The 72089-nt window shown below is 35.5% G+C and overlaps 1 protein-coding gene across 1 annotated transcript; it reads left to right on the plus strand.

Annotated features, from left to right (window-relative positions):
- The first annotated feature begins 6870 nt into the window (after positions 1-6870).
- On the plus strand, positions 6871-26285 carry LOC140889902 (uncharacterized). Its single transcript, XM_073297643.1, has 6 exons — positions 6871-7458; positions 7763-7811; positions 7929-8438; positions 12578-13104; positions 13491-13576; positions 26003-26285. Exons 1-6 carry the CDS (start codon positions 6871-6873, stop codon positions 26283-26285), a joined length of 2043 nt encoding a protein of 680 aa, XP_073153744.1.
- The last annotated feature ends 45804 nt before the right edge of the window (positions 26286-72089 follow it).

Below are 72089 nucleotides of genomic sequence, written 5' to 3' on the forward strand. Positions count from 1 at the left end.
GTTTTCCGTATTTTGTTGCGGAATATCACCAGATCCTTCCTATGTTCTTCGACCGATGAGACTGAATGTAATGAGACGTCAAGTTGCTTCGACCGATTCTGATTTTTCGATCGATCAGATAAGCAGCTCCAAAACAACCCGATTCAGTTGCGACAGTGCAGTTGAGCTGATAAGGATTAAAGAAGCCGTTTGAGAGATAGAATTCGATACGGAGCAGCGAATTTCAGATTTATTTTTGAGAGGTGAATTCTTATTGCAGTTTTGATACTATCTCTTTCTTATGTGATTGAACCGTATTCGATTTCGAGGACGAAATCTATTCTTAAAGGGGGAGAATTGTAACGCCCCGAATTTATCTTATTTGAGTTTATTTGAGATATTTGGAGATTATAGAATTCGAGGGCTGAAGTGATATTTTATAAGGGGTTATTTTGCCGATTTCAAAATTTCAGGTACAAAAGTGCAATTTTTCCTATTTTTTTGCCTAAGTCTTATTTTGGAAGGGATGACTAGGCTCCTTCATTCTCCTTTCTTCTCCTCCGAAACGTTACCCTCCATTGAAGAAAAAGGACGCCCCTTTCAAGCTTTTGTCTTCCGGTTTTTGTCCGATCCTTCCGGCAGAATTTTAATCCGAAGTTAGTTTTACGATCCCGACAACGAGAGCTTCGTTCTATAGTAAGTATTTCTTCGATCAGTTGTACTTCAATTTTCGAATGTTGTTAGAATCGAATGATTTTTGGTTATATTTTTCCTAAGTTAATAAACATCATTTATTCTCATTCGGATCGGAAAAAGAACAACGTTCGTAATTGTTATGATTTTGGGAAGCATATTTCAAAAATGGGGTTTTAAGATTTGTGGGATTTGAATTGTTTTGTTGGATTGAAGTTTTATAAGTTGAATGGGATCGATATTTTGCTGTCTGTGGTTTTTTAAGTTAGCCGTTTCATAGACGTTATGTCGCCGGTTTGAGATTTTCAAAATTTAAGAGTTCGATTGAGTTTTTGGGATTGATTGAATTGGATTGTTTGATATTGAGTTATTTTGTATCTCCGTACATATTTGGTTGAATATTGTTGAGTTCAGAGTTCGTAGAATCCGAAGTTTCGCAGAATTTATCGAGTATTTCTTGTCCGGATTGCAGCTACTTCGAACCGAAGAAAAAGGTAACAGACGACATCAAATGAAAAAGGGATGAATACTCGAGTTTCGATTGATTCACGAGTCCCTAAGTCACATACATGCATGATTACCTATTTAGGTTGATTAAATGCATTGAGTTGAATTTCTTAAATGTATTATGATTATCATATGCATTCATACTGAGGCGAAATATTTGATTACCGTACGAATTAGACGATTTGGGGATTATAGTTGAGGGGCATTGGTAGTTGAGAATAACTTCAATGACCCGACCAACTCTCTATAGTGCTCCAATGTCTAGAGGAGAGATATATGCCGCGTTCACCTCGATCGGGAGAGTCGGTGAGATTGCGGTGATATATCTTTGCCTCAGGATCCCAATCAAAGAAATAAATTCCCTTTGATTATCTGATTAGATAATCTTGAACCCCAAAGTCATGAATTATATTTTATTTCATTTTGAATTGAGTTATTGTTATTCATGTTGTTGATATACTACGTTAAATTACATGTCTGGTTGTTTGTATATCATGTTTTGATATATTAATTGATATTGCATGTTATGTATCTTTTACTGGGAATGTAATTCTCACCGGATTATCCGGCTATTGTCTTGTCTTTGTATATGTGCTTGGCAACAACTGGGACAGATTCGAGTCAGAGGCGACTTGGTTAGCATTGAGATTGAGGAATAGAAGTGGGACTTTGGTTTAGAGTCGAATAGATAGTCGAAATTGTTGTTGTTTTGAAGTTTTAATAATTGTATTGAAGCATGTTTTAGAACTTGTAGTACGTTAACTTTGATTTGTTGTTGTTCAAACTCTTTTTATTGAAAGTTTAGATTGTTGTATCGTATTAGATTTATTCCGGTTTGAGAACGAGAAATATAGGAAGAAATTGGAAAAGCTGGGCATGAAATTCGTAGGGCTTACACGGGCGCGCGATAGGAATGTGCGGGCGCACATCCTGAAGCAAAGGTCATGCACGGGCGCGCCATTTCATGCAGCCTGGTGCGATGCTCTTGCGCGGGCGCGCCTTGTTTAGGCGCGAGCAAGCGTCCTATTTTTTTTTTTAAAAAAAAATTTCTTGAATCCTTTTGAGCTTTTGAGCTTGATGTTTGATGTTTTATTCTTGTTTAGATTTTTAGAACTGAGGCCTCACAGTATGTTTACCCGTACTAGCGTACTGAGCATTTTATGCTCAAGTCTAGTTGTTTTCTATTTGTCTGGACATCCTATTCGACGGGGCAGTTGTAGGTAGTTTTCCTAGAGATTTGGAGATTGGTGGTGGCCAAGGCAGGATTGGAGGGTCAACCAATAGGTTTTACCATGCTGGTATTTTAGTTATTCTAGTTTCCACAATTTATCTCTAGTTATAATTTATTATTGTTTAATTGCATGCCTAAGTTTCTGAGTGACCCACATTGTGATCACCTACTAATCAAAAACTTAGGCATGCAAAGAATATGATATATCTTAAATTAAATTAATAATTAATTTAGATTTTTTAAATAATCAAATTTGATATATCAAAAATATGATATCTATCTTAAATTCAATTAATAATTAAATGGATTTTTTAAATAATCAAATTTGAAATTTATCTCCTTTTATATAAATAAAAACATGCTAGGGTATATATCAATTAGCATATACATGTATGATTTATGTATGTATGTATTCGTATATATATATATATATATATATACATGTGTTTGTGTGTGTGTATGTAAGTTTTTTGGTCTCCTATGACATTGTCGTTTTCAGGGATTATATCTGTGAGATAAGTCAACTTGATTTATATAAAAAGTAAAAATTTAGGTAATTATGTTGGCATAATAAGACTGGGTCGAGTAGGAGATGATTTCTATCACAAAATTAACATGTGATCAAAATATCTCACAAGAGTTTGTGTGGTATATATATATATATACACACATACACACAATGTATGTATATGGGTGTGTGTGTCTATATATACACATTTATTCTGGTATAGCTCAAACCTGATACATAAAGGTGAAGTAATAGGGAAATGACGATTATAGATAGTGCCAAAATATTTTTCATCTTGAAAATAATATGAGTTTCAAGCAATACCTTAATTCTTCTGAATATAATTGGTTTGCTTATATATAGTACTTCATAAATTATGATTACACATCGTAATTGTGATTATTAAAATGGTGCAGTATTATGGTAAAATGGTTTTTGCAGACACTATCAGTGACACCAAGAGAATAATATGGCGATGCTAGCTACTAGATGTTTTTACCATGATTCAATTGGTTCTATCTATAATCGTCATTTCCCCAGTACTTCACCTTTATGTATCAGGTTTGAGCTATACCAGAATATATGTGAATATATAGACACACACCCATATACATACATTTGTGTGTGTGTGTATATATATATATATATATATATATATATATATATATCTTTTACTATTTAATAAAGCAAGAGGAAGTGATAGTAACTTATTTGGTATTTTTATGTGATTTGCCAAATATACCCTCATATCAATAATTAAAAAAAATAACTTCTATGGATTATTCAGTAAATTTTAAAACTCTTTCAACTCAAATACCCATGTTCTCTCCCATTCATTCTCAACTCCTCATTGATTTTTTTGTACGTGCATTTAAGTAGAAAATTCTAAGTACAATTATTCAAAGTTATATGAACAACCGACGTGCACGTTCTCTCCCACTCCTCACATTCACTACTTCTTCAACCCCACCAACAAAAAAACCATTCATTCTTGCTCTTAATTTTAGTTAACTGAACTCCAATAGCATTTGAAGCCTTACTGTACGGATCTTTTCATTTGCCTTACTCAAATATTATAGAAAATTATAGAAAATGTCTTCCATGGGATGGAATATCGAAAGCACTAGGCGACATCGTGTTCGAGTTCTTACAAATAATAGATTAACTTCAATGAGACGCGATGGACAACAAGAAGATCGACTTGCACGCCGCCGTGAATATTATCGAAGACGTCGAACCGAATCAGTGAATGCGTCAACTTCAAATAATTTTCCTACAATCAACCAAGGTAGTTTCGTTAATTATTTTATTTTCTCCTCTGGAGGCACGCACTCATACAAATTCTAGAGAAAAATATTGCATTTTTTTAACGAATGTATGGTTTTCTGTTTGGATTTTGAAATACAATTCAAGGTATTAGATTTATTTTTTGACACTAATCAGGAATTTATTAAAAAACAGATATATATTTGTGTATAACTGGTTCAATTATCAATTCTGATAAGTTTTTATAATCAAAATTTCCATTACGTACAGTGTCCAGCCATGATATATTTACCCATAGTATTTTAGAGTGCGAATTTTTTTAAGATGTGTTTTATGGTTCATAAACCTCGGCCATGAAAATTTCAAAATTTATTATTTTCATTTAATTTTTTATTCATTGGTTAATAATTTTTTTGCTAGAATGATTTAACCTCTTTCTAATATTATTTATTAGTCCAAAGAAAAAAATATAAAAAATTGAAATGAGATAATATCTAAAATTTCCCACTGCTGTAATTTCTACACTTTGGACACGGAGTCATATTTGTATTGTAGTAATTTTGCTAATGTAGATAAATAAACTATCCATTTACTACTGAGTAAATGAAATGAGATGCTTTATGATAATAAAAATAAAAATTTATTTGGAAGATTATATTATATCTTTTAAATTTACTTTTATTCTCATAAATATGCTGACTATGTGCATCTATTTCGTGGACAGTGAAAAATGCTTCGTAACAGAGACTACAGTTTTAATTGCCTACATAGACATATGTACATATTTTACATAACATAAATCCATTTTTATTTATTTATATATTCTGGAAATTATGAAATTAATATATAATTCTTATTCACATTTGTAGGTGATGCTTCGAATTCCGGACAACAAATATCTTCTGGATTATGTCCAGTCACTTACAACACCAATAACTCCACCTTGGAAATTGGCAACACAAGCACACGTCATCTTCAACCTCCACATCAAGAAGGTAATATTTTATCTATATATTTTTATTTAAATCTTCATTTTCAATTGAAATAATAAAAAATTATTGACAATATATCATTATTCATTACTCAAGTACAGTTCAGCAAACCTCTCGAGTATGCCCAACAACATATAATCCAAACAACTCAAACTTTTGAAATCGGCAACACAAGTTCAAGTAATATTGAATCCCTACATCAACGAGAAGGTACGTATAGCTTACTCTCATTTAATTAAAAAATAATTAATCATTTAATTTATAACATATTCATCACATCTATATATTATGTGTTTCTTCAGACGTGTCATATATATGTGTGTGTGTATTTAGATATCAAAAGTTTCATATTTAACCACCATTTCCTTTCTTTACGATTAATATTAAATTTTAATTCACTGTTTATTGCATAAAATTAATTAAATTAAAAAAGCAATTAATGTTTATTCATGGATTCAATAAATGTATATTATTTTACAAAATAATATGCACATAAGAAAATCCTAAAAACTATATTCATCAAGATATGCGCATATCCAAGCAAGAAGAACATAAGAATTAAAAATTAAAACCACTAAGTAATTTATTTCAATATCCGAACAGAAGAACATAGGAATCAGAAGAAGATAAGAATCAATAACAAACACCATTATTATTTTAAAAAATTATTCTAAATTTTAATAAACTAAATATGAAGCTCAATATCCGAAATTGAACTGAAAAACATAGAGTGTCTCACATTTGGATTTGCGAAGAGGTTTTTTCAGTACACTAAAGATCCATGTTTGATGAAAATTATGGCATTGGAAAATAATAAATTTTACAAATACATTTGGATGTGAAAAATAAACATTTTGTTTTGAAAAATTAAAATAAACAAACTTGGTTATCATAAAACAGTATTATACAATATGAAAAAAAAAAATATAAGTACAATCAAACAATATTAGCGGTAATGCACATGTAATACGTGTGTTTTAAATATTTTATTTTTTTAATAACATCATTTTTTTAAATTAATTTTTTAATAAATTTTTATATCAAAATATATCCGAATCTAATAAAAATTACAATCCAATGTGGAATTTCTGTTATATTTATATTTTAATTTTAATTTTTTAATTTTCATGGATTTTTTTATCCATTTCACTTGGACATACTAAATTACATATATTTATTATTCTTCAAATATAAAGCTACATGAAGTATCCTCTTCCGTACATATCCCCGCATCATGCACAAGAACTATATATTATATATGATTTGTATTTGTTCAATAAATATCAAAACATAATAAACTCACATTCTTATAAACATTCTTATTCAGACAAATTTTTCTCTTCCTGAATGTGATAACTTCATGGGAATATAGGCAATCATGTTGTTCTAAATAGGAATGAAAACACATTGCATCAACGTCGACGCCCACGACGATATCATAATATAGCTAGGAATTTTGAAGAGGTTCAAACACATGATCGATTCCTATTGCCTAATCCAACTATTTGTCTATAATGTCAAGCTTTATTATTTCATGGTAAAACATCCCAACACTGTTGTAGAAATGACGTATAAAACTGGATGTAATACCATCACCAATTGAACTACGACATTTGTTTGAATTGGAAAACGAAGAAGGCAGACACTTGAGGCAATACATACGGTCCTACAATCATGTTTTCTCCTTCACATCAATGGGAGTTACTATAGATAAGGCTTTGGCAACTGGCTCAAATGGGATTTATGTGTTTCGAGCCCAAGGTACAATATATCACTTGATTGGAAGTATTTTTCCTAATGTAAATAGCAGGCCAAGATATTTGCAGATGTGGATTGTTGATATAGATCATGAAATAGACAACCGACTTTTAAAAAACCAAGAACTCAGACGAGATTTGTTGGTAAAGATACAAAGTATTCTTGATCGTTACAATCCATTTGTTCAGGTATTTCGACAAATTGGTCAACGTCAAGACATACCTTCATGCAAACTAATCATCAAGAAACAAAATTCACACCAACGACAATATTGTCTTCCAACAGCATCTAAAGTTGCAGCATTTATTGCAGATAATGAAGGTTTAGAAAATTTGAATGGTAGGGATATTGTAGTTCAAGGTGTCAATGGACATCTTACAAATATTCAAGACATTTCTGGCTATTACGATCCTTTACAATATCCTTTTCTCTTGCCATATGGTACATATGGATGGGATATAAATAGTCGCAATGTAGATAGAACTCGATTGACATGCTTAGACTACAATGCCTTCATCCTACAGGTTAGAAATAAAAAATTACACTAAATTTATATGAATATTGAAATCATAAATTATATTTTAAACATATATATATATATATATATATATATATATATATATATATATATATATATATATATATATATATATATATTACTAATCTCATTGTTCAAATAAACATCTATATCAGATACGAACAAATTTTGCATCGTCATTGCTTCGCGGAGGACCCTTACTGCAACAATATATGGTTGATAAATATGTGAAAATTGAGACGCAGAGACTAAGGTGGATACAAACAAATCAACATAATATTCGATCATAGTTTTATAAAGGACTGCAAGATTTTCTAGATGCTGGTGAAAATAATACAGGTATATTACAATGATTATGAAAATATCACGTTTGACATTATAATTGTTTCAAATTTGACACTAACATCATAGACATGAATTATCACTTCATATGTATAATGACCATATATACTGTAGGAAATATTGGTCGTCGGATTGTGCTTCCTTCATCCTTCACCAGTAGTCCACGTGACATGTACCAAAGATATCAAGATGTCATGACTCTAGTACAAACATATGGAAAGCCAGATTTAATGTTGACAATGACATGCAATCCACATTTTAATGAAATAAAAGATCAACTACTACCTGGACAACAACCTCAAGACCGTCCTGATTTGATAACATGGGTATTCAGAGCAAAGTTTGAAGAATTTAAAAAAGATATTGTTGAGAAAGGGGTTTTAGGAAAGGTTATCTCATATTCATATGCCATCGAGTTCCAAAAGAGAGGACTGCCTCATGTTCACATGTTGGTTATATTTGAAAACATTGACAAACTACGTACTCCGGATGACTTCGATTCAGTTGTTCGTGCTGAAATACCATCAAGAACTGAGGAACCCAATCTTTTTGAAGCAGTTACCAACCACATGATACATGGATCGTGTGGATTATTCAATCCTAATAGTCCATGCATGTCAGATGGTATTTGTAAAAAGAAATTTCCCAAACCATTTGCGCCATAAACTACTCGAGGAAATGATTCATACCCTGTATATCAGAGACGTGAAGGACCTCCGGTTATGAGAACCGCTAATGGTCATGTAATGATTGATAATGGTTGGGTAGTTCCATATAATTCTTGGCTCTTGATGAAGTACGATTGCCATATAAATGTTGAAGTATGCGGTGGGATAAAATGTGTGAAATATATATATATATATATATATATATATAAATATATTCATAAAGGACCTGATAGAGTCGCATTGGAATTACGTAATGTTCATAACTCTGATGAAGTACAACAATACATAGATGGAAGATGGATTTGTGCACGTGAGGCATTATGGAGACTTTATTCCTATGAGCTTAGTAGGATGTATCCATAAGTAATCAGACTGCAAATACATTTATCAAATCAGCAGAACATTAGTTTCAATTCACAACAATATGTAAGTTATATACTTGCAAATGATGTAACTCAATGACTATGCTCACAGAGTTCTTCAAAATTAATTGTTCTCCAGCGCTGAGGGGGAAATATTTGTATCATGAATTCCCACAACATTATAGGTGGATACAAAATCAAAGGAAATGGGTTCAAAGAACTGGATATAATAAGGTTGTAGGAAGGATATATGTCGTGTTACCATCTCAAGGTGAAAGGTTCTATCTACGTATTCTTTTAAATCATATTAGAGGTCCGACGTCTTTTGAAGAACTAATGACCATCAATGACATCATGTGTCCAACATTCAAAGAGGCGGTTGAACGTCGAGGACTACTTCAACATGATGATTATGTTCGTCAATGTATGAAAGAAGTGTGTTCTATAAAAATTCCATCATCATTACGAAGATTAATTGTCTCCAAATTGGTCTTTTGTCAGCCGACACGAGTTCGAGAGCTTTGGAATGAATTTCATCCATACATGTCTCAGGAGTACGGTCGATCGACTTCATCAAATGATTATTTCATCACAAATAAATTGTTGCTTGAAATACGCAGATTATTACATCAGTACAATAAGAAGTTCGAAGATTTTGACTTGCCACCAATAAGTGTAGAGTTTTTTGATGACTTGCCACTTCCTAGGATAATTGAAGATGAGCATTCTATTCAAGTCTCAGATGAAGATTTAAGATCTATCCAGTTTTTGAATTCTGAACAAAGGTTGGCCTCAGACTCTATCGTTGGATGTATTATGTGCAATCTGTAAGGCCTGGGATTATTTGATTTAATCAGAACTTATTTAATTTTAATCCTAGTATATTTAATTTGGGAATATTTAGAGTTTTAATTTAAATTCTAATATTCTTAAATTATTTAAGATTGAAATTGAATTAAAAAGAGGGCTGAGGATGGAATTGCAATTTGTGAAGTTTCTAGGGGCTAAATTGCAAATAAGCTGAATTTATCCAAATTTTTAAGGATTATTCAGCATGTATACGTGTGAAACTCATAGTCAATTCAGAAAAATGGAGCAGAAGCCAATACCTTCTATTTTCATTTGATTTTCTTGAATTTCAAAATCACGTATCTTTTGATCTGATTTTCCGAATTTAATTCCGAATATAGTTCCGGAATCCTTGCAATGAGGGCTTCGATCTGGTGTAAGTCTTTAATTATTTATGCATGTTTTGAAGATTGAAATATGGTAGAGATCATAATTTAATTCTATGCATGTATTCTTCAGCTTTTATACATTCTGATGTTGAAACCGGATCGAGGATTGATTGTTGTATGAACTTGTGATTATTCCAGCATGTATTTTGAATTATATAGCAAATGGTATTGTTGAGTTTGATGGCTTGTTAATGATATGAATTTATTCGAAGTTGATATTGGTTTTGATATTATGTCGGTTATCGATTTTCAATCGCCACGTTGTCGGGTTATGATTTGAGACCGTTTTGATAGCCTAGGATTGAGCTGAGATGTTCTTTGAGATGTTGTGATGATTGTAGCATCTGTATTCTTCAATTTCAGATTAGTATTGAAGGCTAACGACTCAAGAACTTTGAATTTGAACTGAAGAAGAAGCGATCAAGGTTTGAAGTCATTTTGGTTGAGGATCAAATGATGTTTTGATCAGATTTTTGAATGCTAGAAGTGAATGTAGTTTGATATAAATGTTTTGATGTTATGTTTCAGATTTGAAGTACTTCAAGAACCGAAAATAAAAGTAAAGGTATAAGACAACATCGAATGTCAGGAATTTGAAACTCGAGAATGACGCTTCTTGAGTTATTCCGCCAAATCACATACTTGTTTATCGTTTTAAGATTGATGTTGTCGATCCATCACAGGTAGTGGATCGTTATTTGATATGAGATGATATGTGATATAGATTTGATTCTTGCCAAGGTTTGATGAACCTTATTTTCGAGTCAGATGTGACTACGATAGATGGATATCAATGTCAAGATCGGATACGAATCTTGATGGCAATGACGTGATATGAATCAATTCTTTTTATATGTATGTGTTTGATTACTCTATTCTCGAGATGAAATGTTTAGAGTCGATATGATTTACGTTAACGCATATATATGTTGGTTATACTGAGATTGTATTCTCATCGGAGTTTATCCGGCTGTTGCTTTGTTTTGTATGTGTGCATTGCAACAGATGGGATAGGAGCTAGTCAGAGACGACCTTGATAGCTCAGAAGAGAGATTTAACAAGTGTGGACTCGAGTTGTAGCTGAAGAATGTGTCCTAGAATGCATCAAACTTAGTAGAAAACTAAAGACTTGAAGCCCACTTTTGACATTTTGTGTAGCTTGTAGTTTCTTGGTTTTTTTTCGTTATCTGTTTGATGTAATAAATGCAAGAATTTATGCTCGAGATTTGATACATGTATATATGCATGTTTTAGAATTGTTAAGCCATGATTTGAGTTGGTTTTTGAAGTGTTTAGATTGGATTTTACAATATTTGACAGCAAAATATTTTCTGTTGTTTTTCTGGGCAGAGAAGCCTCTCGATCGGTTGAACTTCACCGATCGAGCGAGGCCTGTATTTTTCATACAGAAAGTTGAAGATTTGAGCCCGCTCGATCGGCTGAATTTCATCGATCGAGCAAGGCCAAGTTTTGCTCAAACCCGAGACTTTGCATTTCTTGCTCGCTCGATCGGTAGGATTTAATCGATCGAGCGAGGTGCCCTTTAAAAAAATTTAGTTATTGGTTTGAGTATTCTTTTAAGGTATGATTATTTGTTAATTAATTGTTACTTGCCCTAAGATGAGAGTAGCAACCCGAGGTCCCCACAACAGGTGGTATCAGAGCTTAAGTTTCTCGGACTGAGAATAGATGAGCGGGGTAGATCGAGTCCTTTTGATTGCTTTATTTACTGATTGCATGCTCGCATGGTATATGCTTTACTGTTGTCAAATTTTATTATCGCATGATTATGTGAATAAATGGTAAGAGTATGTTGTATAGTTTTCCGATTTACATGCTATCCGAATATCTAAATTGAGTAGTAGCATGTATTGAATGATTATGAATAAGAACTCGATCTCTTGACGACGCATGAAAGTGCTAATCAGAGGAGGGACTGAGACAGAATTGTGTATATAATATATTTAATTTTGCACTAATCTGTTTGATTATCAGATATGCCTCCCCGTCAAGTACCGAATCCCCGACAAACATTGGCAGTGAATCAGCCAGAGTAGACTAATGCTGCACAGACAGTGCCACAGGTACCAGTGACAGCACCTGAACTAGGACAGGGTAGCACTTCTGCTGATACCATGAGTGCAACTGCAACACCCATGGAAACACTATTGAAACAATTTCAGTCCTTTAAACTGCCAACATTACAAGGAACTGAGAATGTTTTTGATTGTGAGAATTGGCTAGAGGATATCGAGCAGTTTTTTGAATCCCTTGATTATACAGAAGACCGACAAGTCAGACTTGTGATTCATCAACTACATAGCCTTTCAAAGAGTTGGTGGATAGTGACGAAAAAGCGTTTGAAAACCGAGGTACAGTGATCACATGGTCTGTATTTAAAACTGCTTTCTATTAATGGTTCTTTCCTGTTTCTTATCGCAAGGACAAGGGAGCAGAATTTGCAAGTTTGCAACAAGGGCAATTAAATATTGAAGAATATGTTGCAAAGTTCACTAGTCTATTGAAGTTCGCTCCGCATATTGCTGCAAGTGATGAAGCTCAAGCTGATCAATTTATAAACGGGCTGAATCCAGAAGTGTTCACTCTAGTGAATGCGGGACGACCAAATAACTTTGCCGATGCTCTTAATCATGCAAAAGGAGCTGAAGCAGGTATACTGAGGCAACGAGGAGTACAGTTTGTGTCAAAGCCGGTGAAACAACCGCAAGTGCAGCCACAAATTCCACCACCACCTCGATTTGATGCTGGAGGTAGCGGTAGTGGTAGAAAAATTTCTTTAAACAAAAAAGGAAACAGTTTAAACGATCAGGTATTAGCTCTTCTAGTTCGAGTGGAGCCAGACAGTCTAGAGTTGGACAGAGATCTGATGTTTACTGTACCAAGTGTGGGGGTCGTCACACGAGTGAGCAATGTCGAGGAGTGTTTGGAAGCTGTCATATTTGCAATCAGACAGGTCATTTTGCATGAGTTTGCCCACAGCGTGGTTCTGGAAGTGCACAGGGTCCAGGATCGTCTAGACCAATAGCACAAGCTGGGAGACAAGGATCCTTTGTGCATTCATTTCAACCACAACCAGCAGCACAGGGTAGAGCAGGAGGAGGAGATCAGACAGTGAATCAACCTCCAATACAACAAGCTCGAGTGTTTGCACTGACTGAAGAGCAAGCACAAGCTGCACCTGATGATGTGATTGCAGGTAACTGCTATATTTATGGTTATCCTGCTTATGTGTTATTTGATACTGGTGCATTACACATATTTATATCTGAGCAATTTGTTGCATTACATGAATTTCATGTTGAACCCTTAGCTACTGTAGTGTCTATTTCATCACCTTTGGGAAGAGGTATTATATTAGTGAAGTCTGTAAGAAATTGTACATTGCAGTTTGATGATCATGAGATTGAAATGGATTGTGTTGTGCTTGGTTTGTCTGATTTTGATTGTATTACCGGCATAGACACGTTAACCAAGTAAATGGCTATAGTTGATTTCTTTTCAAAAAATTGTGAGGTTCAGACCAGAGATGGCTGACGAGTGGAAGTTCTATGGTAAGGGTTCACAAGCCAGAATTCCTTTGATATCTGTTCTTTCTATGACTAATTTATTGCAAAAAGAGGTAGAAGGATTTCTGATTTACGCAGTTGATGTACTTAAAGCTAGCCCAAAATTGGCTGATTTACCAGTGGTTAGTGTGTTCGCTGATGTTTTCCCTAACGAGATTCCAAGATTGCCTCCGTTTTGAGAGGAAGACTTCAGTATAGAATTGATGTCAGGTACACAATCGATATCTAAAGCACCTTACCGTATGACACCAATTGAATTGAAAGAAATGAAAGAACAACTTGAAGTTATTTTAGCCAAAGGATACATTACACCGAGTGTCTCTCCTTGGGGCGCTCCGGTTTTGTTTGTTAGAAAAAAGGACGGATCAATGAGATTATGTATTGACTACCGGCAATTGAATAAAGTAACGGTAAAGAATCGATATCCTTTACCTCGTATAGATGACATATTTGATCAATTTCAAGGTTCTTCAGTATATTCGAAGATTGATTTACGATCTGGTTATCATCAACTAAGGGTAAGAGATGAGGATATCCCTAAGACAGCCTTTAGAACCAGGTATGGCCATTACGAATTCATAGTCATGCCTTTTGGTCTAACAAATGCACCAACAGTATTTATGGGATTGATGAATAGAGTATTTCAAAAGTATCTAGATGACTTTGTGATTATTTTTATCGATGATATTTTGATTTACTCTAAGAATCCGTGTGATAATGCTGAACACCTCAGAACTGTGTTGAGAACTTTACGAGAAGAGAAATTGTATGCCAAGTTGTCAAAATGTGAATTTTGGTTGCAAAAAGTCATTTTTCTTGGCCATATTATTTCAGGAGATGGTATTTCAGTTGATCCATGCAAAGTTGAAGCAGTGATCAGTTGGCAGAGACCGACATCTGTGCCAGAAATTCAAAGTTTTATGGGCTTAGCAGGTTATTACCGTCGATTTATCAAAGCTTTCTTGTCTATTGAAAAGCCTATTACTCAGCTCACACAGAAGAATGCACCGTTTGTTTGGTATGAAGCTTGTGAAGTTAGTTTTCTTGAGCTAAAGAAAATATTGACTACAACACCAATCTTGACAATCCGTTCAGGTACTGGTGATTTTGTTGTGTATTATGATGCTTCTCACCAAGGTTTGGATTGTGTTTTGATGCAGAAAGGATATGTTGTTTGTAGTGACCCTTACCGAGATCACCTACTAATCAGAAACTTAGGCATGCAATTAACTTAATTAAATAGTAAACCAGAATTAAACTGCGGAAGCAATAACAATATTGAATCCCAAGAAAAATAATCTGTAAATACCCAAATAATTATACAACCAAATCGAATACTATATCAACCCAATACAATAAAATAAAACCCTAGGCGAAGCTCGAGCTGGCCAATCCACTGCCTAGCCCCTCTTGGATCCACCCGCCTCATCCAAACGCAAACCTGCCCCATGGAATAAGGTGTCCAGATACACAAAGTACGAGACGTGAGAATAAAACGCTCAGCACGAGAGTATGAGTATACATGCATGCAAGTGTACCTCCTACAGACTAGAGGCCAAGAATCAGATAACAAGACAGACCGGGCCCTGGTATGTAGCACGCTGTGCCGTTGCTTCAGGAGGTGGCTCACATACCGAAAACCTGTGGATACTCCGGACCCAAATCGATGGAAGTCCATCCACTAACAGGATAGGGTAAAACCCTACTACCAGACATCTCAAAAGAGATAGATCAATATACAAATATATGCAGCATATAATCATGTCATATAAATCATACAGTCACATAATACATGCATACTCAGTTAGGATATCTCGAACAGTACTTTCGTACCTTAAGTACTAGGCAAGCTCTACCAGCTCTAGGTCCACGCCTATAATCCGCACTACACTGCCAAATGATAATAATATCATTATAGTGCTCTAAAAGCCTTAACTAAGCTATTGCATACTCCTAAATATTTTTAGGAAACAAAAGCTATACCTGTGTCCGTCGTCAGCCCTTTGCTGTCGCTTGCCTCAAAACTAGGCCACAGCTCTGCTACAACGCCTGGATCACTACGCCACTTCCGGATTCCCAATGGGACGCCTAGAATTCCCTAGATCTAAGCTAGAAGACTAAGGAATCGAGAGAAGAGAGGTGATTGGTGCATCTGAAAATGAATCTCGGCACCTATAATTATAGAAGGAGTTCGGGCCGTCCGAATCCCACTTCGGAGCCTTCGAACACATTTGGGCCGTCCGAACTCGAATTCGGAGTGTCCGAAGTCCCATCAATGCGTGAGCTGTGATGTCATCTTGCTGACATAAGCAATGAAGTAATACTGGACTCCGATCGGGACGTCCGAACCTGCCGACGGAGCGTCCGAACACGTTCGGAGCCTCCGATCCTGGCTTCGGATCGTTCGATCACGTTCGGAGCGTCCGAACTCTGGGTTCCTAATTGCGATTATTTCTCTTAATTACCTCATTTGGTTTCGGGCTACTACATTCTCCCCCACTTAAGATATTTTGTCCTCGAAACAATATGAAGAAACATCTTTTTATTCAAATTAATCGTTTACAGATTTCTCAACATGAATACAACACGACAATAAAATCAAAATAACTCAGGATGTTCTGAACGCATCCTGCTCTCAAGCTCCCAAGTGACTTCTTCAGTGCCTCGGAATTACCACTGAACTAAAACCAGAGGAATGACCTTTTTCCGCAAGACCTTATCCTTACGATCCAGGATACGAATAGGTCTCTCTACATAAGTCAAATCCGTATCCACCTGAACTTCAGACGACTGCAGAACATGAGACTGATCCGCCACATATCGTCGCAACATAGATACGTGGAACACGTCGTGAATACTAGACAGATACGGTGGCAAGGCTAGACGATAGGCCAGATCGCCAATGCTCTCTAAGATCTCAAACGAACCGATAAATCTGGGAGATAACTTGCCCTTGAGGCCAAATTTGAGAATCCTACGGAAAGGTGAAACTCTCAGACACACTTTCTCCCCAACATCAAACTCCAAAGGTCTATGATTAGTATTAGCATAGCTGTTCTGACGATCCTGTGCAGTCTTAATTCGTTTCTTGATCTGATCAACAACATCTGTTGTCTGCTGGACTAACTCCGGTCCCTCAGCCTGTCTCTCCCCCACTTCTTCCCAGAAGAGTGGAGTACGACAACGTCACCCGTACAATGCCTCAAAAGGTGACATCCCAATGCTACTATGATAGTTGTTTTTGTACGCGAACTCAATCAATGGCAAATGATCCTGCCAGGCTGAACCAAAATCCATAGTGCACGCTCGAAGCATATCCTCCAAAGTACGGATAGTACGCTCTGATTGTCCATCTGTCTCCGGATGATAGGCAGTACTCAAACTGAGAGTAGTGCCCATCGCACGCTGAACACTCCCCCAGAACCTAGAAGTAAACCTGGGGTCTCGATCGCTGACAATGCTCACAGGCACTCCATGAAGTCGAACGATCTCCTGAATGTACAACCGAGCCATACGATCCATAGAGTACTCTCGGCTATAGGCAATGAAATGCGCTAACTTGGTAATTCGGTCCACCACAACCCAGATAGCATCACAATTCCTCGAGGATACCGGCAAATGGGTCACAAAATCCATCGTGATAAGCTCCAATTTCCACTCAGGAATAGGCAGACTGTGAAGCAAACCTCCAGGTCGTCGGTGTTCTGCCTTGACCTGCTAACAAACAAGGCATTTTGAAACATACTGATACACGCTGCGTTTCATCCCCTTCCACCAAAACCGAGTACGTAGATCCTTGTACATCTTGTTGCTCCCCGAATGAATACTCAACTTAGTGTGATGTGCCTGAGAGAAGATCTCCTCTCGCAACACTTCATCCTCCGGAATCACAAGACTACCAGAAAAACACAGAAACCCATCTGACTAATAGTGAAATCCAGATGTACTACCCTCGTTGGCTAGACGAGCCAAACGTTGGGTCTTCGAATCAGACATCTGAGCATCTCGAATTCGCGAATACAAAGCTGGCTCAAATAATATCGCAAACATCTGGATACTCTGCATACCTTTCTTGTTCTTGAAGGTATATCCGGAATAACAACAATCCTCGATCGCACGAGATATCGTACAAGTCTGAAGTGCGGATAATCGCACCTTGCGACTCAAGGCATCAGCAGTGACATTAGCAGCTCCCAGATGGTACTTGATCTCGCAATCATAGTCCTTAAGCAAGTCCATCCAACGTCTATGCATCATGTTCAACTCCTCCTGAGTGAACAAATACTTGAGACTCTTGTGGTCGGTGAAGATCTCAAATTTCTCGCCATACAGATAATGAAGCCAGATCTTCAAAGCGAACACAATAACTGGAAACTCCAAATCATGAACTGGATAATTGTCTTCGTGTAACTTCAACTGTCTAGAAGCATATGTGATCACATGTCCATTCTAAGTCAGAACAAAACCTAACCCCTGAAGAAAATCATCTGTGTACACCACATACCCTCCAGAACCCGATGGTAATGCCAATATTGGCACAGAAGTCAACCGCCGTCGAAGCTCACAAAAATTATCCTCGCACTCTGAGGACCACTCGAAATCAACACCCTTGCGGGTAAGCTGCGTCAATGGTCGAGCTAGCTGTGAGAAGTTCAAAATGAAGCGACGATAATATCCTGCTAGACCCAGAAATCTACGGATCTCAGCAACCGTTGTCGGACGCGACCAATTAAGCACAGCCTCAATTTTGCTCGGATCAACAGAAATCCCCTCCCTGGATATAATATGGCCAAGAAAGACCACTCGATCCATCCAGAATTCACACTTACTTAGCTTGGCGTACAACTGCTCATCCCGAAGAGTCTGCAGTACCAACCGCAAGTGAGAAACATGCTCGTCCGCATCGCGAGAATACATCAGAATGTCGTTGATGAAAACCACTACCAACTTATCCAAAAACTCCCTGAAGACGCGGTTCATCAGATCCATAAATATAGCCAACACATTAGTCAAACCAAAAGGCATCACTAGAAACTCGTAATGCCCATAGCGAGTACGGAATGCAGTCTTGGCTATGTCTTGGTCTCAGACTCTCATCTGATGATACCCAGATCTCAAGTCAATCTTGGAGTAAACCGAAGTACCCTGTAGCTGATCAAACAAGTCAACAATACGAGTCAAAGGATACTTGTTCTTCACAGTAACTCGATTCAGCTGTCGATAGTCAATGCACAGCCGCATAGACCCATCCTTCTTCTTCAGAAAGAGAATAGGAGCTCCCCAAGGAGATACACTAGGACAAATGTACCCCTTGTCCAAAAGATCTTGTAACTGATTCTTCAACTCTCGCATCTTTGACGGAGCCAGACGATACAGTGCTCGAGAAATAGGTGAAGTACCCGGCATCAACTCTATGCCAAACTCGACTTCCATAGTAGGAGGAAAACCCGGAATCTCATCATGAAATACATCTGGAAATTCATTCACAACCGGAAAACTCTTTATCCCAACGCTCTCAGCGGACAAATCAACTGCATAGATGAGGTAACCTTTCCTGCCAGACTCTAAAGCTCGACAGGCTCTCAAAGCTAATACCAACGGCATTGGGGGTCGCGCTCCCTCACCATAGAAAAAGCAGCTATCACTTCCATTCGGATGAAAGCGTACTAATCTATGATAGCAGTCCACTGAAACTCGATAGGCAGTCAACAGGTCTATCCCCAGAATACAATCAAAGTCATCCATCACAAGAGCCATGAGATTCACTATCAAAATGTTCCCTTCGAACTCTAAAGGGCAACCCATCACTAGACGCTTAGCAAAAGCAGATTGACCCGTTGGAGTAGAAACAGAAACTACTACGTCTAGTGCAATGCATAGTAACTTATGCCTCTTAACAAAACGTGCAGAAATGAAGAAATGAGATGCACCAGTGTCAATAAGTACAAGAGCAGGTATTCCATATAACAGAAATATACATGCAATGACCTTCTCATTCTCCTCCACTGCCTGATCGTGCCTCAAGGAAAACACCTGGCCAAAAGTCCGCGGCTTCAAATGAGAGCTCCCAGCAGACTGTCCCTACGACCTCTGCTGAACGGTAGCCTGAGAACCCGATCCTGAACCTGAACCTGAACCGCCTCCTCCAGCTACTGGACAATCCCTCCGGAGATGACCGACCTCTCTACAACGGAAACATGCTCGAGAAGCTTTACGGCATTTGTTTGTCGGATGGTTCTTCCCAAAACAATGGTCGCATTTCTCCTTCTTCCCAAAACGAACAACACCACCGGAACCCGAGGAAGAAGAAGTAGATCCGAACTTCTTAAAAGATTGAGCACGGGGACCCAAAGAACTCGCAGGCCTAGACTGAGAGAAAGACCTGTTACGCCGAATGCTATCCTCCGTCTGGTGTCAACGGCTCACCAAACCCTCATAGGTCATATCATCACCAACCACCACCCTGTCATGAATCTCTGGGTTAAGACCCTAAAGGAACAGATTGTACCTCATCTCAGAGCTGTCAGTAATCTCGGGGCAATAGGATAACAGATCAAAGAACTTCTGCTGATACTCGTCAATCATCATAGATCCCTGACGTAAACTCAATAACTCACCCGCCTTCGCCTGACGGAGTGCAGGAGGAAAGTACAACTTCTGAAAAGCTGTGCGGAACTCATCCCAAGTAGCAACTCCTCTCGCCGCAAGGAATGGTGCAGAAGTGAATCTCCACCACTTTTGGGCTCGCCCATCCAGAAGATAACCAAGAGTATCCATCTTCTGCTCCTCAGTACAATGAAATGTCTAAAAACAAGCCTCCATGCAATCTAGCCAATTCTTCGCATCCTCCTGAGTTTCACCTCCGACCAAGGGTTTAGGACCCATCTGTAAGAACCGGCGCACACTGAAACGGTTCTCATCATGACAACGATGATGGAATTCCCGACGATTCTCCGGATCACCATCGCCCCAACGTCCTCCTATACTGCCATGGGCTACTCTGATCATCGCGATCCACCATCTACAAAATTACCTCACGGTTATCTTATGCAGAATCTAAATCCCAAGAATACTATGCATGCTCTGATACCATAAATATAGTGACCCTTACCGAGATCACCTACTAATCAAAAACTTAGGCATGCAATTAACTTAATTAAACAGTAAACCAGAATTAAACTGCGGAAGAAATAAAAATATTCAATCCCAAGAAAAGGAATCTGTAAATACCCAAATAATTATACAACCAAATCGAATACTTTATCAACCCAATACAATAAAATAAAAAACTAGGCAAAGTTTCAGCTGGCCAATCCACTGCCTAGCCCCTCTTGGATCCACACGCCTCATCCAAATGAAAATCTGCCCCATAAAATAGGGTGTCCAGATACACAAAGTACAAGACAAGAGCATAAAATGCTCAGCACGAGAGTATGAGTATACATGCATGCAAGTGTACCTCCTACTGACTAGAGGCCAAGAATCAGATAACAAGACAGACCGGGCCCTGGTATGTAGCATGCTATGTCTTCTCTTTAGGAGGTGGCTCACATACCAAAAACCAGTGGATACTCCGGACCCAAATCGATGGAAGTCCATCCACTAACAGGATAGGGTAAATCATGTCATATAAATCATGCAGTAACATAATACATGAATACTCAGTCAGGATATCTCGAACAGTACTTTCTTACCTTAAATACTAGGTAAGCTCTACCAGCACTAGGTCCACGCCTATAATTCGCACTACACTGCAAAATAATACTAATATCATTATAGTGCTCTAAATCTTTAACTAAGTTATTGCATACTCCTAAATATTTTTAGGAAGCAAAAGCTATACCTGCATCTGTCTTCAGCCCTTTGCTGTTGCTTGCCTCAAAACTAGGCCCCATCTCCGCTACGACGCCTGGATCGCTACGCCACTTTCGGATTCCCAATAGGACGCCTAGAATTCCCTAGATCTAAGCTAGAAGACTAAGGAATCGAGAGAAGAGAGGTGATTGGTGCATCTGAAAATGAATCTCGGCACCTCTATTTATAGACGGAGTTCGGGCCGTCCGAACCCAACTTCGGAGCCTCCAAACACGTTCGGGCCATCCGAACGTGACTTCGGAGGTTCCAAAGTCCCATCAATGCGTCAGCCGTGACTTCATCTTGCTGTCGTAAGCAATGACGTAATACTGGACTCCAATCGGGCCGTCCGAACCTGACGACGAAGCGTCCAAACATGTTCGGAGCCTCCGATCCTTGCTTCGGATTGTTCGATCACGTTCGGAGCCTCCGATCCTCCTTTTGGAGCGTTCGAACTCTGTCCTAATTGCGATTATTTCTCTTAATTACCTCATTTGGTTTCGGGCTACTACATGAAACCACATGAAGTCATATATCCAATTCATGATCTTGAATTGGCAGCTATCGTCTTTGCATTGAAGATTTGGTGACATTATCTATACGTTGAGAAGTTCAAAATATTTTCTGATCATAAGAGTTTGAAGTATCTGTTTTCACAATTTTAACTGAACATGAGACAAAGAAGATGACTTGATTTATTGAAAGACTTCGATTGTGAAATCAAATATTATCCAGGAAAGTCAAATGCAGAAGCAGATGCCCTAAGTAGGAAGGTATGTGATTTATCCTTGTCTACTATAGGTGTATCTAATTTAATTAAATATTGCTGTATTTTTGGATTAATATTTGAGACAGATAGAAGAGCAATGAGAATTTGTGCTATCAGTGCTGAGCCTGAATTGTTGAATCAAATTAAAGAAGCGCAGAAATCAGACTTAAGTGTTCAGAAGTCGATAGAAATGATCAGATCAGGGTATCAATCCGAGTATAAGGTCAGTAGTGATGATATTTTGTATGTGAATAACCGAATTGTTGTTCCCGATCTTTCATATTTGAGACAGAATATCTTGAACGAAGCCCATTGTAGTCGATTCAGTGTACATCCTGGAGGCAGAAAAATGTATAACAATTTGAAAAATCAGTACTGGTGGAAACAAATGAAATATGATGTGACTGAATTTGTATCAAAATGCCTAAATTGCCAACAGGTGAAGGCTGAGAGGAAGAAACCAGGTGGCTTATTGCAAAGTTCATCTGTTCCTGAAAGGAAATGGGACCACATTTCCATGGATTTTGTGACGAAATTGCCACGATCATCCCGAGGATGCGATGCTATTTGGGTGATCATTGACAGTTTGACAAAATCTGCATGTTTTATTCCATATCTAATGACTTATCGTCATGATTAGATGGCAGATTTATATGTTCGAGAAGTAGTACGATTACATGGTGTGCCAAAGTCGATTGTATCTGATCGAGATCCTAGATTTACTTCGCACTATTGGCATAGCCTACAGCAAGCTTTAGGTACGCTTTTACATTTGAGTACCGCTTATCATCCTCAAACTGACGGACAATCTGAGCGAACTATTCAGACTCTTGAGGATATGCTTAGAGCTGTAATATTGGATTTTGGTTCTACATGGCAAGATTCATTACCTTTGGTGGAGTTCTCTATAACAACAGTTATCAGACTAGTATAGAGATGGCTCCATTCGAAGCACTGTATGGAAAGAAGTGTCGATCACCACTGTATTGGGATGATGTGTTAGAGGTACCTGAATTGGGACCAGATATGATCAGACAGATGACTGAGAAGGTAAAGTTGATTCAGCAGAGAATGAGAACAGCGCAGCATAGACAATCCAGATATGCAAATATTCAACGATGGCCGTTATGTTTTGAACAGGTAGATAGAGTGTTCTTGAAAATTTCACCGTTCAGGGGCACAGTCCGATTTGGCAAGAGAGGAAAGTTATCTCCAAGATTTATTGGGCCGTATGAGATACTCGAGAAGATAGGCAATATTTCTTATTGACTCGCTCTTCCTACATTTTTATCTGGTATCCACAATGTATTTCATGTCTCGATGCTTCGAAAGTATCAACCTGATGAATCTCATATCTTTCAACCTAATGAAGCTGAATTATATGAAACTCTTAGCTACTTTGAACAGCCAATTCAGATACTTGATAGGAAAGAAAAACAACTCCGAAACATGACCATTCCATTGGTGAAGATTCAGTGGAATCGGCATGGAGTTGAAGAGGCTACATGGGAAGTTGAAGAAGAAATTAGGCAGAGATTTCCCTATCTATTCCATTGATAAGAGTTCTTATTCAGTTTTCTGTTATTATTTATTCTTATCTATATACAGACTGCATATCTAGATAGCTTATGAATTCGAGGACGAACTCATGCCTTAGTGGGGGAGAAATGTAAGGCTCGGGATTATTTGATTTAATCAGAACTTATTTAATTTTAATCCGAGTATATTTAATTTTGGAATATTTAGAGTTTTGATTTAAATTCTAATATTCTTAAATTATTTAGGATTTAAATTGAATTAAAAAGAGGGCTGATGACTGAATTGCAATTTGTGAAGTTTCTAGGGGCTAAATTGCAAATAAGCTGAATTTATCCAAATTTTTAAGGATTATTCAGCATGTATACGTGTGAAACTCATATTCAATTCAGAAAAATGGAGCAGAAGCCGAGACCTTCTATTTTCATTTTATTTTCTTGAATTTCAAAATCACGTATCTTTTGATCCGATTGTCCGAATTTAATTCCGAATATAGTTCCGGAATCCTTGCAATCTGGTAGAGATCAGAATTTAATGCTATGCATGTATTCTTCAGCTTTTATACGTTCCGATGTTGAAACCGGATCGAGGATTGATTGTTGTATGAACTTGTGATTATGCCAGCATGTATTTCGACTTATATAGCAAATGGTTATGGTGAGTTTGATGGCTTGTTAATGATATGAATTGATTCGAAGTTGATATTGGTTTTGATATTATGTCGGTTACCGATTTTCAAACGCTACGTTGTCGGGTTATGACTTGAGACCGTTTTGATAGCCTAGGATTGAGCTGAGATGTTCTTTGAGAAGTTGTGATGATTGTAGCATCTGTATTCTTCAATTTCAGATTAGTATTGAAGGCTAACGACTCAAGAACTTTGAATTTTAACCGAAGAAGAAGCGATCAAGGTTTGAAGTCATTTTGGTTGAGGATCAAATGATGTTTTGATCAGATTTTTGAATGTTAGAAGTGAATGAAGTTTGATATGAATTTTTTGATGTTATGTTTCAGATTTGAAGTACTTCAAGAACCGAAAATAAAACAAAAGGTATAAGACAACATCGAATGTCAGGAATTTGAAACTCGAGAATGATGCTTCTTGAGTTATTTCGCCAAATCACATACTTGTTTATCATTTTATGATTGATGTTGTCAATCCATCACAGGTAGTGGATCGTTATTTGATATGAGATGATAGGTGATATGAATTGATTCTTTCCAAGGTTTGATGAACCTTATTTTCGAGTCAGATGTGACTACGATAGATGGATATCCATGTCAAGATCGGATACGAATCTTGATGGCAATGACGTGATATGAATCAATTCTGTTTATATGTATGCGTTTGATTACTCTATTCTCGAGATGAAATATTTAGAGTCGATATGATTTACGTTAACGCATATATATGTTGGTTATACTGAGATGTTATTCTCACCAGAGTTTATCCGGCTGTTGCTTTGTTTTGTATGTGTGCATTGCAACAGATGGGGCAGGAGCTAGTCAGAGATGACCTTGATAGCTCAGGAGCGACATTTAGCAAGTGTGGACTCAGGTTGTAGCTGAAGAATGTGTCTTAGAATGCATCAAACTTAGTAGAAAACTAGAGACTTGAAGCATACTTTTGACATTTTGTGTAGCTTGTAGTTTCTTGGTTTTTTTTTTCGTTATCTGTTTGATCTAATAAATGCATGAATTTATGCTCGAGATTTGATACATGTATATATGCATGTTTTAGAATTGTTAAACCATGATTTGAGTTGGTTTTTGAAGTGTTTAGATTGGATTTTACAATCTTTGACAGCAAAATATTTTCTATTATTTTTCTGGGCAGAGAGGCCGCTCGATCGGTTGAACTTCACCGATCGAGCGAGGTCTGTATTTTTCATACAGAAAGTTGAAGATTTGAGCACGCTCGATCGGCTGAATTTCACCGATCGAGCGAGGCCAAGTTTTTCTCAAACCCAAGACGTTGCATTTCTTGCTCGCTCGATCGGTATGATTTAACCGATCGAGCGAGGTGCTCTTTTAAAAAATAAATTTAGTTCTTGGTTTGAGTATTCTTTTAAGGTATGATAATTTGTTAATTAATTGTTACTTGCCCTAAGATGAGATTAGCAACCTGAAGTCCCCACACAATCAATCAAAACTTTTTTTCATCGATGGTCCAGGAGGAACTGGGAAAACTTTTTATATCGTTCTATATTAGCTCATCCAAGAAAGAATGGTAAAATCGTAATAGCTGTTGCAACTTCTGGAATAGCTGCAACGTTGTTACCAGGTGGAAGAACAGCTCATTCACGTCTTAAAATTCCACTTAGACCAACGGCTAAAGCCCTTTGCACAATTGAGAAGCAAAAAGATACTGCTGATCTAATAAGGCGTTTGTCGGCTATTGTAAAGGATTGGGCCTCTCTGGCCCAATCACTCTTCTCATGGCCTTCTCCCCCCTAGTGGGAGTTTCATGCCCTCCCCAGGACTCGAACTTAGACTTCCAGGCTGCAGTGCACTATGCCGCAAGGAGGTCAGGTATTTCCCAACCCATCTTGCCCATACTTTGTAAGGGAGGCCAAGATTTCTCTCAACCCCACACATACACGTAAATTTTTGTAAGATAGACCAAAACCCAGAGCGCCTCTCAACCCCACACATACACATAAATAAATATAGTCACAATCATCTCACTTTATTCATAAAAATACTTTATTTCTTACATGAATTAGAGACTTAGCATGCATACGTAAATATGACGTAAATATAAATATTAATCGATAATCATGCATATGACTCACACATGAATGATCGGGATGGTGATATAGGAAACAAACCAAAGGATGGGAAAACTAAACCATAATGTAGCGCTTAAGACAAATTGGAGCGATTCGCCCATAAAATATATAACTTGCTCGATGCTTAATCAAAAAGGATTCCGCTTGAAACCACGACTCCATGACACTTAGAACTAAGCCAGAAAATCATCCTTGGGTTTTATTTCCTAAGCGATCATTTTATGAAAATTTAAATTCCGGGCAGCAAGCACTTTGGCTTCAAAAATTCTGCACCTAATCAAATAAAAATCTAGAACTCGACCAAGACTTAACCGAATTAATTCCCGCTTGAACCGGCATATTCCCACCATCTAGGAAAAGTTCCAGACCCGAGACCTTATCAAAATTCTGATTTTAACCTTGCCTTAGATATACATTTCCAGACAGCCCCCAACACTCTTAAAATTCTGCACATGTTTCACTTTCAAACTCAACCAAAACTGTCATAAATCTTCCAATCTTCCAAGTCACTAGTCTAGGTTCAAGAACAACATTTAAGCTCATCTTAACCCCTTAGATACTCCCATAAACCAGCTCAAACTCAGCTCAACAAGGCAACCAAGCCAATCCCCAAAAATCTGGAAAATTCAAAGTTCCTCTAAACCAATTCACAATCTAACTTCAAATCATCCTAACACTACCATGTGAACTACATATCTTCCATGTTAGCTCTAAATCACCATCCAAATCAACACAACAAACACCAAGTGTTCGAACTAAAACATGTATAAAAATCTGGAAATTTAAATCGAACCATAAGCCAACTAAAATCTGAAAATTCGAACACATAGCATGAAGGCAAAAATCTGGAAATTTCGAACTCATGCTTATGATACAATTCTGAAAATTTTGAACATCATGCCAAGGAAAAATCTGGAAATGCTCAACCAACATTCTAGATAAATAGATTGGAAATTCGAACCAACAAAGCATGGAAATAAATCTGAAATTTCGAACAAAGCCATGGAAGTAAATCTGAAATTTTCGAGCAAGCAGCTAAGAAAACCTTCTGCAAATTTCGAACACCAAGCATGTAGTAAAATCTGGAAAATTCGAACATCAAGCGTGAAGAAATCTGGAAAGAATGCTCAACCATATGCTAGAAGATTTCTGGAATTTCGAACATCACATGACCCTCAAGACAACAACAATCGAATGCACAACACATTCTACAAACCATAAAAGCAAAGAACCGATCCCATCTTATGCAAGATCTACAGAAGACTTCCGAAAATTAAATTAATTATAATCATAAATATAAAAGACTGATTCAGGCATGAAAATCCAAGAATTAAACACTTAAAATATTCTGATGTCACGGCGGCGAGTAAAATATTTAAATAACAAGTAGAGCGATTAAAATAATTTAAACAAACTAGACTAACGTTTAAAAGCAATTTAAATAAACACACAAGCGGAAATAAAAACCTTTAAAATGATTTGGACAATTAAAAATGACTTAAATAAATAAGCTAGACATTTAAAATAACTTAAAAGAATTTAAAATAACTAACCTCTAAACTTAAGATATTTAAAATAAATAAGTTGGACACTCAAAAATATTTAAACAAATAAGCTAAACAATTAAAATCGTTTAAAAGAATAAACTAAATAATTAATTAAAATCATTTAAATATGCAATCTTAAACCTTTAAAAATATTAAAATAATTAAATTTCATAATAAAAATCATTTTGACAAATAACCTTAAACAATTAAAAACACTAATTAAATAGTTATTACAATAAAATCATTGAATAAATAATAAAAATATTTTATTATCACATAATTCAAATCAAGAATTTAAATCAATTAACCCTAAAAATAATAATCCTAATATTTATTAAATTTAATGTATGTAATTTAGTAAATTGGATTTTAGGTGCTACAAACATAACAACCAATTTGAAATTCTAAATGCCTATGCCACTTATTAGCATAGCTTTGCTTAATGATCTTGGACCGTGCTCATCCCTTTCTTAGTTATTACCACTCACAACGCTTCTAAGGATATTTAAAATTTTCTTAACCAACAACTCTAGTTCAGCTAACCTTCATGTGGGAAAAATGACTCTTCTCAACTTAGGATGGATTAACCCATTTCTAAAATAACCTAATCCTTGAAAAGAAACATAACCATAAAATCCATTGTTGTTCAGTTCCAAGATACTATCCGATAATATAGAATCCAAATGGGTAACTAAACAGATCTCAATCATCCATTCACCAATTTATACTTTCGTCTGTTGGGCATTCTTAATTCTACCAAAATTTCAATAATAAAGTCACGAAATCTCAAAATTTTGGTTAATCCAATTTGTCAAACAACTTACTTTTCTTCGATGGTATTGCAATTCTTAGTAAAAAATTTCCCAACGGATTCAACCACCTTTCCTAGCTCAGACGCGACAACAAAATAATCCATATTTACTCTGGAAGTCAAAACATACCATGAGCTATTATCCGATTATGGGATTAGATTGTCTCTAAGTACCAAATAATTATTACATATCGCATGAGAACATATCTCAAACCTCTAGTTCAACTCGACAGCAGGTCTGGAAATCCAATAATTCCAAAATCATTATATGGTACCACCTGAATTCATATTTCAAAAACTTAATGTACAATTGGACACCTTTAAGAGTTTGTAACCCGATTGTAAATGCTTTCTCATTTTACCCCCAATACAATAGTATTTCATCGCTACCAAAAATCAACATCTTATCCAGAAAAACTTCCTGAATATTCTATTCATCATTCTGTACACTCAGTTGATGCCTAAGTCAAACTGGGTGACATTCACAAAATCTTGGAATGCAAACGTAAAGTACCCAAAATGCTCTAGGGACAACTCTATTTTCTTATCTAACGACTGATCACCTAACCTATCGATTCCAAACGAGGAATATTCACTCCCGAATATGTTCCAAGGCCTAATCAGATCATTAACACAACCATTCGGATTACCAAAATCGTCTATTCACTCTTAACGATCTAGTTTATAATGAAAAAACACTTTCAACTCATTCACTAACTAGCAGTCTTGCTAGAACTTGATAAAATCGAAGTCATCTTTCCTCGGATCACAATGACAACTTAGGATTTTATCTAGTATTAACACTAAATCCCAACAATCTAAACACTTACTATGCGATTATGAGCCAATTCTCATAAGAAATCAAAATGATAATTGAAAATATAATCCACCGAGTCTTCATCATGATGGATCATGAAAGGAAACAAACATACAAGTAATGCTGCTCAATACAAAATGAAATAGTGTACGCATTAGAAACAAACAAGCTGGGGATAAAAAAAACTAGATAAGTGAAAATAACTCACTCATACTTCAATTCTAGGGGTGAGTGAATAATAATGGGTCCAAGAACAATAAATACGAGCCAACAAGATCATAAATCTGGTGATCACTCATCTATGAGTAATGACATCATGCCCAAAAAATCAAAGCACAATCATGGACAACCAGTGTGACTTCAATCGAGAGAGATCCACACAAGTAAATAATCAGGGAATGGTCCCAAGATATATTCAGATGTAAATCACACAACATAAGTAGATGCTCATTAAAATATAGAGTGAAACTTACTCACATCAACATGTGACTCTAGAACCGGAGAAAAATTTCAACAAGTGTGAAATACGAACAAGGTCTTATTAAAAAGTTCAACCAATGTCAAAGTAGCAGAATACAATGTTGATTGATGTCATACGAATCAATAAATGCACAAAGGATGCACAAAGAGATTTTAGATATTCGAAAGTATATGTTGCAATGGATATGAGCACAAAAGAGAAAAAAGGATAGTTATCGGAATAATAGTTCATATAATCGAAAGGCTCATAGTAACTGATTCACTATTGTCCAAAATCATATTTGTCCCTGTAACAAGAGTAAGACTCAGGCTATCCATTATATAATACAAAGTATGTATCTCATGTCTTCGCATTAGTTTCGATTCATTGTGTTAACTTAAAAAACATACGTCTATAAATTTCTAAAAAACCATTCTCTTAGTTGCATCTGACTAAAATCAATTATAAGATAGTAACATACAATAGTCACACCACAATTAATACCTCACAATGCGCAAGTTAATAATCTTCGACAAACCCCTACTTACTCATTACGATCACTAACGCCACATAGCGTCCACAATGATTTCTACACCTTATCTAATATTGGAAGGAATATTGATACACCAATTCTACTCCATTTGAAGCCAGCATGCTTTTTAAAGATATATAAATAGTAAACTTTAAGCCATTAAAAGAAATCTTAAACAAAACAAACACTGAACTACACATCTAGATAATTTAAACATCTAACTTTGAAAATATTTTAAAATGGATGACATCAAAATATTTAAAGTAGTAATTCAAATACGACTAACATATAAAATTCTTTAAAACTTACAGACTTTGAGTCGAGACTTCCCGAGCTTCTTGCTACCGAAAGTAGGCACAAACCCAAACCAAGACCTTTCTCTGATACCAACTGAAACGATCATAACCTCTACTTTAAATAAAACTTAAATAAAAAATGCGGATTTTTCAAAAAAATATGGCTGAACTTTTTAAATCATTTACAAACCAGCTGTCCCAACCAGCACACAAAAGACTGAACTAAATGAGACAAGAGACTAAACAAGGAAACAATGAGAAATTAAAATGGAAACAGTTCAAGGTTTGCGATTACAAAAATTTAACAAACAAATTATTAACATGCCAATAAAACTGATTTAGAAATTCTTAAATTTATATATAACCAATATACAAAATGAAAGACATCAAAACTATCTGTTTAAATAACATATAAGGAAGACTAGAATAGGTCGGAGGGATGTGTCAATCCCGCATCGCATTCCACTCAAGAGTCAGGCCCCTCGATCTCATCGAAAGTCTAACCTGCACCAAGAAAAGTAGTGAGCTTAAAAGCTCAACAAGTAAACCATGAAGTAGTGAAGGTTTAAAAATACATGCACGATACTTAAAATACTAGTACTTATAATACCTTGAAACTTACTCGGAAAAGTTTTAAAGAAAAAGGATATGAAACTTGGACTGTAAAGAAAGTCGCATGCAATGAACTCACGCCTTTTAACAAAACTCACACTTGAACTTTAATTCAAACTCACGCTTGAACTTTAACTCAAACTCACGCTTGAACTTTAACTTTACACTTGCCTTTAAAAATAAACTTTCATAAGTTTAAATTTAAACTTTCCTCTGTGAATTTTGATCCTCGATTGTGACCCTCTGGTTTGATCGATCAATGGCTAAAGTACTATGCCGGCAAGGACGTCGAGATTTCTCCCGATGCCATATTTCCCCTCTATGACAAGGACACCGAGATTTATCCCAGCCCCACATTGCCCCTCTTGTAAAGGACACCGAGATTTCTCCTGACCCCATATTTCCCCTATATGGCAATGACACCGATATTTCTCCCGGAACCACAATGCCCCTCTATGGGTAAGGGAAACAAGATGCCTCCTAGCCCTTCCGAAAACCTCTGATTTGGCAAGTAAGCTGAGGCATCCCCAGACCGACATTTCCCCTCTATTGTCACAATCAACTCTCCTCATTCAAAACTTTTACTTTAACTCAACTTCCACTTTTACTTTACTCACATCAACACAAACCTTCACTTGAATCGAAAACACAAACGAATATCACAACTTGTTTAAAACTTTACTTAAGTCAAAATATGTGAGCACACACTCGAATATACAACTTCAGGGGATGAAAACCAAGCTTTAAAACAAGAAATAATGATAATTAAGAGGCTGTACCTAGGGTAAACTACCCAACCAAGGCTCCCTTTTTCCTCTAACACGACTTACCTTGAGTGGTCAAACCAAAAATCCCATGACTCAACCTTATCATAACCAAATTGACTGCCGCTTGAACCGACACATTCTACACACTTTAAACTAACCTAAAAACTAGGTTACAGCCTCCAAAACCAAACCAAGAAACCCAAACAAAATGGATTTATGGGCAGCCCCTTGTTGCGTAATTTAGTGCCCGCAAGTGCACGGTGTCAAGTTTTAATATAGAATGAGTAGAGTATCGTTCCCACGAGGATTGAAAATTTATATTCACACTAAATACTGTAATTAAAATAATCTCAACTTTGTTTATAAAATCAAAGTTTAATATTTAATAAACTAAAATAAAAGAAAGAATCCAGAATTTCAAAGATGGCTTTGGGTACACGATCTGAGACGGGTTCAAGATACAAGATATCACTCGATTTTTATTCATTCAAATCATATCAATTGATTATATCATCTATTCCAATTTATAGGCCAAGAACCCTTAATTGTTATTTACTGCCTCTCCCGAGTACCGAGTAAATGTTATTATTCTAATGCTAATTTCGATATCCCTATCAGAAATCAAACAACAAAATAATTTAATCAAGTTCTATGGTTCTCTTTCAATGACCTCAAAGGAACTTGTAGGCCTCCCGACCTCTACAAAAATTCTAGTTTGTGTTTTTCTATGATCCTATTCAAAATCTCCTCTCCCGAGTGCCATATTTAAAATAAATATAACAATTCAATTAGTGATCAAGTAATTGAAAGACAATAAAAATAGGAATACACAAATAAATTGTTATGAACAAATCATATTAGGCAAAATAATATTCAAAACATGAAACTCCAATCAAGATCCATCAATCTCTAGAAACAACCAATAATTTTATAATGAAATAATTAAACATAGACATTATTCAAAATCTCATCATAAATCAAGGCAGATAATAAAAGTCACAGATTAGAAATGATTCTCCGTCCCAAGATGAATTTCCTCTGAGTTGTGATTCGATTATCCCTTGCCTTCCGCTCCCACGTCTCAAATTCATGTCCCAAGCCTACTTGAATGCTTAGTTGTGTGTGGTTCTGTTGTTTGGGTGCCGCTTCTTCTCCTCTCAAGTCTCTCAAATTTGTGCGTGTGATTCCCCTCTAAAAAGTAGGCGGCTCCTCCTACTAATTGTGCCTAAATATCTCCTTTTATATGCCCCTAAAATCATCCAAAAAAAGCCCAAAGAAACCCAAAGTTTCCTTCCAAAAAAATCACAAAATCTGACTTCGCGACGGCGCGCCCGCCCCTATAGTCTCGCGCGCCCGCGCATGGCTCTCGGGTATGAAATTCCGCAGCGCGCAAAAATTTGAAAAAAATCATATCTCACAATAAAACCGTCGGATTGAGCTGAAATTTTGACAGTAGTTTCAAAACATCTCAAAATTTTTTCTGAACGATGGAAATTGGATTCAGCTGAATCAAACATTCCCTGTAATTTTCTGATGTTTTTGCTCCATATTTCATCTTTCCGCTTCTTCTTGCTACTTTTCCTCCAATCTTTGCATCTCACAAAAACAACAACCAATATGCATAAAATCCACTCGATACATCACAAAAGCCAAGTCAAACCATATATAAATTAAGTGCATAAATTGCACTTATCAAATCCCCCAAAACTTAAACTTTTTCTAGTCCCGAGCAAAACTATAATATGTAATGTAATCGGCCTCCGAATTTGATATTTCAAGATTCAATCTACATGTAGGCTAATTTTCTCAAAAGTTCTCGTGTGTGTTTGATTTGACAATTTTGTCTATCCTCCTCGCTTTCGATACACTAGTGCAACAAGTTTGTTTCATAGATTCATCAATTATGTTCTCTAGTTTCAAAACACTCTCCACCAAGTTCAACTTCTACTCACTAAGATCAAAATGACTTTTCAATTTATATCATAGTTTTTCATAAAATCGCCGGATTTTGCACATGGTTTTTTTTATTTTACCCCAATAATTACCCGCAAACTTAGCTATAACTAAAGATAGGATTCGAATTTCAATCCCCTTGTCTATAGTCCGGATGGATCATCAACCCCATTTAATCCGCAAACATAGCCATGGATTGGTGATTATGATTTCAATCCCTTTCCAGGCCCGGATGGAGTTGTTAAAAAAAATTATTTATGTTGCTTTGGAAACTTTTTAGCTTTTAATAAAAAAATTTTATTTTCTAAATCATTTCTTAGCTTGTATAAGTCTAGCTCGCTTTCAAGTATAAATCACCAAAGTTAAGAATCGAATCATTTAATACACACACAAAATCACATAGCTTCTCTAATCACTAGGGTATAAACAATCAAGACATAGTGCATATGTGTGAGAACTCAAGATTAAATATAGCTAACACAAGCTTTTTAGCACAAAAATTATTTTCATCATAGGCCAACACAATTACAAAATTATGCCTTTAACTCAAACTATCTCAACAAAAATTTTCAAAATTTTCTAACTTCACAAATCCCCCCAAATTTAAATTGTGCATTGTCCTCAATGTAAAATAAACAAATTAAATTTCAAAGGAATGAACATACCTGTGAAAACGACCATCAGTAGTCATCATCCTTTTAATCTTCATTTGCAGCGCATTAGGGTATAGTAGGGGTAACACCACCAAACTTCATCTCCACACATCCTATAAAAAAATGACAATGGACAAAAAATTAAAAAATAAATACATAAAAATCAACTAAAAAATTAAATAAATAATACTAAAACTCTAGGGTTGCCTCCCAAGAAGCGCTTAGTTTATAGTCATCAGCCCGACTGCGTCTGCTCTTTCAAAACTTTAAGATCTGTGAATAAACTGCAGACATAGACAAAAGAAAATAAATTAATCCAAAAAATAATGATAATAATAAATAAACAATAAAAATAATAATTCTAAATCAAAATCAAGATCACTTGGTAACAGTATTAGTGCACAATAAATTGAATAAATCCCCAGCAACAGCGCCAAAAACTTGTTGCGTAATTTTGTGCCCGCAAGTGCACGATGTCAAGTTTTAATATAAAATGAGTATAGTATCGTTCCCACGAGGATTGAAAATTTATATTCACGCTAAATACTGTAATTAAAATAATCTCAACTTTGTTTAGAAAAATCAAAGTTTAAAATTTAATAAAATAAAATAAGAGAAAAAATCCAGAATTTCAAAGATGTCTTTGGGTACACGATCTGAGATGAGTTCTAGATACAAGATATCACTCGGTTTCATTCATGCAAATCATATCAATTGATTATATCATCTATTCCAATTTATAGGACAAGAGCCCTTAATTGTTATTTACTGCCTCTCCCGAGTGCCGAGTAAATGTTATTATTCTAATGCTAATTTCGATATCCCTATCAGAAATCAAACAACAAAATAATTTAATCAAGTTATATGGTTCTCTTTCAATGACCTCAAACGAACTTATAGGCCTTCCGACCTCTACAAAAATCCTAGGTTGTGTTTTCCTATGATCCTATTCAAAATCTCCTCTCCGGAGTGTCAGATTTCAAATAAATATAACAATTCAATTAGTGATCAAGTAATTGAAAGACAATCAAAATAGGAATACACAAATAAATGGTAAAGAACAAATAATATTAGGCAAAATAATATACAAAACATAAAACTCCAATCAAGATCCATCAATCTCTAGAAACAACCAATAATTTTATAATGAAATAATTAAACACATAGACATATTCAAAAATCTTAACATAAATCAAGGCAGATAATAAAAATCACAGTTTAGAGATGATTCTCCGTCCCAAGATGAATTTCCTCTGTCTTGTGATTCGATTATCCCTTGTCTTCCGCTTCCACGTCTTAAATTCGTGTCCCAAGCCTACTTGAATGCTTAGTTGTGTGTGGTTCTGATGTTTGGGTGCTGCTGCTTCTCCTCTCAAGTCTCTCAAATTTGTGTGTGTGGTTCCCCTCTAAAAAGTAAGCGGCTCCTCCTTCTAATTGTGCCTAAATATCTCCTTTTATATGCCCCTAAAATCGTACAAAAAAATCCCAAAGAAAACCCAAAGTTTCCTTCCAAAAAATATCACAAAATCTGACTTCGCGACGCCGCACCCGCGCATGGCTCTCGGGTATGAAATTCCGCAGCGCGCAAAATTTTTTCAAAAATTCATATCTCACAATATAACCGTCGGATTGAGCTGAAATTTTGACAGAAGTTTCAAAACATCTCAAACTTTATTATGAACTGTGAAGATTGGATTTAGGAGAATAAAAAATTCCCAGTTATTTTCTGAAGTTTCTCCTCCATATTTCATCTTTCCGCTTCTTTTTGCTACTTTTCCTCCAATCCTTGCATCTCACTAAAAAAACTAATACGCATAAAATCGAATCTATACATCGTAGACGCCAAGTCAAACCATATATTAATTAAATGCATAAATTGCACTTATCAAATCCCCCCAAACTTAGAATTTTGCTAGTTCAATCTACATGTAGACTAATTTTCTCAAGAGTTCTCGTGTGTGTGTGATTTTCTAATTTTCTCTATCCTCCTCGCTTTCGATACACTAGTGCAACAAGTTTGTTTCATAGATTCATCAATTCTGCTCTCTTGTTTCAAAACACTCTCCACCAAGTTCAACTTCTACTCACTAAGATCAAAAGGACTTTCAATTTATATCACAGTTTTTCATAAAATCGCCGGATTTTGCACCCGTTTTTTTTATTTTGCCCCAATTATTACCTGAAAACTTAGCTATAATTAAAGATAGGATTCGGATTTCAATCCCCTTTTCTATAGCCCGGATGGAGCATCAACCCCATTTTATCCGCAAACTTAGCCATGTATTGGTGATTAGGATTTCAATCCCGTTCCAGGCCCGGACGGAGTTGTTAAAAAAATTTATTTATGTTGCTTTGGAAATTTTTTAGCTTTCAATAAAAAAAATTTATTGCCTAAATAATTTCTAAGCTTGTATAAGTCTAGCTCGCTTTCAAGTATAAATTACCAAAGTTAAGAATCGAATCATCCAATCCACTCACAAAATCACAAAGCTTCTTTAATCACTAGAGTCTAAAAAATCAAGACATAGTGCATATGGGTGAGAAATCACACTACAAAAAAAAAAGGCTAAAGACAACGGTTAAAAACCGTTGTTGTAGGGGGTTTTAAACTGTTGTAAAAGGCCCTGTTGTTAAAAGTCACGCTCAAAGACAACGGTTTTTAACCGTTGTCTTTGAAGGAAAAGACAACGGTTTTTCACCGTAGCAAAACCGTTGATTTTTCCTTCAAAGGCAACGGTTAAAAACCGTTGTCTTTGAGCGCGACTTTTATCAAAAGAGTTTTCAACAACAGTTTTAAATCCCCTACAACAACGGTGAAAAACTGTTGTCTTTTTTCGGATAAAAAACAAAAAAAAAATAAAATTTAATATATAATTTTTCAATATTATAAATCATTCAATATACAAAATTAAAAAATAAAATTTAATATACAATTTTCAACATTCTAAAATAATATTTACAACACTCTGAAGAAATTTCATAAAAAACCAAAAAAATAAAAAGCAACGACACTTAAAAAAAAAAGGTAGGGCAATACAACATGGGATTTTATGCTTAGATGCTGTGAAGAAAGTGCTCCTTAACCTGCCAAGTCTCTCCACTCTTTCAGCTTTTCCGGCGTTCTTCGTACTCTTGAGGACACCTGCTCAAATATATATATATAAATATAGAAAGACATCCTATTTTAGTGGTTAATTTATACCCTTCAGTTCCATACAGTAGCCATAAACGCCAAAAATCTAAAACGCCCAGAATTTCGAACTAAAATTCAAGAAACTAACTTTTCATCCAAGTTTCATTATTCAATACCTATATTCACCGGAATACAAAGGATATATATGTTTTATGAGATTGAAATGAAAATATAGACAGAAATGGTTAACTTTTTGCCAATTGTTCGTATACAATCATATCAGTCTACATCAACATGTAAAATAGCTAAGTGTTTGATCAAGAAAATACATAAAATGACCACAAGAGAGCCCCAAAAAAATATACAAAACGGAACCAACAAGGAGCTACGTAAGAAATGTTTTAGCACAAATCTCTCCAACACTGGAAAAGTATTGCAAGGTTCTGCTTTGGGAGACATTTAGCGATGGAGTTCCGAAGATTAAATCAATAAATGAGAAACCTACCCATTACACATTCACACACAAACAGCTATACAAATATATTATACGTAACATAAGGGTTGTGATTGCGATCTAACCTTTCTTTTGAAAGGAATGCAAGAAGAAGAGCAGCATAAGCTTCTACAATCATCTTTTAAGCTTATTTTTCTCCCTGTAATATGGAATCTTCATCCTCATTCATCAAATAAACTTATTTATTATTCAATTTCTAGAATCATTCGAGTACGTTAAACCAACTCCGTTTGCATCTCCCTAAAAGTCAGACTAACTTAGAAGGGTAGTCATAAGGTTATATTTGTTGCAAGGTTATCTCTGCTAAGTTCAAGTACTAATAAAGTTGTGAGATTTCAACTTTCAGCTTTCTTGAAATCTCTTACCTCAGAGCAAATTAAAAAAAAAATATAGCAAACAATTCCACAACGAAAATTAATGATCCATAATATCCCATTAGGTATTAAGATAGCAGAACAAAAATGGTTTTCACACCAAGGACAAACATTTTCCAACTTTATGATCCACAACGCATTAGGACAATAACTAAAATCCAACTGAGTAAATAATGCGAATAAAATCAGAGAATGAATTCCATCCAATTAAATTTCAGAGAAACCTATGAGATAAGTGGAGCCCTCGCCCAAAAAAACTGCTGGATGAAAACCATTTGTGGCTTCTTCCAATTCTTCAATAGAAAACACCCTATAAGCTGGAGCATTTTGTGTCCCCAGTTTTGCTGCTTGAGAAATGATCCCTGAAGCACAGAAAAAGACAAAGGTAACTGAACCCAAACAATCCATGATGAGCTCTCTCTTAAAAATTTGATAACAGCAATATCAAAGGAACATCGTAGCTCCAATAACACAAGTAAATGTCCTTATATTCTAAATATCAATGAAAAACACAAAGAAATGCAAAATATATTTTCTCCTTGACTTACTGGCATTTACTAGAAGTTCAGGGGAAATCCCGGATGGTGGATCATCTTATGCGACCTTAGCTAGAGTACGTTGATCTACTGTCCCCTGTGCGTGTTGTCTTTTACAGAAAAAGAGATACCCAACAGCTAAGAGGGTCAGCACATTAATTCAATACCCCAAATGACACCAAGCAGCAGAGCTATTTCATTCACCGTGGATTACCAAAATTTGAATGCAAAGAGTATCATCACCATGCATTAAACCATGAGCATCAATCATCACTCGTCGTCCGTCCAGTGATATTGTTTATCAAATTAAACTAATCGGATTTTCAAGTTGTTACATTAGTCTAAATGTTTATTGATTGATATAAAAAGATCAGGCGCTATAAAACAAAAACCAAACCAAATCAAAACAAAACAAAACAAAACATGTTTATTGATTGATATAAAAAGATAACAGTGCACGGCATGGATCGTCAGAATCAGAATCAATCAGCTGGAATCTTCGGAGAGGACTAACAGATGTCGAAGCACCAAAACCCCCTTCCCTCTTGGTTGATTTCCAGATACTACCAGAATGTGTAAAAACTTGCCGGCCATGCAGTGAAGGCTTCAAGCCACTACATTTAAATGATCAGGAGGATTTCCAGCAAAATAAAACATAGAAGAAGATTATGAGCATATGAGAGGTAAAGGTGACCATAGAGTCTCGAGCCATTACAATGAAAGTACAAAAAAAAATAAAAGTGAGACAGCCCAGACAGTCACAACAGACAAATGGTATTTTGATGCCAAGAGAATTGCGACAGCTCTAAGGTTATTGCTAGGGTAAATAACGCCAGCAAGCTTAAAAAACAAAGGAAGTTATAGGTCGAGGATAACTAACATAAAAAAAACACATGATGTATCAAGCAATAGCTAAAAGCAATATTCCACAAAACCACTAAAGAATCATGCGCCAAGTCATGTCCTCATTGTTTTCTTTAACTTTCTGATATCCACCCAAGAGCTAGTAAGCAAAATTTTAAAATCAAGCCATTACAATTCCAAAAATGCACAACACGTGGATTCTACTAGCAGGCTCAACAATTCTGCTATTCAATGTTTAGACTTTAGATCATTAAATATTTTTGCAGCTACAAAACAACAAGATTATAGAAATTATTATAATCAACCTAAGAACCCAAAAAGGTCAAAGTCGTACTTTGGAGGCGTCTTAGCCTCGTTTGTGGACTCGAAGCAAATCGCTGTGGAGAATCGGCGATTGATAGGAGAAGGAGTGGGAGTGGGAGAAAGGAAGTTTCTGGAAGCTGAATTACCCAGGCCAGCTGATATCGACTCCGTCTACTTAGCCAAGCTAAAATCTCCACCACCTCCTCCTCTACCGCCTCCGCCAGCGCTGGAATCATCCGGAGTGGAGGTTACTAAATCCAAACCCACGGCGCTCTTCGTGGCCAAAGTGATGGAAAATAAGGAGATTGCGAGCCATAACAAGGAAGAACTCCATCCATGGTCTGCCAAAAAATGAAGGTTTTTGTTAAGAGAAACTTACAACTGAAAATCGAAGCAAACTCGCACAAGAAAGATGAAGAACAGAGCGTCCAGTAGGCCATGGAACAAGACATCGACCAGCTCGATTCCTTTCTCTAAAATTAGGATTATGGCTTAAATCGAAGCTTAAGATGTAAGGAACAAAACACCTCAAGAAATTTGGAATTCCAGTAACAAACGGAAAAGTTATGGTCGCTGCCAGGTCAGGTGTTGAAAATGGAGATAATGACGGGAAAACAAATTGTCGTTCTTTGGAAAAAAAAAAAAACTTAGGGCTCGCAAGTGACGAGAATGAAGCAAAACAGAGAGAGTTTAATTATGTGTGTATGTATATCTAGTATACAAGTTTATAATTTTTTTTAAAAAAAAAATACAAAGACAACGGTATTCTAAAACCGTTGTCTATGAGCGGGTTTTTTAGAACTACGACAACAGTTGATTAAAACCGTTGTCTTAGTCCAAAAACCGTTGTTTTTAACATACATTATACAACGATTTTTAAAAAACCGTTGTCTTTTTTTAAAAAAGAAGACCAACAACAACGGTTTTTATAAAACCGTTGTTAAATGAAAAAAGACAACGGTTTTTCGAAAAACCGTTGTCTATTGAATGTTGTTGTATCCCAAATTTATTGTAATGTCAAGATTAAATATATCTAACACAAGCTTTTTAGCACAAAAATTATTTTCATCATAGGCCAACACAATTACAAAATTATGCCTTTAACTCAAACTAACTCAACAAAAATTTTCAAACTTCGCACACCCTCCCAAACTTAAATTGTGCATTGTCCTCAATGTAAAATAAACAAACTAAATTTCAAAGGAATGCTCGTACCTGTGACAACGACCATCAGTAGTCATCATCCTTTTCATCATCATTTGCAGCGCATTAGGGTATAGTAGGGGTAACACCACCAAAATTCATCTCCACACATCCTATAAAAAAATGGCAAGGGATAAAAATTTAAGAAATAAATACATAAAAATCAACTAAACAAAATAAATAAATAATACTAAAACTCTTGGGTTGCCTCTCAAGCAGCGATTAGTTTATAGTCCTCAGCCCGACTGCGTCTACACTTTTAAAACTTTAAGATCTGTGAATAAACTGCAGACATAGACAAAAGAAAATAAATTAATCCAAAAAATAATGTTAATAATAAATAGACAATAAAAATAATAATTCTAAATCAAAATCAAGATCACTTGGTAACAGTATTAGTGTACAATAAATTGAATCAATCCCCGGCAACTTCGCCAAAATCTTGTTTAAAATTTAATAAACTAAAATAAAAGAAAGAATCCAGAATTTCAAAGATGGCTTTGGGTACACAATCTGAGACGGGTTCTAGATGCAAGATATCACTTGATTTTCATTCATGCAAATCATATCAATTGATTATATCATCTATTCCAATTTATAGGCCAACCCTTAATTGTTATTTACTACCTCTCCCGAGTACCGATTAAATGCTATTATTCTAATGCTAATTTCGATATCCCTATCAGAAATCAAACAACAAAATAATTTAATCAAGTTCTATGGTTCTCTTTCAATGACCTCAAAGGAATTTGTAGGCCTCCCGACCTTTACAAAAATCCTAGGTTGTGTTTTCCTATGATCCTATTCAAATTTTCTTCTCCCGAGTGACAGATTTAAAATAAATATAATAATTCAATTAGTGATCAAGTAATTGAAAGACAATCAAAACAAGAATACACAAATAAATTGTTAAGAACAAATAATATTAGGCAAAATAATATTAAAAACATGAAACTCCAATCAAGATCCATCAATCTCTAGAAACAACCAATAATTTAATAATGAAATAATTAAACACATTGACATATTCAAAAATCTAATCATAAATCAAGGTAGATAATAAAAATCACAGATTAGAAATGATTCTCCGTCCCAAGATGAATTTCCTCTATGTTGTGATTCGATTATCCTTTGCCTTCCGCTCCCACGTCTCAAATTCGTGTCCCAAGTCTACTTGAATACTTAGTTGTGTGTTGTTCTGTTGTTTGGGTGCCGCTTTTTCTCCTCTCAAGTCTCTCAAATTTGTGCATGTGATTCCCCTCTAAAAAGTAGGCGGCTCCTTCTACTAGTTGTGCCTAAGTATCTCCTTTTATATGCCACTAAAATCGTCCAAAAAAATCCCAAAGAAACCCAAAGTTTCCTTCCAAAAAAAATCACAAAATCTGACTTCGCGACGGCGCGCCCGTGCATGGCTCTCGGGTTTGAAATTCCGCAATGCACGATAATTTGCAAAAAATCATATCTCACAATATAACCGTCGGATTGAGCTGAAATTTTGACAGTAGTTTCAAAACATCTCAAACTTTATTATGAACGATGGACATTGGATTCGGATGACTCAAACATTCCCAGTAATTTTCTGATGTTTTTTTATCCATATTTCATCTTTCCGCTTCTTCTTGCTACTTTTCCTCCAATCTTTGCATCTCACAAAAACAACAACCAGTACGCATAAAATCCACTCGATACATCACAAAAGTCAAGTCAAATCATATATAAATTAAGTGCATAAATTGCACTTATCAAATCCCCCAAAACATAGACTTTTGCTAGTCCCGAGCAAAACAATAATATGTAATGTAATCGGCCTCCGAATTTGATATTTCAAGATTCAATCTACATGTAGGATAATTTTCTCAAGAGTTCTCGTGTGTGTGTGATTTGCCAATTTTGTCTATCCTCCTCACTTTCGATACACTAGTGCAACAAGTTTGTTTCATAGATTCATCAATTCTGCTTTCTAGTTTTAAAACACTCTCCACCAAGTTCAACTTCTACTCACTAAGATCAAAATGACTTTTCAATTTATATCATAGTTTTTCATAAAATCGCCGGATTTTGCACCCGTTTTTTTTTTATTTTGCCCCAATAATTACCCGCAAACTTAGCAATAACTAAAGATAGGATTCGAATTTCAATCTCCTTTTCTATAGCCCGGATGGATCATCAGCCCCATTTAATCCGCAAACTTAGCCATGGATTGGTGATTAGGATTTCAATCCCTTTCAAGGCCCGAATGGAGTTGTTAAAATAAATTATTTATGTTGCTTTGGCATCTTTTTAGCTTTCAATAAAAAATTTTATTGCCTAAATCATTTTTAAGCTTGTATAAGTCTAGCTCATTTTCAAGTATAAATCACCAAAGTTAAGAATCGAATCATCCAATACACTCACAAAATCTCAAAGCTTCTCTAATCACTAGGGTCTAAACAATCAAGACTTAGTGCATATGTCTAACAACTCAAGATTAAATATAGCTAACACAAGCTTTTTAGCAAAAAAATTATTTTCATCATAGGCCAACACAATTACAAAATAATTCCTTTAACTCGAACTATCTCAACAAAAATTTTCAAACTTCACAAATCACCCCAAACTTAAATTGTGCATTGTCCTCAATGTAAAATAAACAAATTAAATTTCAAAGGAATGCACGTACCTGTGACAACGACCATCAGTAGTCATCATCCTTTTCATTTTCATTTGCAGCGCATTAGGGTATAGTAGGGGTAACACCACCAAAATTCATCTACACACATCCTATAAAAAAATGACAAGGGACAAAAATTTAAGAAATAAATACATAAAAATCAACTAAACAAAATAAATAAATAATACTAAAACTCTAGGATTGCCTCTCAAGCAGTGCTTAGTTTATAGTCATCAGCCCGACTGCGTCTGCACTTTCAAAACTTTAAGATCTGTGAATAAACTGCACACATAGACAAAAGAAAATAAATTAATCCAAAAAATAATGATAATAATAAATAAACAATAAAAATAATAATTCTAAATCAAAATCAAGATCACTTGGTAACAATATTAGTGCACAATAAATTGAATCAATCCCTAGCAATGGTGCCAAAAACTTGTTGCGTAATTTTGTGCCCACAAGTGCACGAAGTCAAGTTTTAATATATAATGAGTAGAGTATCGTTACCAGGAGGATTGAAAATTTATATTCACACTAAATAATGTAATTAAAATAATCTCAACTTTGTTTAGAAAATCAAAGTTTAAAATTTAATAAACTAAAATAAAAGAAAAAATCCAGAATTTCTAAGATGGCTTTGGGTACACGATCTGAGACATGTTCTAGATACAAAATATCACTCAATTTCATTCATGCAAATCATATCAATTGATTATATCATCTATTCCAATTTATAGGAAAAAAACCCTTAATTGTTATTTACTGTCTCTCCCGAGTGCCGAGTAAATGTTATTATTCTAATGCTAATTTCGATATTCCTATCAGAAATTGAACAACAAAATAATTTAATCAAGTTATATGGTTCTCTTTCAATGACCTCAAAGGAACATGTAGGCCTCTCGACCTCTACAAAAATCCTAGGTTGTGTTTTCCTATGATCCTATTCAAAATCTCCTCTTCCGAGTGTCAGATTTCAAATATATATAACAATTAAATTAGTGATCAAGTAATTGAATGACAATCAAAACAGGAATACACAAATAAATGGTTAAGAACAAATAATATTAGGCAAAATAATATTCAAAACATGAAACTCTAATCAAGATCCATCAATCTCTAGAAACAACCAATAATTTTATAATGAAATAATTAAACACATAGACATATTCAAAAATCTCATCATAAATCAAGGCAGATATAAAAATCATATATTAGAGATGATTCTCCGTCCCAAGATGAATTTTCTCTGTCTTGTTATTCGATTATCCCTTGCCTTCTGCTCCCACGTCTCAAATTCATGTCCCAAGCCTACTTGAATACTTAGTTGTGTGTGGTTCTGTTGTTTGGGTGCTGCTTCTTCTCCTCTCAAGTCTCTCAAAATTGTGCGTGTGGTTCCCCTATAAAAAGTAGGCGGCTCCTCCTTCTAATTGTGCCTAAATATCTCCTTTTATATGCCTCTAAAATCGTACAAAAAAAGCCCAAAGAAAACCCAAAGTTTCCTTCCAAAAAAAAAATAACAAAATCTGGCTTCGCGATGGCGCGCCCGCGCCTATTGTCTCGCACGCCCACGCATGGATCTCGGGTATGAAATTCCGCAGCGCACAAAAATTTTTCAAAAAATCATATCTCACAATATAACCGTCGGATCGAGCTGAAATTTTGACAGTAGATTGTATTTTGGTGACTCAAACATTCCCAGTAATTTTCAAAAGTTTCTGCTCCATATTTCATCTTTCCGCTTCTTTTTGCTACTTTTCCTCCAATCCTTTCATCTTACAAAAACAACAACTAATACGCATAAAATCCACTCGATACATCGTAGACGCCAAGTCAAACCATATATAAATTAAGTTCAAAAATTTCACTTATCAAATCCCCCCAAACATAGAATTTTGCTAGTTCCGAGTAAAACAATAATATGTAATGTAATCGGCCTCCGAATTTGATATTTCAAGATTCAATCTACATGTAGGCTAATTTTCTCAAGAGTTCTCATGTGTGTGTGATTTTCCAATTTTCTCTATCCTCCTCGCTTTCGATACACTAGTGCAACAAGTTTGTTTCATAGATTCATCAATTCTGCTCTCTAGTTTCAAAACACTCTCCACCAAGTTCAACTTCTACTCAATAAGATCAAAAGGACATTTAAATTTATATCACAGTTTTTCATAAAATCGCCGGATTTTGCACCCGGTTTTTTTATTTTGCCCCAATAATTACACGCAAACTTAGCTATAACTAAAGATAGGATTCGGATTTCAATCCCCTTGTCTATAGCCCGAATGGAGCATCAACCCCATTTTATCCGCAAACTTAGTCATGGATTGGTGATTAGGATTTCAATACCGTTCCAGGCCCGGATGGAGTTGTTAAAAAAAATTTATTTATGTTGCATTGGCAACTTTTTAGCTTTCAATAAAAAAATTTTATTTCCTAAATCATTTCTAAGCTTGTATAAGTCTAGCTCGCTTTCAAGTATAAATTACCAAAGTTAAGAATCGAATTATCCAATCCACTCACAAAATCACAAAGCTTCTTTAATCACTAGAGTCTAAACAATCAAGACATAGTGCATATGGGTGAGAACTCAAGATTAAATATAGCTAACACAAGTTTTTAGCACAAAAATTATTTTCATCATAGGACAACATAATTACAAAATTATGCCTTTAACTCAAACTAACTCAACAAAAATTTTGAAAATTTTCAAACTTCACACATCCCCCCAAACTTAAATTGTGCATTGTCCTCAATGTAAAATTAACAAATTAAATTTCAAAGGAATGCTCGTACCTATGACAACGACCATCAGTAGTTGTCATCCTTTTCATTGTCATTTGTAGCGCATTGGGGTATAGTAGGGGTAACACCACCAAACTTCATCTCCACACATCCTATAAAAAAATGACAAGGGACAAAAATTTAAGAAATAAATACATAAAAATCAACTAAACAAAATAAATAAACAATACTAAAACTCTTGGGTTGCCTCCCAAGTGGCGCTTAGTTTATAGTCCTCAGCCCGACTGCGTCTGCACTTTCAAAAATTTAAGATCTGTGAATAAACTGTAGACATAGACAAAAGAAAATAAATTAATCCATAAAATAATGATAATAATAAATAGACAATAAAAATAATAATTCTAAATCAAAATCAAGATCACTTGGTAACAGTATTAGTGCACAATAAATTGAATCAATCCCCGGCAACGGCGCCAAAAACTTGTTTCAAATTTAATAAACTAAAATAAAAGAAAGAATCCAGAATTTCAAAGATGTCTTTGGATACACGATCTGAGACGGGTTCTAGATTCAAGATATCACTCGCTTTTCATTCATGCAAATCATATCAATTGATTATATCATCTATTCCAATTTATAGGCCAAGAACCCTTAATTGTTATTTACTACCTCTCCCGAGTGCCGAGTAAATTTTATTATTATAATGTTAATTTTGATATTCCTATCAGAAATAAAACAACAAAATAATTTAATCAAGTTTTATGGTTTTCTTTCAATGACCTCAAAGGAACTAGTAGGCCTCCCGACCTCTACAAAAATCCTAGGTTGTGTTTTACTATGATCATATTTAAAATCTCCTCCCCCGAGTGCCAGATGTAAAATAAATATAACAATTCAATTAGTGATCAAGTAATTGAAATAAAATCAAAACAGGAATACACAAATAAATTGTTAAGAACAAATAATATTAGGCAAAATAATATTCAAAACATGAAACTCCAATCAAGATTCATCAATCTCTATAAACAACCAATAATTTTATAATTAAATAATAAACACATAGAAATATTCAAAAATCACATCATAAATCAAGGCAGATAATTAAAATCACAGATTACAGTTGATTCACCGTCCCAAGATGAATTTCCTCTGTCTTGTGATTCGATTATCACTTGCGCTCCCATGTCTCAAATTCATGTCCCAAGCCTACTTGAATACTTAGTTGTGTGTGGTTCTGTTGTTTGGGTGCCGCTTCATCTCCTCTCAAGTCTCTCAAATTTGTGCATGTGATTCCCCTCTAAAAAGTAGGCGGCTCGTCCTTCTAATTGTGCCTAAATATCTCCTTTTATATGCCCCTAAAATCGTCCAAAAAAAGCCCAAAGAAAACCCAAAGTTACCTTCCAAAAAAAATCACAAAATTTGACTTCGTGACGGCGCGCCCGCACATGGCTCTCGGGTATGAAATTCTGCAGCGCGCGACAATTTTCAAAAAATTATATCTCACAATATATCCGTCGGATTGAGCTGAAATTTTGACAATAGTTTCAAAACATCAAAAATATATTCTAAACGATGAATATTGGATTTGGGTCACTCAAACATTCCCAGTAATTTTCTGACGTTTCTGCAACATATTTCATTTTTCCGCTTCTTCTTGTAACTTTTCCTCCAATCCTTGCATCTCACAAAAACAACAACTAATACGCATAAAATCCACTCGATACATCACAGATGCCAAGTCAAACCATATATAAATTATGTTCATAAATTGCACTTATCACCCCTAAACCTTCCCTAAATCTGCACTAACCACCTTGACGTGTCACGTCCCTTACTCGATCATAACTAACCCGAAGCACTCCCAATTTGAACTGACATGATCATCACATCCTAGACTCGACCTAGAATCACAACATAACCTGACTAGATGATGTGATCATGGATAACTCTCATGTGGATCAAGTGGCAAGGAAAGTTCGAGATCCATTTGAGTTGCCACGTGGACCAATAACAAGGAGCCAAGCTAACAAATTCAAGAAGGCTCTTCAAATTTTGATGTTTAATTATCAAGTTGGATTTGGAGCACTTGAAGATCAATTTTGGTTTTGCCTATGCGTCCTTGAAGTGTTAAGTCGAAAAGAACACAGAAAATAAGTTTGGGACAAAAAATGTCTCGCCCGAGCGCCATATATTGCCGCTCGAGCGAGCTCCAAGAAGAGTTTTGAGCAGAGGCTTTCTCGCTTGAGCGCGGGTTGTGTCTGCTCAAGCGAGCTCAAGAGAATTCGCGGGACAAAGTGTTTCTGGCTCGAGCGCGAGTTGTGTCCGCTCTAGCGAGCGAGAATTTCCGGGAAATTACACACACATTGGCGTGTTGTGCGTGTGCATGGGTTTTTGATAATTTATGCCTATTTTAAGTATTTTTTATCTACTAGAAAACTTTCTAGATGATATCTTTGATATCTTTAGGCAATATTTTGTTATATCTTTTATTTTTTATTGTAAACTATAAATACTTTGTTTATTTTCATTAATAATAATTCAGATTCAGTTTTACACAAAATTATTGAAATTCTCTCAAGAAGTTTTTCAAAGATTTGTTTTGGTATTCAAATCAAATTTTTCAAAGTTTAATTATTTGAAAACATTTTTCAATTGATTTCTCACTGAATATTTTCAGATACACGCTATCTGAAGGTTTTCTTTGGTTTCTATTGTTCGTGATTTCTGTTGTTAATCGTTACATAGATTAAAGGTGGAAATCAAAATTCTGTCAATTTTACTTGTTTCAAATATTGGAAAAAACACTTTGGATCTTTTGTTTATTTATTAGAGGGTGAGATTTAATTTAAAGTCATGTTTGCTAATCATACTCATCAAGATTCATATCATTTGGTATCAAAGCCAAGGTTTGAATCAAGTAAGTATCTTATCTTCATCTATATCTGTTCTTCGTGTTCTTCGTTCTGAAAGAGTGGGTGCCCGGTGAGCCAACTTGTGGCTAAGGGCTTTGATGACTCTTTGTATAAACAATCTTTTGTTTAATATAATTTACACTTTTATTAATGGCAATGACTTTATCTTTCTTCATATTGTTATATTGTGATACACTATTGTTGTTTTGATAAAGACCTTGAATATACTATAGTGTATGTAAGATGTGGTAGTACATGGGGATGACTATCATGAAACACATCTTATAGTCACTGTATATTCTAAACAGTTCCTAGTCAATTGAGCCGTCCGATAATAAGGATAAGGATCGCTCGAGTTTGAGACTAGCATTTGCGATGCAGAGTACCACGTTTCATTGGTAGGGAACATAGAAATGTTCGAAGCATGCAAATGGATATTCATATGATGAATGATCGAACTACCCTATCCGGACTTTCCAAGTGGTTATCACTTATCGAGTGGATAAAGTCCGCGGTTTTGGTTGTACACCATTAGTCCTTACTACTTGAAACATCATTGAGACTCTATATGCTAGTACTGTGCTTTGACTCGTTTACCGACTCTATTGGGGTCATCAGGTGTCGGGATTGGGTACAGTTACAACACATATAGGAGTCGATGCTTTGTTGTCAAGGATTCACCACATACTTGCGAGTGTGGATATCCTATGCAATCTGAGGAGATATTAGTGTGATGAATCTCTGGCCAGAGTACATGATGTGTTTTAAGAAATGGTTTCTTAGTAGCACATGAGATGTCACTATTTGATCTTCAAGATGCGTTGCATAGTTATCGAATCTCGAACGACTCTCGATTTACCAATGGTTGTTGATTCGATTGGGATATATGGATGAAGGGACCGTACTGTACGCTAACCAAAATCTATTGGTTCTTGCAGGCACTATCAGTGATACCTAGGGAATCATGGGGCGATGTTGCTAGGCGCTATTACCATGATTCGATGGGCAAGTCGGAAATTGTTGTTCCGAGTCACAAGGAGTTGTGAGCCCACGGCTAGCTGTATCCCTGAACCATTGAGGGTCACACAGAGTAATGGATTTTTAATCCCCGTTGACATAGTTAAATTTAAAGAGTTAAATTTAATGAACAAAGAAGTGGGACTTCTTATTTAAGAGTAGAGGAGTAAGATTTCCTAAAATGACATAGGGATGGGTATTTTTGGAAATCACTGAATTCGGATTCAGAAAAATTTATCTTGACTTTAAAAGATGCAGAAATGGTTTCTGTGCGCATTGGTGAAATTGGTTTATCAATCTGAGTCACGATGAATTTTATATTAATTTCTGAACATGCGGGCTTTGCTTGTCAGGCTTGAACTTATGACTAATGGGCCCTAAGCTGTTAGCAGCCCACATTATAAATAAGTTATTGCAGTACAGAAATTACACAACAAAGGGTCACAAAATATTTTGAAAAACCCTAGCTGCGTTTTAATAAGTGGCCGCCCCCTCCCTCTCTCTGTCGGGAAAAATCCAGCCTGTGAATTTTGAATTTGCAATCTGGTTTAACGGATCAAATTTGTTAATTCTCTTCGTAGAAACTTCTGATAGATTTTCTAGTGCAATCTATCACAGGGATTAAATCTCTGTTCGTGGACCTGATTGAAGAACAGTTCGTCCATCAGTTCCAGGGATATACAACAAGAGCAGAGTAATCTGTTGGTGTCCATAATCTCGATTCGAGATTGGAGGTAAAAATTTATAATTGTTATTTAATTTTTACACACACAATTTAATCGTAAAGTTTTGATACCCATTATGGAATCGTTCCATATAAAATTTTTAAACTTCCGCTACACCGGGTATCAATTCTGATTGATCTGATCGCCGTTCTCCAACAGTGGTATCAGAGCCAGGTTGCTCAGATCAAGCGATTAAATTAATTGATTGTACAAAAATTTTTAAGCCTCGGTTTTTGAAACAAAATAAATTTTAAAAAAAATAAAAAAAAAAATTTTCGGGCAAAACACGGGCAGCGATCGTCGCTGCCCTAGGGGCAGCGACGGGCTGCCCGGCCCGAGCCCCTTTGGGGCGCGGGTAGCCCGGGAGCGTCCCGGGCGGCCCGCGAAAATTTAATTTTTAATTTTAAATTAAAATTTTAATATGTTAAAATTCTATTTTTGGTCCGATCGAAAATTGTTTTTGATTGGTCCACGAGGCCGAAAATTTTAAAATTGATTTTTGGATAAATTTGAATTTTTGGAAAATTTATAGATTTTATCCGTTAAATCAGATTTTATGAAATTAATTATTTTTGGTACAATTGATGGTAAGATATGATCTTATGGAAATATTGAGTAAAATATGATTTTATGTATAAAATTGGATTTTATATGTAAAATATGATTTTATTTGATAAAAAGATAAAATATGATTTTGTATGTAAAATAAGATTTTATATATGGAATATGATTTTATCCTTTTAATTTAAATTGTCATTGCATGTTATCCAATAAATTAATTTTGAATTAAATATTATTGGATAAGGATGATCGATTGTCATGACCAATTTTGTAGGTGTATGTTAGGAATTTACATTTGTTTTTATTGTTGTTGGATTTATTAATGGGCCTGGTTTATGGCCCAATATGAATTGTCATATGTAATAAAAGTGGGCCTGGTTTATGGCCTGTTCCCACCCCTTAAAATGTATCCCCTACTTGTCATTGTTATTTATTGTAAATACATTAGATTTAGTGGGAGATGAAGATTTGAAGACGGAGGTGGGCCCAGCAGACAATAAAGACAGAAGAAATGTAAATTGGAAGCACAATGTAATAGGATTGCATTGCATACCTGCATATTACCTAGGATTGGACTAAGACTCGTGATTGGCAACCACGGGTCGATTAGAAATGGAATCGATCATCCTATATAATATATGATATTATTGTTGTATGCATGTTTTAGACTAAATTGTGTGAATCCGGCAAACATACAAATTTTAAAATGATGAGACAAATTTTCAAAATTAAAAATCCCTCATTTTAAATATGATTTAAAATTGATATCAAGATAAATAAAGGAAATTTAAAATTATTTAAATGTTCCTACCTTCCATCAACGATCAATGTATGAGATGCTACCCGCGGATACGGTCCGGCTCATATTATTGGGGGGGCCCGTTCGTCACTGTACATTGGATCGACACATGTTGTAAGTTGGGTGGAACTCCCATGGGATCGGCTCATATTATTGGGGGATCCACATGGCGACCGTCCATCACAACTTAATATTGATGGGTCATCTTGACATGTCACAATAAACGGCGTCATATTATTGGGCCCTTATTGGACATGAGGTAAAAACGTGGAGGTTGCTTTGGAAGCAATTGGGCTCTACCTTTTGAAAATTATGGTTGGCTGATAATATTCGGGACCATAGTTTGTCAATTGGACTCCATGTTCCCACTAAGGAAAACAGTTTCCCGTTTTCACTAGAGGGTAGTGAAATCGTTAAAATAGTGGGAGTGAGATTCATAAAATAAATTTCGCCTATTTTATGTCTTAGTAAATTAATTAAACAATCACTGATTATCGTCTGTTTCTTTTCAGTATTTCATAAAGATGAATTCGCGTAATCCACTATTCTCTATCCTCGAACAAAATAAACTGACTGGCGCAAACTATACGGAATGGTTCCGTAAGTTGAAGATTGTCTTGACCTCGGAGAAGATGCTCTATGTGTTAGAAAAATCTCCTCCGAAGGAAGCACCAGCTGATGTAAGTCCAGAAGAGTTGGCCAAACTTGATACATGATGGGACCATGATATCAAGGCCAAATGCTATATGCAAGCCTCGATGTCTGATGAACTCCAGAGGCGATTTGAGGATACCGTGAATGCTGCTGACATTCACGTACAACTCAAGGAACTTTTTGGGGCTCAATCGAGAGCTGAAAGGTTCGCTACTGTAAAAGAGCTAATGACGTGTCGCATGCGTGAAGGGACTTCGGTCCGTGATCATGGGGTACGAGTGATTTGGCTCATACAGAAGTTGGTAATGCTTGATTTGGTGTTGGAGCATGAACTCAACGTGGACTTATTACTTCTATCTCTTCCTTCTTCGTTTGACGGATTTGTGGTGAATTTCAATATGAACAAGATAGAGGCCTCCCTTGAAGAGATGGTCAATATGCTTGTAACATATGAATCCACTTTAAAGAAGGATAAACCGGCTTTCTTGGTGGGCTCCTCTTCTTCTGCTAAGAAGGGGCCAAGTACAAAGGGTAAGAAACGTTCTGCCCCACCCAAGAAAACCGAACCCGAGAAGAAGTACAAGACAAAGGCTTCAAACATGGAAAAGTCCAAGGATGTTTGCCATTACTGCAAGAAACCCTGTCATTGGAAACATAACTGCAAGGAATATCTAGAGCAGTTGCGAACTGCAAAGAGTATGTTCTATATTGAAATAAATGTTTCACTTAATACTACTTCTAAGGTATTGGATACCGGATGTGGATCTCACATTTGCAATTATTTGCAGGTGATGACAAGAAGTCGTAAGCTAAGGATGGGTGAGACCCAGCTAAGGCTCGAAAATGGTTCTAGAGTCGAAGCCAAAGCTATAGGAGACATTTATTTAGTTTTGCAGAACAATTTTAAGTTATTTTTGAGAGATGTTTTATTTGTTCCAGATTTGATTAAAAACATTATTTCTGTTTCTATGCTTGATAGAGATGGTTATTCTTGCAATTTTGTGAATGGGATTTGCAATATTTACAAGAATGAATGTTTGATTGGAAATGGACAACTTGAAAATGATCTATATAACTTAAAATTAAAAGACGTTCCAATAAATTATGTTGATAAACCGGTAACAACAAACAAAAGGAAAATCGATAGTCAAAACCCGGCAAACCTTTGGCATGCTAGGCTAGGTCATATTTCCTCAAGGAGGATGAACAAGCTAGTGGGAGAGGGCATGTTTGATATGTCTGATATTAACTCTCTACCTACTTGTGAGTCCTGCCTGAAAGGAAAAATGACTAAATCTCCTTTTAAGGGGAAACCTGAGCGTAGTCAAAATCTGTTGGATTTGATCCATACAGATGTTTGTGGTCCATTTAGAATTGGTACTCAATATGGCCACACCTACTTCATTACCTTTACTGATGATTATTCAAGGTATGGGTATTTATATTTAATGAAATATAAGTCTGAAGCATTTGAAAAGTTCAAAGGATTCAAGGCTGAAGTAGAAAACAAGCTAGGTAAAAGTATTAAAGCACTTCGATCGGATCGAGGTGGAGAATACTTAAGTACCGAGTTTTTGGACTATCTGAAAGAGAATGAGATTCTCTCTCAGTGGACTCCTCCTATGACACCTCAGCTGAATGGTGTATCGGAGCGTCGTAATCGAACTTTGTTGGACATGGTTCGATCCATGATGAGCTTCACTGAGCTTCCACCTTCGTTTTGGGGCTACGCGCTTGAAACGGCGGTGTTGTTGTTGAACAACGTCCACACCAAAGCAGTGGACAAAACACCATACAAGTTATGGAATGGCAAAGCTCCTAAGTATTCGTACTTGAGGATTTGGGGATGTCCTGCTTACGTGAAGCAGACAGTGGGAGATAAGTTGGATAGTCGATCCACCTTATGTTATTTTGTAGGGTATCCGAAGAATTCAATCGGATATTATTTCTATCATCCTGCTGAAACAAAGGTGTTTGTTTCAAGGAATGCCACCTTCTTGGAGAAGGAGTTCTTATTGGATAAGAAAGGCGAGATGATGGAACTCGAAGAAATTCGAGAAGAACCCGAAATACAAAATAACGATCCTACACCTCAGGAACCATTGATGGACACGCCTATACTTAGAAGATCCGAGAGGACTTCTAGACCTCTTATTCGATATGGTCTTCTTCTTGAAGGGGATTAAGATGAACCCGATGTTGGATGTGATCCAAGAAACTTCAAGGAAGCAATTTCTGATACGGATTCAAATTTATGGCTTGAAGCTATGCAGTCGGAAATAGATTCGATGCATAAAAACCAAGTTTGGTCTTTAGTAGATCCTCCCGATGGAATTGTTCCAATAGGGTGTAAATGGATCTACAAGAGAAAGCTTGGACCACAAACATCTGTATGGATCAAATCCAACAGATTTTGACTACGCTCAGGTTTTCCCTTAAAAGGAGATTTAGTCATTTTTCCTTTCAGGCAGGACTCACAAGTAGGTAGAGAGTTAATATCAGACATATCAAACGTACCCTCTCCCACTAGCTTGTTCATCCTCCTTGAGGAAATATGACCTAGCCTAGCATGCCAAAGGTTTGCCGGGTTTTGACTATCGATTTTCCTTTTGTTTGTTGTTACCGGTTTATCAACATAATTTATTGGAACGTCTTTTAATTTTAAGTTATATAGATCATTTTCAAGTTGTCCATTTCCAATCAAACATTCATTCTTGTAAATATTGCAAATCCCATTCACAAAATTGCAAGAATAACCATCTCTATCAAGCATAGAAACAGAAATAATGTTTTTAATCAAATCTGGAACAAATAAAACATCTCTCAAAAGTAACTTAAAATCGTTCTGCAAAATTAAATAAACGTCTCTCAAAACATATATCCCAATCGAATCAACAACCATTGGTAAATCGAGAGTCGTTCGAGATTCGAAAACTATGCAACGCATCTTGAAGATCAAATAGTGACATCGCATGTGCTACTAAAGACCAATTCCATTGTCTTATTCATCCTTGGGTGTGAGTCAAAGTCAGTGTCCATAAAATTCCTTACTTGTTTTGTCAATCTTTGTGAGTCAATTTTCAAGCGTCTAAGAGTTTTAAACTTGAGGGTTTGATCCTTTACTCTACAAAGCAAAGCCTTACCACAAATTTGATTTTAAAAAAAAAAAATAGTGTTTGAGTGATTCGTTTGGAGTGATCTTTGAGAATTTGTGTGAGAAAATTTTATTAGTAACAATTTTCTTGCAGGTACCATAAATCCTAATAAAGATGCTAGTGAGAGTGAACAAAGGAATTTACAAGGTTCAAATGGATGTGTTGATGGGGAATTTGACTAAGATGATGAGGTCGGAGTTAGAACCTTTTCATGAGCGGATGAGTAAATTGGAGAAGATTAGTGGTATTGGTAGTAAAAGTAAAAGTAGGATGATGGATGACTTTGAGGATGGTGAAAGAGTTATGAATAAAATTGGGATAGGGAGAGACGAGTGCATGGGGGTACACATAGGCGAGAGGCGGTGCGTGGAAAATATACGAAGGGCAGTAGGGAGGATGGGAATATTAGTAGTATTAAGATGAAAATTCCATCGTTTCATGGGAAGTCTGATCCGGAGGCATATCTGTAATGGGAGAAGCGTGTGGAGGTTTTGTTTAATTGTCATCACTATTCTGATCTTAAGAAAGTGAGTTTGGCAGTAGTGGAATTTGTTGATTATGCATTAATCTGGTGGGATCAATTAGTGACCACTAGACGAAGGTGTGGAGAGAATCCTATTGAGACGTGGGATGAGATGAAGCATATCATGAAGAAGCGGTTTGTGCCTCACCATTTTTATCGTGATATGTTTAGGCATTTGCAGACTTTGAAGCAAAGGTCTAGGAGCGTGGAGGATTACTACAAGGACTTGGAGACCACGATGATCGGGACCAATGTTGAGGAAGATAATGAAGCTACAATGGCTCGATTTCTGTGTTGCTTAGATAGGGAGATCCAAGATCAAGTGGAGCTTTGTCACTGTTTTGACTTGGATGAGATGGTGCAGACGGCCATGAAAGTGGAGCAACAGCTCAAATGGAGAGGAGCTGGTCGAGTGTCTACCGGTGGAGGACCGTCGACTTCTTGATTCCGAACGTTGCAAAACGGGAGGATAACAATCCGGTCTCCAACCCAAAACCTGACAACAAATTGGAGGCGCCAAATCAAGTAGTAAAAGGTACATTTGAAACTTCTAATGCTCGGTCTAGATATATTAAATGTTTTAGGTGTCAAGTTATTGGCCATATTTCTATCCAATGCCCAAATACGAAATTAATGATTATTACTACTTGTGGTGATGTGGAGTCTGAAAGTGATGAGAGTGAGGAAAATTATTATGGTATGCCTGCGTTGGTAGATCCTGATGATGAGCATGGGTTTGGGGCTGTTGTTGGTGAATTATTGGTGACTAGGAGATTGTTACATGCATAACCTAAGAAAGAGGAAGAGAGCTAGAGGGAAAATCTTTTTCATACTCGTTGTTTTATGAATGGGAAGGTGTGCAGTCTTATTATTTATGGAGGTAGTTTTACGAATGTGGCGAGTTGTGAACTTGTGGAAAAATTGGGGTTGCCTCTTTTAAAGCATCCTCAATCATATAGGTTGCAATGGTTTAATGACTGCGCGGAGGTGAGAGTTAACAGGAGAGTTGTGGTGCCATTTTCTATTGTCAAGATGTAGTCCCTATGCAAGTGTGTCATATTTTATTGGGGAGACCGTGGCAGTTTCATAGGAGAGTGGTGCATGATGGTTTCAAAAATAAATATTCTTTTGTAATGAATAAAGAACCTATTGTATTGTTGCCTATGACTCCAAAGCAAGTGTTGAAGGATCAAATGAAAAATAAAAAGAGAGACGAGATCGAAAAAAAGAGTGAACAAAAAAGTGAGATGACCTTAGAAAAAAAAGATGGTAAAAAAAGAGATAAAAATAAAAGTGAGCGAAAAGAGGTCGAGAAAAAAATATACATGACCCAAAAGAGTGAGTTGAGGGATGTTATGAGTTCTCATGTTCCACTTGTGTTGATGTTTTATAATGAGTACTCCATAACACAAGTGATATAGCCGGAGATCTTCCAAGCGTTGTTATATCTCTCTTGCAGGAGTTCGATGATTTATTCCCGGAGGAGCTACCTCAAGGATTACCACCCTTGAGAGGGATTGAGCACCAAATCAACTTGGTACCCAGAAGTGCAATTCTGAATCGTCTAGCTTATAGGAGTAATCCGGAAGAGACAAAGGAGCTACAATGACAGGTAAGTGAACTTCTAGATAAAGGGTTTGTGCGTGAATCGATGTCACCATGTGTTGTACCTGTGTTGTTAATACCTAAGAAATATGGGTCTTGGCGTATGTGTGTTGATTGTAGGGCTATAAATAACACTACCATCAAGTACATACATCCTATTCCTATACTAAATTATATGTTAGATGAACTGCATGGTGCTAGCGTGTTTAGCAAGATTTATCTTAAGAGTGGTTATCATCAAATTAGGATGAGAGAGGGAGATGAATGGAAAACTGCGTTTAAAACAAAATATGGTTTGTATGAATAGATGGTTATGCCTTTTGGTTTAACTAATGCACCTAGTACTTTTATGCGTCTCATGAATCATGTTTTGCGTGCATATATTGGAAAGTTTGTGGTTGTCTATTTTGATGATATATTGGTATATCGCAAAAACTTGGATGATCATGTGAAACATTTGAGAGTTGTATTAATCACATTGCGTGCTGATTATTTATATTCTAACCTGAAGAAATGTGTGTTTTGTACAAGAGAACTCGTATTTCTTGTTTTTTTTGTGAGTGCACATGGTGTGAGAGTTGATAAAGAAAAGGTAAGCGCTATTCGAGATTGTCCGACGCCTACGTCGATTGATCAAGTTAGAAGTTTTCATGGACTTGCGAGTTTTTATAGAAGGTTCGTGAAGGATTTTAGTACATTGGCGGCACCCATGACTGCGGTTATCAAGAAAAATGTTCCATTCCATTGGGGCGAGGAGCAAGAGAAGTCTTTTAATATCATTAAACAAAAGTTTATTAATGCTCCTTTACTTGTTTTGCCTGATTTTACTAATACTTTTGATATTTAATGTGATGCATCAGGTGTAGGAATTGGAGGCATCTTGACACAAGGGGGAAGGCCATTAGCATATTTCAGCGAGAATTTGAGTGGAGCATCCTTGAATTATCCTGCCTACGATAAGGAGTTCTATGCATTGGTGAGGGTACTCGAGAAATGGCAGCATTATTTGAGGCCAAAAGAGTTCGTGATTCATACGGATCATGAGTCCTTGAAGCATCTCAAGGGGCAACAGAATAAAAGACATGCCAAATGGGTAGCGTTCGTTGAGACTTTTACTTATGTAATCAAGTACAAGCAAGGTAAGTAGGATGTGGTAGCGGAAGCATTGTCGCGAAGGTACGTGCTCTTAACTACTTTAGATTCAAAATTTTTGGGGCTTGAGCATGTGAAAAAGTTTTATGCGAGTGATGATGATTTTGGTGAAATTTATGCGTCGTGTATGCGTGGTCAAAAAGACAAGTTTTACATGCATGATGGTTATTTGTTTAAGGAAGATAAGTTATGCATTTCTAAGAGTTCAATTAGAGAGTTACTTGTTAGGGAATCACATAGTGATGGTTTAATGAAGAATTTTGGTGTGGCTAAAACATATCAAATTTTGCATGAACACTTTTATTGGCCACATATAAAGCATGATGTTGAGAAAATATGTAAGCGGTGTGTGACTTGTAAGAAAGAAAAATCTAGATCCCAACCACATGGATTGTATAATTCACTTCCAGTACCTAATGAACCATGGGTAGACATTTCTATGGATTTTGTTTTTGGATTACCAAGGTCTAAAAGAGGAGGGATTCTATTTATGTTGTGGTAGATAGATTTTCAAAAATGGCACATTTTATTGCATGTCAAAAATCAGATGATGCTTTGCATGTTGCAGATTTGTTCTTTAATGAAATTGTGAGATTGCATGGTATGCCTAGAAGTATTGTTTTTGATAGGGATACTCGGTTTTTGAGTTACTTTTGGAAAACATTGTGGTGTAAACTTGGAACTAAGTTGTTATTTTCTACTAGTTGTCATCCACAAACTGATGGTCAAACTGAGGTAGTAAATAGAATTTTAGGAACTTTGTTGCGCTCTATCATTAAAAAGAACTTGAAAAATTGGGAAGATTGTTTGCCATTTTTGAGTTTGTTTATAATCGTAGTGTGCATTCTACTGCGAGTTATTCGCCATTTGAAGTTGTTTATGGTTTTAACTCATTGACTCCGTTGGATTTGATGTCGTTACCTATGAGTGAAAGGGTTAATATGGATGGGAAGAAGAAAGCTGAATTTGTGAAGAGCTTGCATGAGAAAGTACGTGAAAATATCGAGAAAAAGAATATGCAATATACTAAGCAAGAGAATAAAGGGAGAAAGTACGTCGTATTTGAGGCCGGTGAATGGGTATGGTTGCATTTGCGAAAAGAGAGTTTTTCGGAGAAGAGGTGTTCAAAGTTGTTACCTCGAGGAGATGGTCCTTTTTAAGTCGTGGAGCGGATTAACGATAATGCCTACAAACTAGATTTGCCAGGTGAGTATAATGTGAGTACTACATTTAATGTTTCTGACTTGTCTTTGTTTGATGTAGGGGATGAATTAGATTTGAGTACAAATCATTTTCAAGAAGGGGAGGATGATGTGATCATGGATAGCTTGCATGTGGATCAAGTGGCAAGGAAAGTTCAAGATCCATTGGAGTTGCCACGTGGACCAATAACGAGGAGCCGAGCTAACAAATGCAAGAAGGCACTTCAAATGTTGATGATAAATTATCAAGATGGAGTTGGAGCACTTGAAGATCAATTTGGGAGTTTCCTATGCGTCCTTGAAGTGTTAAAAGTCGAAAAGAATGCAAAAAATAAGTTTGGGACAGAAGATATCTTGCCCGAGCGCCATATATTGCCACTCGAGCGAGTTCCATGAAGAGTTTCGGGCAGAGGCTTTCTCGCTTGAGCGCGGGTTGTATCCGCTCGAGCGAGCTCAAGAGAAACCGCGGGACAGAGTGTTTCTCGCTCGAGCACGAGTTGTGTCCGCTCGAGCGAGCGAGAATTTTCGGGAAATTACACACACTTCGGCGTGTTGTGTGTGTGCGTGGGTTTTTGATAATTTTTTCCTATTTTAAGTATTTTAGATCTACTAGAAAACTTTCTAGATGATATCTTTGATATCTTTAGGCAATATTTTGTTATATTTTTTATTTTTTATCGTAAATTATAAATGCTTTGTTTATTTTTATTAATAATAATTCAGATTCAGTTTTACACAAAATTATTGAAATTCTCTCAAGAATTTTTTCAAAGCTTTGCTTTGGTCTTCAAATAAAACTTTTCACAGTTTAATTACTTGAAAACGTTTGTCAATTGATTTCTCACCGAAGATTGTCATATACAAGTTATCTGAAGGTTTTCTTTGGTTTCTATTGTTCGTGATTTCTGTAGTTAATCGTTCCGCCTATTAAAGGTGGAAATTCAAATTCTATCAATTTTACTTGTTTCAAAGATTGGGAAAAATACTTTGGATCTTTTGTTTATTGATTAGAGGGTGCGATTTAATTTATAATCGTGTTTGCTAATCATACTCATCAAGATTCATATCACCAGACCTCTCGAACCGATTCCCCTGCACCAAACACCAGCAACCCCTGACGAAAGACACCATCTAGCACACTCAACCATGCCTCCAACTTCAACTCTATGATCCTCGTGACTCACCCTACCAAGTTCCAGTCTACTTACAACATCCGCACAACCTCTTAGACCTCCATGATCCCATGGATCAAGACCTCCAGCCGGAACCTAACTCGACCAATAAACCGATTGCCCATTCACCCTCTCCCAAGCTCCAAAACCACAAGACCACACACCACAACTCTGGCAGCCCTCTTCCAAGCATTTTAACCACATTAAACACCTCCCATAACACCATCCAAATTCCAATAGCCAACCCTAGGAAGCCCCCTAACATCATAAATCCATGATTTTCAGAAACGAGCTCAATCGACTCAAGATCACAAGCTGAAATTTTCAAATTGATCAAGCATCATCAAGAATTACCCAATATATGATACATTACTCATTCCGACTCCAAAACATCATTAAGAATTCCAAATTAAGCAGGGACCATAGCACTCATATACTGAAAGAAATTATGCACAAACACACAAACCAACACATATCTCATTATAACAACAATGTACAAGAGTGGTTCGAATTTATCCAAGAAACCCACTGAATTTTCATAAAAGCTTCGAAGTTATAGCTCAAACAACATGGAAAATTCGAAATAAGTTCAAGAACATGGCATAAAATGTAATAGTTTTGCTTGGTGGCCAAGGGATTGGCATATACTTGCCTTCAAACCTCAAGAACGAAAGAAAATAAGATGCAGAAGGGCTGGAACTTCGAGTTACAGCAACTATGGCTTCCTTGGGGTGTGCTCCGGCCGGTGTGGGTGGTGGAGAGGCGGAGGCGTGGCTTTTTGACGAGGGGGAGGAGGGGCCAACGGGTTTTTGTTGAATGAGGAAGAAAGGGGTGGCTCTTTGAGATTTTGGGGGGCTAGGGTTTGAGTCTTTATTTAATTGTATAGGGATATATTAGTGTATATGTATATGTGTATGTATGTATAAGTATGTGTGTGGGGGGGGTTGAAAGTGCAACTGACACAACTAATAAAAGTGCTACTTAAAGTTTTACAACTTTTAGCACTACACAAATTTACCTTTTAAAATCCCTATGTTTTAAAATTCAAGATTTGAAATATTTAACTGAATTTCACTAATTCATGTTTGAAAATGCTAACATTTTGGAAAATTTTAAAATAAACTCAAAAATACATTAAAAGCGATTTTGATCACCCGGAAAATCTTTAAAATAAAAACTTGATTTATTTTCCTTCATTCCTCACAAATCTCATATCTTGCAAATCTCAGGGTTTTACCGCCAAAAATCCACCATCACCTCATACCGGAACTGGAAGTTACTGAACTCAAGCATCTCAAGAATAATTAACTTAAATATTTGAGAAACATAAATTTCAAAGGAATTTAAAGAAATTAAATCTTAGAAATTAAAATTATAAATATTAAAATAAATTTAGGCTTGTAATCTAAATTATGGAATTTTTCACGCTACAATTCCTCAGAACTCAAGAATTATTTTTAAATCAATATTTAAACATTTTGATGTCACAACAATATAATAAACATTCAAATGATAAACAGTGTGATTAAAATAATTTAAATAAAATATCCGAACATTTAAAAGTCATTTAAATAAATACACTAGCGAGATTAAAAATCTTTAAAACGACTTGGACAGTAAAAAACATTTAAATAAATATGCTAGATGTTTAAGAATCATTTAAATAAATAAATAAGCAGGAAGTTTAAGTTATTTTAAATTAATAAACGGTACAAGTAAAATAATTTAAATCAACAAACTTAAACCTTTAAAATCATTAAAATGGTTAAGTTTCACAATAAAAATCATTTAAATAAATAAACTTTAAACAACTAAAAGTATCAATTAAATAGTTAGGATTTAAATCAACTAAACTTAAAATAATAATCATAATATTTATTTAATTCAATGCATGCGATTTAGTAGATTGGATTTTAGGTATTACAACTACCTCTTGGTCCGTCCAACCCAAGTCATGCCCCATGGAATGGGGTGTCCAAAACAAATTGCGGACGTGAGCGATAACACCCAGTACAGAAGTACGAGTATATGTACATATTCTATGAATGCTAATTCAAATCAACAGGTATTGGAAACCTATCACGGAAAAGCTCTTGCTCAAACAAGTGGTGCCACGGTATGTAGCACACTGAGCCGTCTCATCAGGAGGTGGCTCACATACCAGAAAATAAAATGTGTTTATCGGTGCCTGATCCCCTAACCAATGGGTCCAACCATACACTCAAGAACTCCGGGCTGAGCAACCTCACCATGGGTTATATCAAGACCACTATGGGTTATATCAAGTACAAGCTCAATATGATAATGCATGCAACATAATAATCGTGACATAATAAATCCACATAAAACATGACATATAAACATGCAAAGATAGATGCATACTCAACCAAGATATCTCGGATAGTACGTCAGTACTTCTACTCAAGCAACTCAAGAAACCTAGCAACTCGGGTACGCAAGTCCAAGCCTGCGTCCGTCGTTAGTCTTTTATTGAGATAACCCCAATCTCTAGGCAAAACTCCGCTACTATCTCCGTAGCGCCTCACTATCAACTAAAGAGAGAGAAGAGGGAAATGAATTTTGAAAATGAAGATCTCGGCCCCTATTTATAGAGCATGATCGGACGTTCCAATCTCAAGTTCGGACGTTCCGATCTCATTTTGGAGCTTCCGATCGCCCTTCCAAACTCTCACCATTGAATGTGTATCTGTGATTGGACAACACAAGCTGTCTATAGAGTTCGGACCTTCCGAAAAGAGGGTTCGTGGCTTCCGATCTCATTTTTGTCAAATCACCAATCAGAAACCCAAACTTGACTGTCGGAGTAGGGTTTGGATCTTCCGATCTACAGTTCAAAACTTCCAAATTGCTCGGTGTCTCCGAACTACAATCTAGCCCAAAGGGTTTGGAACCTCTTATCCATACATGGTCTTGGTTCGGATCTTCCGAACTGCCCTGATACTTTTGGGATTCCCTGGACAATTTCTTATTTTTCTGAATCCAATTTTTAACTCTATATTCCCAAACGAAGATTCCTTAACCATGCTTTGACTAATTAAACATAATTTGACATTTCATTAAATTAATTAGGAAATCAAGCTACTACATGAATACAAGTCCAAAACGTACGTAAAAGCAGGTATGAAAATGCAACATAATTATTACAATAAACATTAAATATTTTATATGTCTTCACCTCGAGCATCGGGCCCACCATATATCCGTCTTTATCTCCCACTCATTCTAATAACTACATTTGAATATATATGGGACATAAGTGATACATCTCATGGAGTGAGAACAGGCCATAAACCAGGCCCACTTCTATTCAAAATAAAATAAATAATAAAACAGTAAAATATGTTGACATACACCTGGTACATTGGTCATGACTATCAATCATCCTCCATGCATATATTATAAAATATTATGATCAATTAATTAAATTTAAAAAATCATGTATCTTGTAAATTTATTACAAACTGACACGATTATTAAATAAATTAACAAATAACATAAACTATTTTATTTAATCTCTAATTAGTTTAATAATAATTGATTTCTTGTAAAAATTTATTTTATTATAAATAATTGAAATCACCTTCTAATTATTTATTTTCTAAGAAAATATATATAATATTACTAAAAATTAATTTTAAGGTCAAATTATTCAAAATTTCATAAAATTTCAATTTAACCCAAATTCACTTAAAAATTCTACAAATCCCCCCGAGCCCAAAATGATTCGAGCCCCTCACCAAAGGATTGCCCGAATCGATTTTGGGCAACCTTAGTTGCACCGCCAGTGGCTCGAACGTTTCGGGCAGCACATGTCTTTGCACACGTGTGTTGGCCGAACTCATTCCGAGCAGCCCATGTTCTAGATGTACACTTGTTTCAGGCCGTATATGTAGAAAAATAAATTTTATTTTAAAAGTTTTAGTGCTGCGATTTTTCTAAAAAAAATTCTTACGCGGTTAGAAATAAAACTCAACATGAAAAAACAACAAAAAATCATACGATGTAAAGAACTTGTCTCTTATACCATTATTGGAGTATGGTTTTCTCATGCCCAAGACGCATAAGAAGTTTTTAAAATTTGATTTCGACATTCAAAATATGTTTGGGCACTCGCATGGTTTATTAAACAATCATAGGGTGTTTATGAAATTATAAATTTGGTGTATTAATTTTACTTGGCTCTAACTATTCTTGGATTAGAGAAGATAGCTCTTGGGTTAAATCTCTACGAACAATCAACTTGAAGAACAACTTTACCTCAAATATATACTTTCTTCAATATTTCAATCAAGTCAATGACTAGATTGCTTGTTCCTTTTCTAACTCACTAGAAATATAGAAGAATTTTGACGTTGAGATCGAACGAAGAAGAGATGACAACTCAAATCTTTATTGATTAGGGTGGCCAAAATCATTAGAACAAAAGGGGAGAAATTTTCAAAAAATTGCTTGCTTTTTTAGGCTAGGGTTTTCGAAAATATTCTTATTATATATATGTGTGGCGTTCGAAAATATTCATGCAATAATAATGTGTTGTGTTCGAAAATATGCATGCAACAATTATTTTGATTTTTGAAACTCACATATGAATGTATATATCAAGTTTTTCCTTTATGTGTGTTGTATAATATGGTATCAAGAATATTTTATTACAATTTAAATCAATATCATATATTATAAAATCTAATGGACTTTATTCTATTCCAACTAGAATATTATTTAATTATCAAAGTTCACCTATAAGTTTAAGAAGTTATCAAGATGTACCTGTACTTATACAAGCCCACGATCCATGTACCCATTGTATTATTCTCATCATAATCCCGATAGATGATCCAATATCACCGATGTGATGATTTTAACTTGTTCGTTAGTATGATGCACACTTTAATATATTTTTGAAACCACTGAAGTCTAAATAAGACAGTTGTCAATTTTGGAACACTTCCACTCAAATAGGACAGGTGCACTTAATTCCTTCACTATTTTTAGCAATCATGCTCTCAAAATTTCTACAAGCTCTTATAAATACATTTGTAAGCTTATCTTTTTATCTCATCAAACTTGTTTCTTATAAATTCAACTATTTGAATATATTATGTCGACGGGAATAGGAAAACCAGTGTTTATGTCACCCTCAAGGTTCAGGAATACAGTTAGTCGTGGATTCACAACTCTTTGTGATTCAGTACGTCGTCTTTTATGTAGGCTTACCCTAATTTTGCCCCATTGTATGCATCAACACCTTGATATTATAAGAATGTCAGAATTAATTTATTATTGAACCAATTGAATCATGGTAAAAGCATCTAGTAGCATCGCCACATGATTCTATAGGTGTCACTGATAGTGTCTGCAAAAACCAATTGATTATGGTTAGCGTATAGTACAATCCTTTCATCTCATATATCTCAATCGAATCTACAACCATTGGTTCATCTAGGGTTGCATATGAATTTCGAGGACAATGTGATGAATCTTTGAGAATATATAGTGGCATCGTATGAGAAACTAGGGAACCCCTTTACCTTAATGCACATCTTATACTCTGACAAGATATTTCATGCACTATTATTTCATAAGAAAACATAGGATATCCACACCTATAGGCGAACGGTGAATTCCCAACTATTCTGGCTTCTACATGTGTCACAATTGCGTCCAATCTCACAACTTGACCCTCACTGAGTCGGTAAACGGGTCAAAGTACAATCCTAGCTAGGGGTGGTTCGGTACGAAATACTGTGGTATTCAACGAATACCGCATACCGCACCAAAAATTTCGATACCGATACCGTACCGAAAATTTTGGTATAATGGCATAAATCCATACCGATATCGTGTATACCGATTTTTTTTAACTATTTTTTTCGGTATACCGAAATACCAAAAATTTTAAAATCCTATACCGATATTGATATCGAAAATTTCGATACAGTATCATACCGTACCGAAATTTTCGGTATATACGGTTTTTTTCGGTACGGTATATGCGATATGACGGCATTTCGGTATTTTTTTCTCAGCCCTAATCCTAGCATGTAGAGTCTCAGTATTGTCTAGGTTCGTAAGAACTAATGATGTACTACCATAACAACATACTCATCCAATCGATGAATGATAACCACTTGAAAAGTCCGAGGGATGGTATTTTAGTGAATGAGCACCAATCTGTATGATTGAATATATCCTTGTACATACAAATGAAACGTGGCACACAACATAACATGATATTCTAGTCTCGAGCTCGAGCGGTCCTTATCTTCTTTTGGACGACCCAGTGGACTAGGAACATATATTAAATTATACATTAAATAAAATATATGTTGTATGATTGTCATCACATATAAAACTTCATATTTAATTATTTGTTTGCTATAGTATATTCAATGTATTTTTTCTTCAGCTTGTTTGGGTATGCAGATAAAGTAAATGCCAAAATTGAATAAAACATAGTGATAAAAATGAAGATTGTTTATTACACTTGATCTGTCGATAAAATCAATATCTAACAGTTGTCGTGCAGGGCATCTACTCTAACATGAAAGGATTTGAAGTCCAATGTTGTCAATGAAAAAACAACTAGATTGACAATGATCGAAATATGGTCTTGGAATGAAGTCCAGTACTCCATCTTGTGCTATATTTCTTGATACACAAAATATATAAGGTATATATTTATGTGGCAAAAAATGCAACGTAAAATGGAGACTATGATTTAAGTTTGTAATAACTAGAGTGATCCAAAGTAAATTGACTTTTATCTTATACTTCATGTATAACGTGATCCATGCTAAGATTGTTTTGAATCTACAAGAAGCTACTAGATCACCAATATTTAATATTAATACTAATATATTGAGTATGTTGGATCATATAAATTCTTTCCACTGCTAATCTCATACTGCAAAATTGTTGGATTAACGTGTTATATATACCTAGCTAAAATATATATGGATGCCATGTATTTTGTGGCATATTAATTGGGAACAATCAAATTTGATCATCACACAATCTTAAAATATGGCTACATGCATCGGGGTAAATTTTAAGAACTAACCTTTTGGTTGAAGGTATAATATTGCACCATTTTAATAATCACAATTACGATATGTGTAATCATAATTTATGAAGTACTATATATAAGAAAACCAATTATATTCAGAAGAATTAAGGTATTGCTTTTGAAACTCATATTATTTTCAAGATGAAAAAGATTTTGGCACTATCCATAATCGTCATTTCCCTAGTACTTCACCTTTATGTATCAGGTTTGAGCTATACCAGAATATGTGTATATATAGACACACACACACACCCGTATACATACATGTGTGTGTGTGTATATATATATATATATATATATATGCCACACAAACTCTTGTGAGACCGTCTCACATGTTAATTTTGTAGAAATCATCTCCTACTCGATCCAATCTTATTATGCCAACATTATTACCTAAATTTTTACTTTGTATATAAATCAAGTTGACTTATCTCACAGATATAATCCCTGAAAACGACAATGTCATAGGAGACCAACACACACACACACACAGCTATATATATATATATATATATATATATATATACACACACACAGCTATATATATATATATATATATATATATATATACATAAATCATAAATGTATATACATACATAATTGATATATACCCTATCATGTTTTTATTTATTTAAAGGGAGATAAATTTCAAATTTGATTATTTAAAAAATCCATTTAATTATTAATTGAATTTAAGATATATATCATATTTCTGATACATCAAATTTGATTATTTAAAAAATCTAAAATAATTATTAATTTAATTTAAGATATATCATATTTTTTTATATAAAATTTTAAATACAATTTAACTATTAATTTAACATTCTCTTGCAATTAAATCACATTGTTTTTCGTGTTACTATCATGGAAAAAAAGACGTTGCATTCGTATGCACTAGCAATTTGTTGTGCATGTGTTGTGGTATTAATAATACTACTATATATGTATGTAAAGTGATACACATTAATTGATGATTTTGATATACATGTTAAATAAAAAAGAATTTTTTTTCAATTATATATAACCATCGTTTCCTTTGAAAATTATTTTACTCTTTTTCCAAAGACTGAACGAAAAAAATGGTTGTCTATGAACGTTGATTTCTATTTATTTTTGTAATTTGATATTCTGAAATATTTTTTGTAGCCCGGTTCGAATGACGTATATATATAATCATCAAGAAAATTTGTTACAAATAAATTAATTTAGATGTTTGAGAAATCATTATAACGATTGAATATTTGTGCTGCAGTCGAGAGAGTGGGTGCAAACAATTGCTCGTACATGTTCTCAAGCGAGTGCCACAAGTACGGGATTCAAGTATGCATAGACCCATGTATTAAAAAAGCTGGCGGTAGAAATTTATATAGCATTCGCTGCGACACCGAAACATTTGTTCCCAAATGCTCTTGTTTTTATCACTGTAATAACACCGAATTGGCCCAGCTGATCCTTACTTAGTATCGATATTATGCACACACACATTGTGTGTATGAAGAATAAAATGGGATATGTAATTTTATATGAAGATATTTTTATATTAAATGCAGTTTGATATTATCTGCAAACTAAAGTTTGGCATGTGGATGTTGCGGTCATGCTAGGAACGTGTGTTCTTAAATTTGTAAAAAAATAAAAATCTAACTTCTAGATTGAGCAATTGGGAGCCCGGTTCAACGTCGGTTATAATATCCCTGGTTAAACATAAAAAATTGATAAAAATGACTAAGAAATAAGAAGTGCTAATAATGGAAATTGAACATTTCGTAATAGCAATAAAAATTCACATTTCTATTTATAAGAAATCAAATATAGATGAAATTTACGAAAAAAAAAATGCAAAAGTACATTGCTGGAACTATAGAATGATATCCTACACTAAGGGTAATACCCAAATCATGCATCCAATGGTTCGTATTTTTACACATAGGCGTAATTAATTATATATTGTTGACGTAGCAAATCATGAAATATCAGATTTATCATTGGGTTAATACACATGTACTAGGTTGAACTCTACCATTATTTGGATGGTTGTTCTCCTATATCTTTATGCCGTGTCATTTCTTCGTCAGCAATTTTTCCTTCCATTACTCTACCATTTAGAAAGTTGGGACAATGTTGGGTCAATT

Source organism: Henckelia pumila, chromosome 3, assembly GCF_033568475.1.
Source record: "Henckelia pumila isolate YLH828 chromosome 3, ASM3356847v2, whole genome shotgun sequence".
NCBI classification, from domain to species: Eukaryota; Viridiplantae; Streptophyta; class Magnoliopsida; order Lamiales; family Gesneriaceae; genus Henckelia; species Henckelia pumila.

Coding starts and splice junctions, on each gene's coding strand:
- LOC140889902 (XM_073297643.1), top strand. CDS start 6,871: ATGGGAGTTACTATAGATAAGGCTTTGGCAACTGGCTCAAATGGGATT. Junction 7,459..7,762: donor ACAATGCCTTCATCCTACAG/GTTAGAAATAAA, acceptor ATTCGATCATAG/TTTTATAAAGGACTGCAAGA. Junction 13,577..26,002: donor GGCATAGACACGTTAACCAA/GTAAATGGCTAT, acceptor TCGATGGTCCAG/GAGGAACTGGGAAAACTTTT.